Genomic DNA, 72089 nt, shown 5'->3' with positions numbered 1-72089 from the left:
ATTCTTAGATTCTTATGCAAAGGATAACTCGATTCTTAGAACACAGATGGGGGAACACAAGAAACAGGAAGACACAAAGACAACATGACTAAGCAGACTGAACAGACCCTATGCTAATACTACACTAATGCAAGATCTGAAATACTTATAACAGATCCCTAACGATAAAAACGGTAAAAACACTATAGAATACAAAGACAACGTCAGGACCAAGAACAGAGTAACAAACAACATGTGTCATGAACGTAGAAACTAATGAGAGGGAAGAGGCAGAGACAGAGGGGACACAAGACAAAACCAAAAACCAACAGTACATGGCAACAGCGACAAGAATGAACTGACATTGTTACAATCAGCAAATAATTCAATGAGTTTCTCATGAGTCATTACAAAGATGAGCTTTGATGAGCAAATATGATGGATATGAGGATCTCCAGTTTGTCAACAAATGCGTGAGAAAATGATTGAAATGTTTAAAAACAATGTACCTCAAAGAAAGATTGGAAGAGATTTGCATATTTCTCCCTCTACAGTGCAGAATATCATAAAACTATTCAAGGAATCGGGAGGAATTTCAGTGCATAAAGGTCAAGGGCGCAAGCTTAAGCTGAACGCCTGTGATCTTCGATCCCTCAGACGGCACTGCATCAAGAACCGCCACTCAACAATAGCTGATATAACCACATGGACAAAGGATTACTATGTCAAACTTTTGTCAAGCACTACAATACAGAGTTACATGCACAAATGCCACTTAAAACTTTACTGTGCAAAATAGAAGCCTTATGTTAATCATGTCAATTTCTCTGGGCTCGGAGGCGTCTAGAATGGACCATCACACACATGTATTGTGGTCAGATGAATCAGCATTCTAGGTCTCTTTTGAAAAAAATGGACGCCGTGTGCTCCGAACCAAAGACGAAAAGGACCATCCAGACTGTTATCAGCAACAAGTCTAAAAGCCAGGGTCTGTCAATGGTATGGGGCGGTGTCAGTGCCTTTGGCAAAGGTCATTTACACAACATATGCTGCCTTCAAGGCGTCGTCTTTTCCAGGGACGTCCATGCATTTTTCAACAAGACGATGCAAAACCACATGCTGCACACATTACAAAGGCATGGCTGCGGAAGAAGAGGGTACGCATACTGGACTGGCCTGCCTGCAGTCCTGACCTGTCCCCAATAGAGAATGTGTGGAGAATTTTAAAATGAAAAATGCAACAACGATGACCCCGTACTGTTGCACATCTTAAGATGTGTTTGCAGGAAGAACGGGACAAAATAAAACCTGAAACAATAAACCGCTTGGTATTTTCAGTGCCAAAACAGCTTTTAAGTGTGGTAAAAAGGAATGGCAAGTAAATACTTTACTTTAATGTAAAAAACTGTGTTTATTATTTGCTTTTACCATGCTGTCCCAACTTTTTTTTTATTTGGGATTGTACAATAATACTGTTTCAATAATTTCATTAAGCATTAATTTAATATTGTCAACAATATCCAGAAATGCCGCTGATTGCTCTGGGTTTAAGGTCACTTGAAATAGACTAATCAACAGTGTAAATCAGTATTATGGTCTTGGCAAGTTAACATTTTTGAGAATGTCGCATCACAGCAAAGAGGTCCTGGGTTTGAATCTCAGGTGAAGTGGTCCGGGTCCTTTCTGTGTGGAGTTTGCATGTTCTCCCATGGTCTGCTGGGGTTTCCTCAGGAAGCTCCAGTTTTCTCATACAGTCCAAACACATGCAATTGAGGTGAATGGGAGATTGAATGGGAGGTGAATGGGAGATTGTCCATTGACATTAAACGTGAACTAATAAATCTTGTGTATTGAGTAACTATCGTTCCTGTCATTAATGTAACCACGTGTTAAACATGACGTTAAAATCCTAAATAAATAATATTTTTGATTGTTTATGAGAAGATTGGTTTTCATCCCCCCCTAAAAAAGAACCATCCAACTAGTTACCAGCCTAATGTTGAAAAGCCTGTGCCTGTCATAGAATGAGAGTGTTTTATTTGATTGCAGACAGGATGGACCTGAGATATTTCATGTTTTGTCTGCTCAACTTCATTTCATTTACTAATAAACATTCATTCCTGCATTTCAGGCCTGCAACACATTCCAAAAAAAGTTGGGACAGTAAAGCATTTACCACTTTGTAATGTTGCTATTCCCTTTCACCACACTTAAAAGACGTTTTGGCACTGAGGATACCAAGTGATTTAGTGTTTCAGGTTTTATTTTGTCTCATTCTTCCTGCAAACATGTCTTAAGATGTGCAACAGTATGGGGTCGTGTTTCAAAATCCTCCACACATTCTCTATTCTATTGGGGACAGGTCAGGAATGCAGGCAGGCCAGTCCAGTATGCGTACCCTCTTCTTCCGCAGCCATGCCTTTGTAATGTGTGCAGCATGTGGTTTTGCATCGTCTTGTTGAAAAATGCATGAACGTCCCTGTAATAGATGACGTCTTGAAGGCAGCATATGTTGCTCTAAGATCTCAATATACTTTTTTGCTTTAATGCTGCCATCACAGAAGTGTAAATGACTTTGCCAAGGGCACTGGCACAGCCCCATACCATGACAAACCCTGGCTTTTGGACTTGTTGCTGATAACAGTCTGGATGGTCCATTAAAAAAAAAGACCTGGAACGCTGATTCATCTGACCGCAATACATGGTTCCACTGTGCGATGGTCCATCCTAGATTCCGCTGAGCCCAGAGAAGTCGACGCAGCTTCTGGACATAGTTAACATAAGGCTTCTTGTTTTCACAGTAAAGTGGCATTTGTGCATGTAACTCTGTATTGTAGTGCTTGACAAAGGTTTGCCAAAGTAATCCCTCACCCATGTCAGCTATTGTTGAGTGGCGGTTCTTGATGCAGTGCCGTCTGAGGGATCGAATATCACGGGTGTTCAGCTTAAGCTTGCGCCCTTGACCTTTACACACTGAAATCCCTCCCAATTCTTTAAATCATTTAATTATATTATGCACTCTAGAGGGAGAAATATGCAAATCCCTTCCAATCTTTCTTTGAGGTGTTATGAGGTGGGGAGAAAGGACCCAAAGATGCGGAGATAACGAAAAATTTGTTTATTTAATAAATAATAAAATACAACATAACCAGGTAATAAGGAAAACAGAAAACACTTCGAGGAATCCCGAAGGCAGCTGCTGACGTCATGCAACTGAAAAAGAAACAGAAAAACACAAAGACAAAAAACGGAGACCGCGAGACGCGAAACCTGGTCGCTTGCCCCCTGGCTGGATGCTTGCGCGCCATGCCACGACCAGGCTGGGAGTGTAATCGCTCCCGGCGCTTAAGGGGAGAAGCGTGGATTCGTGTGATGGAATAACTCGAGGGTGAAAACGGAGAGGGAAGGAAACACGGGCTTTTACAAGCCCGGGCGACATGGTCCCCAGCACGGATTGCTGGGTAGGGACCGCGTCCTTCGGGGAGCGCGAGGAGAGAAAAAGTAGCGGTACTGTCACTAGCAGGAATTGCTGGGAAGTGACCGCATCATTTAAAGAGCGCAACTGAACCGGAACGTGGCACTGTCACCAGCAAGCATTGCTGGGAAGAGGCCGCGACCGTCAGGGAGCGCAGAAAGAAAAAACAGTGGCGCTGTCACCAGCAGACATTGCTGGGAAGGGGCCGCATCATTTAGGGAGCGCTAGGAGAAAAAGGCAACGGCGCTGTCACCAGCAGGCATTGCTGGGAGGGGGCCAAGCCATTCAGAGAGCACCAAAAATAAAAGGCAGCGCGCGGATTCGAACCGGGGTCTCACCGGCTGTAGCGCGGCTCCATACCAGTGAGCCCATAGTGCCACGATGAGCCCGGAGATCCGGAAGCGCTTTGAATGGCTGCGGTGCGTGGATTGCAGCGCTAGCGTTAACCGGTAGCTAACCGGCGAACGGGGAAAGCAACGGGAACCAAACAAACCGCAGCGCGAGGACTGCACAAAATCGCACCAAGATTATCTTAGCCAAAAATCTAAACCTACTTTACCTCGGCCTTACGACCTACTCACCCAACCGCTATACAGCGCCTGGGGAACCGACTAAGTCCTAGCCAAAGAAAAGAGGCTGGTGCGGTGCAGCCAAAAGCAAAAACGAACATAAAAGGACACAGCAGTGCCAAACAAACCAAAAGAAAGGAAAAGCTAAACAAGCAGGAAGAACAGAAGGTGCGACGCCTGCAGCTCGGCGCCATCCCCTTAAATAAGGGGGGGCGCAGCTGTAGCGCGTTCGCCCTAACGAGCTGGCCAGGTATTTAAAGCCAGACTCGTTTCAGCTCAGTAAGGCGGTGGAAGCTCGGTGCGGGATCATGATGGCCAAATCAGGAGGACTGAGGTGTGATCCGGGACACACAGGAAGTGAGGTGGAGGGAGGAAGTGAGATAGAGGTAGACGAGGCTGACGCGGAAAGTGAGGGAAATACAAACCATGAAGAATGGAAGAAAGTGGATCGGAAAAGTAAGAAAAGAAAACAAAGAGAGTCTGACGGAGAAAGAGGAACAGAGGAAAACCAAACACCAGAGAGGAAAGTTATTCTGAGATTTCAAACCCCAGGCGCAGTAAATCCGTTGAAGATTAGCAACGCCATCTACAAACTAGTAGGAAAAGTAAAGTTTATTAAAACTTTGAGAGATGGGAACTTACTGATAATATGTAGAGATAGAGATCAACAACATGGATTAATGAAATGCAAGTCATTACTTGGAAAGGAAATTAAATCACAAATATGGGAAGATAGAGAGAGAGTCATGTGTGTAATATCAGGAGTATCAACAGAAATTACTGAAGAACAGATTAAGGAAAATATTAGAGAAATAAGAGTAATAAGAGTGAAACGGTTTCCAATAACAAGAGATGGAATTAGAGGACCAAGCATGTCGGTATTGATGACCCTAGAGGAAAAGACTATACCTGAAAGAATTAGAATTGGGTATGTGAGTTATACAGTTAAACCGTATATCTCCCCTCCAACAAGATGTTTTAAATGTCAGCGATTTGGGCATATTGCAGCTGCCTGTAGGGGTAAACTTCGTTGTGCTAAATGCGGAGGAGAACACGAGTATGGGAAGTGTGAGGAAGGAACTAAAATTAAATGTTGTAACTGTGGAGGAGAGCATAGTGCTGCCTACAAAGGGTGTGATGCACATAAAAAAGCAGTTCAAGTTCAGAATGTGAAAGTTAAAGAAAAGATCACATACGCTGAGGCAATTAGAAGGGTTAAGACAAGTGAACACAACAATAGAACGCCAATAGTGACACAACCCCCAACTAAAAATATCCAAAAGTGTTGTAGCATAACCAAAGATACCCTCGTAGTAGATAAAAGAAAGTTCATAGCATTTATGGTAGAAATAATTAATTGCTCTGCCCAAACAAGCAGCCGTACAGAAAGGATCAAAATAATTGCAAAAGCAGCGGAAAAGTATTTAGAAATAGAAGAAATAACAGTAGAGAACATCAACACAACATTAATAACAGGGATAACTGAATTGCAGTCAATAAATGGAGGAAATATAAATTAATGATGTTAAAAATTTTACAATGGAATGCTAGGAGTATAATAGCGAACGGACAAGAATTAAAACAGTACATACAGAAGCAGTCAGTCAAACCCAATATTATCTGCATTCAGGAGACATGGCTTAAACCAACACTTGATTTTAATATGCAGGGATACATAGTAGTGCGTAAGGATAGAACATCTGCAATAGGCGGAGGAGTAATAACTTTTATACAATGCGGTGTTAACTACAGAATCATCAACAGTAATGAAAAAGATGAAGTGATAATAGTTGAAATCTGGGTTCACAAAACAAAAATAAGAGTAATTAACCTATATAATCCTTGCCAAACGTTAACAAAAGAAATGCTGGAAAATATATGTGGCGTGGATAAAGGCAAGATTATAATATGTGGAGATTTTAATGCACACAACTCACTGTGGGGCAGCACTAAAACAGACAGAAATGGACACATTGTAGAGGAATTTATGGATGATAACCAGTTGGTGTGTTTAAATGATGGAAGAAGCACTAGGTACGACGTAACTCACGGTACAGAATCAGCGATAGATCTCATGATTGTATCACAGCAAATAGCAGGTTTCTGCACATGGAAAGTCAATAGAGAAAATGCAATAGGTAGTGATCATTATCCTATATGGACAGAGGTAAGGAAACAGAGCATAAGGCTAGAAGAAAACTGGAGACCAAGATGGAAAATGAGAGAGGCCAACTGGGGGATGTATAGTTTTAAAGCAAGCAATAAATTAAACGAATGTATGGAAAATATGGGTGAAGATATTGAGGAATTAAACAACAGGATTATAAACATAATACATGAAACAGCAAAAGAAACAACAGGGAAAACAAGCGGAATAAGGAAAAAGAAAATGGTACCGTGGTGGTCTGACGAGTGTAGTAAGGCTGTTAAAAACAGGAAAAAAGCCCTCAAAATCATTAAAAATAACCACACATTTGACAACTTAATAGGATACAAAAAAGCACAAGCTAAAGCAAAAAGAGTTATAAAAGAGGCTAAAAGGAAGTACTGGAGAGAATTTTGTGGCAACATCGGAACAGAAATACAAGTTAATGACATATGGGGAATGATCAGGAAAATGGGAGGCATAAGAAGGGACATCACAATACCTATATTAAAAAATAACAACTTAGAAGAAATAACAAGTAGAGAAAAAGCTGAAATGCTAGCAAAAGCATTTGTAAGAGTACACAGCTCAAAAAACCTATCCATGAAAGAAATAAACAAAAGAAACAGGACCATAGAAGAAAATAAAGAGGTACTGGGAAAGAAGCAAGTAGGAGAGAACATATTAGACAAAAAATTTACACTTTTTGAATTAAAAAGAGCATTGATAGGCATCAAAAATACCTCACCAGGGAGAGATGAAATCTGCTACAAAATGATTGAAGAGTTATCGGATGTAGCTAAAAATGTAATATTGATGCTATATAATAAAATCTGGGAGCAAGGAAAGTTGCCCACTGACTGGAAACATGCAGTGATAGTGCCTGTAGGGAAACCAGGGAAAGACAAATCAGAGGTCAAAAGCTATAGGCCTATAGCCTTAACATCTAATCTATGTAAACTGATGGAAAGAATGATAACTAAAAGACTATTATACAGACTAGAAAGTAGAGGATTGATATCACCCTACCAGAGTGGTTTTCGTAATGGAAGAACAACAATGGACCCAGTGATTTGCCTAGAGAATGAAGTACGGAAAGCGCAAGTTAATAAAGAAGCTGTGCTCGCAACATTTTTGGATATAGAGAAAGCGTATGATATGCTTTGGAAAGAAGGTCTTTTAATGAAACTGAACAGAATGGAAATTGGGGGTAAAATGTTTAACTGGATAAAGGACTTTCTAGAAAACAGAACAATTGAGATCAGGGTAGGTGTGGAGTCATCAAGAACATTCACAATAGAAAATGGCACCCCACAAGGAAGTGTATGCAGCTCAATATTATTTAATATTATGATTAACGACATTTTTGATGGAGTGGATCAAAGGGTAAATAGAGCGTTATATGCAGATGATGGGGCATTATGGGTAAGGGGTCGGAACATTGATAACCTACAGTATAAGATGCAATCAGCAATAAGACAGGTTGAAAAATGGTCATTTGAATGGGGATTTCATCTCTCAGTCGAAAAAACACAAAACATCTGTTTCACGAAAAAAAAGGGTTAGACCTACAATAGACCTAAAGTTATATGGACAGACACTAAAGCAGGTCAGTGAAATTAGGTATCTAGGAGTGTGGTTCGACTCTAAGCTCACTTTTAAAACTCACGTACAAAAAGTAATTGATAAATGTAAGAAGGCCATCAATCTACTGAAATGTCTATCAGGGTACAACTGGGGGGCAACAGGTCTCTCATTGAAAATAATTTACATAGCAGTGATTCGATCAAAGCTTGACTATGGAAGTACAGTATATAACTCAGCAGCAAAATCCACAATAGCTGAACTAGATAGGGTGCAGGCCAAAGCTCTCAGACTGTGTTGTGGAGCATTTCGAACTTCCCCTATCCCATCTTTACAAATAGAAGCAGGAGAGATGCCGTTAAGTCTCAGGAGGCTAAAACTCTCTCTTGCATACTGGGTTAACTTGAAAGGGCATGAAAGTTCACATCCCACAAAACAAGTTTTAAAAGAATGCTGGGAGTACGGGCACAAGGTGCAAAATAGTTTCGGATGGTATGGTGACAAAGAAGCAGAGAATATGGGAATTAGAAATATACAGTGCAATAAAACCGTTACCATGAGCACAATCCCGCCGTGGCTTTTCGTATATCCAGCAATCAACCTAGGAATAAAAATTATAATCAAGACTAGAGGTCATCAAAACATTCAACAGTACCTTCATGAAACATATGATGAAGTAGTACAAATATTCACAGATGCGTCTAAAGAGCCAACAGGTAAAACGGGCGTGGCAGTTTACATACCCAAATACAACAGAACAATAAAAAAGAGAACCACAGATCACCTCTCAATATTCACTGCAGAGATGATAGCCATTATATTAGCACTACACTGGGTAGAAGAAACTAAGCCACATAAAACAGTAATTTGCTCAGACTCAATGTCCGCTCTAACAAGCATACAAACCAGTAAATCCACAGGTAGACAAGATTTGGTTGATGAAGCACATCAGATGATTTACATAATAAACCAACAAAATGTACAGTTACAGTTCACCTGGATCCCAGCACACATAGGTATTGAGGGAAATGAAAGGGTAGATAAGCTGGCAAAAGAAGCAACACAATCAGAACAGGTAGAAGTACAGATCCCACTAAGCAAATTAGAATTTAAAACAATAATTAAAGAAGGCATTCAAAAAGTATGGCAGGAAAAATGGAGTAAAGAAGGAAAAGGGAGACATTTGTATAATATCCAGCAACAGGTAACAACTAGGAAAAGCATCTCATTCTCACAGCAGGAGGAAACATGGATTACTAGACTAAGAATAGGGCACACAGGTTTAAACAGCGGCCTACACATTTTAGGAAAACATGACACTGGGATATGCCCATACTGTAATGAGGTAGAAACTGTAAAACATGTATTACTTATATGCAGATATTACTCCAAAGAAAGAGAAGAACTAAAGAAGGCAATAAAGAAACCGTTAACACTGAATAATTTATTAAATCTAGAAACAGAATCCACAAGCAAAGCGGTCATGAAATTCCTAAAAGAAACACAAATCACAAGGAGACTATAAATTTTATTGTTTCTTTATTAACATGAAGTCCTAAAGTGATCACACATCAGTCCAGTAGATGGCGGTAATGCACAGAGAATGCAAACTGCCAATAAAAATCACAGAAGAAGAAGAAGAAGAAGAAGCTCAGTAAGGCCTGTGGCGTCAGGGAAAAGTGGTAAATTCCACTGACACCACAGAGCCTAACATGAGGTACATTTTAAACATTTCAATCATTTTCTCACGCATTTGTTGACAAACTGGAGATCCTCTGATCATCTTTGCTCATCAAAGACTCAGCCTTTCCTGGATGCTACTTCTTGCTGCTTGACATCACCTGTTTAGAATCACATGATTATTAAGTGTTTTCACCTCATTACTAACCTTAAATTGCCCCCGTCCCAACTTTTTTTGGAACGTGTTGCAGGCCTGAAATGCAGGAATGGAGGTATATTAATAAATGAAATGAAGTTGAGCAGATAAAACATGAAATATCTCAGGTTCATCCTGTCTGCAATCAAATAAAAGTCGAAGTAAATGTAAGGAAAACTGTGTTTTTATTTGATTAGCATTTTCCATACTGTCCCAACTTTTTCTGATTTGGTGTTGCAGGTCAGGCACTGATGTTTGGGCATTCAGACTCTTTAGCTAAATTTATTCTAGAGGTGTTTATTGTGGTTGAGGTTAGGGCTTTATGCAGGCCACTAACATTTCTACCCAAATACTTTCAAGTCTTTAAAAATTTAGATGTGGGTTCAGGTTAACTGTAATACTGGAACTGGAATGTGTCATCCTCAAACAGTCATGTTTTTTTTATGCTAAAGTAATTTATTTTGAATAATACATTTTATACACAGTCGGCTTGAACACCTAAATTCAATCATTAGCATACTTTGCCATTCAATTCATTTCCCACCACCCAAATTGGGGTTTTGAAGAAAGTCCCTGTTTAAAATAGAAACCTGGACCTTTCTCACTGTGATGACAAATTTGACCCAAAGGCCAGTCAGTGTACAGCATGTTAACTCATTTCTGAAGGGTTTGTTTAGGCCTTAGTGCTGTCTAAACAGATCTGGTGTAAGTGGTGCAACCAATTGTTAAGCAAAGGGTGCAATAACCATTTTGTAGGGGTGACATGAGTATTAAATAAATGTTAAGTAAATAAATAATAAATGTTAAGTAAATAAATAATACCTAAATAAAAAAATCTAACAAACTGTCATATAGTCAACAACAACCCATATCTAAATTCTATGGTTAAACCCCAAGCTGTGTATTGGCAAAAAAACCTTTCTTATGGAAAGAGTGTGTACAGAAAGGAATCTTAACATTAGCAGACGTCTATGACCAGTTAGTACAACAGTCTTATTTATCTAAATCACAGTTATGGAGACATTTTCAGCTACGACATATGTTCAAAGAAATTTTTAAGTTGGGTATTATAGGGCCACAACCTGCGGATTGGTTGTCTCAGATTTTAAATGTATACGGTAAGGGTCATGAAGCATCCAAATATTATTTAATTTTATTAAATCGATCAAGGGGAGGATATATGGAGGCCCACAGGGTGATATGGGCATGGGATCTAAACACAGATAGTAGTGAAGATGATTGGGTCAAAATATGTCAGAACCTTAGAGTTAGATTGATGCAATTTAAAATCTTACATAGATTTTACTAGACACCACAAAGACTTAAAAAGCTTGGAGAATGTTGGAAATATCAAGGGGAGGAAGGTACACTGAATCATGCCCTGTGAAAATGCCCTAAAGTTCAAGACTTCAAGACTCATGAAGAAAATTCATGAATATTTGGTCAAGATTATGAGAATACAATTTCCCCTTTGCTCAAGACTTTATGTGCTTGGGGATCCTACAGTCTTGATACAGTGGCCAAAATCTCTGCATCCGGCGCTTTGCATTGCGCTTGGTGATGTGAGGCTTGGATGCAGCTGCTCATTGCTGTCGTTCCCAATCGCTTCCACTTTGTTATAATACCACTGAAAGTTAACTGTGAAATATTTAGTAGCAAGGAAATCTCACGACTGGACTTGTTGCACAGGTGGCATCCTATGTATCACGGTACCACGCTGGAATTCACCGAGCTCCTGAGAGCGACCCATTCTTTCACTAATGTTTGTACAAGCAGTCTGCAGTCTGCCTAGGTGCTTGTTTTTATACACCTGTGGCCATGGAAGTGATTGGAACACCTGAATTCAATGATTTGGATGGGTGAGTGAATACTTCTGGCAATATAGTGTAAGTTATGTATGTATGCAGAAGTATTTGTTTTGTTTTACATTGTGAAATGAAGAGAAGAAAATTAATAAAGTATACAAAAAAAAACAAAAAACTATTGGACCTGCAGCACAAACCCAGATGTGTTTGGTTTGAGGTTTTAGGTCCTTGAAACAAATGGGTTTTTTTTCTGACAAAAAAAAAAACTCTCCATGAAGAAAGAAGGGTTCAGAAATTCAAAAGTACTGATGCATGAAAATAGAATTATTTTGCAAGAAGAAAAATAAAGTCCAAAAGTATATAAAGTACATAAAATAATTCAGTCGTGACACCAAACGCCAGCCTTTAATCTACGTACACAACCTTTCCATATACAGACCACAGACAAACCACAGTTTGTCACATGTTTACACTAAATGACTGGCTGACTGTGAATTAAACCCTTGCGGTTACTGTATGTGATTTCTTTGGCGTCAACTACTACAAACCAAAATTTAAGTCACGTTGTTCCACTTGACATATGACTCATTTCGATAGCAGTAAACACAGCCTAAAGTGTAACCTTTACCTGAAAATTATGAAATATATGTCACTGTTTTTAAAAACAGCTTTTTTTATAGTCACATACAGTCAAGCCGGAAAGTCTGCCTACCCCTTTCATCTTCTCACCTAATACGTGGTTGCCGGGAATGCGGAAAGTCTGCACACCCCTTTCACCTTCTTTACGTTTTATTACATCACAGACTCATTCTATAATACATGTAGATTGAGTTCATTTTTGACTCATAATTCTACACGAAATATCCCACATGACAAAGTAAAAGCAGGATTTTAGACAGTTGTGCTAATTTATTAAAAATCAAAATGTAAAATATAATAATAATAATAATAATACATTTTATTTATATAGCGCTTTTCAAGATACTCAAAGACGCTTTACATAAGACAAATAATCAAAACAAATACGTACATACACCATACAAATCATAGTACAAAATCAAAATAGTACATCAACATCAAGAATAATTAAGATAAAAACAAAGAGAGCAGCATAAGACAGTTCATTAAAAATTAGCTAAATTATGAGAGAGAACAACAAATATAGAACAATTTCTTAAAATTAGACAGAAACAGGACAGATTTACATGCAATCAGGAAACTGAAAACTTTACAAGTTTTAGGATCTAGGACTTCACATTTCTGTCGTGATCTAAGTATAAAAACTATTAAAAAGAATAGCTAGATAATATTAAAAATCAAAATGTAAAATATCATATGTACACAAGTGTGCACACCCTTTGATATAACACCCAAAAGTGAGCTGAGGTGCATTTTGTTTTCACTGATACTGCTCGAGATGTTTCTACATCTGTTTAATTGGAGTCCACCTGTGGTAAACCTGTGGGGATTTCCAACACCTGCCTAAATAAAGTCTCACAGTTGACAGTGCATATCAGAGCAAACTCCAAGCCATGGGGTCAAAGTAATTATCTGCAGACCTAAGAAACAGGATTGTGTCAAGGTATAGATCTGGAGAAGATCTGGAGAAGAGTATAGACACAAACACACACACACTACACTGATCAGCCATAACATTAAAACCACCTCCTTGTTTCTACACTCAGTGTCCATTTTATCAGCTCCACTTACCATATAGAAGCACTTTGTAGTTCTACAATTACTGACTGTACTCCATCTATTTCTCTACATACCTTCAAGACCTCCACAGGACCACCACAGAGCAGGTATTATTTAGGTGGTGGATCATTCTCAGCACTGCAGTGACACTGACATGGTGGTGGTGTGTTAGTGTGTGTTGTGCTGGTATGAGTGGATCAGACACAGCAGCGCTGCTGAAGTTTTTAAATACCGTGTCCACTCACTGTCCACCCTATTAGACACTCCTACCTAGATGGTCCACCTTGTAGACGTAAAGTCAGAGACGATCGCTCGTCTACTGCTGCTGTTTGGGTTGGTCATCTTTTAGACCTTCATCAGTGGTCTTAGGACGCTGCCCACGGGGCGCTGTTGGCTGGATGTTTTTGGTTGGTGGACTATTCTCAGTCCAGCAGTGACAGTGAGGTGTTTAAAAACTCCATCAGCGCTACTGTGTCTTATCCACTCATTCCAGCAAAACACACACTAACACACCACCATGTCAGTGTCACTGCAGTGCTGAGAATGATCCACCACCCAAATAATACCTACTCTGTAGTTGTCCTGGGAGAGTCCTGACCATTAAAGAACAGCATGAAAGAGGGCTAACAAAGCATGCAGAGAAACAGATGGACTACAGTCAGTAACTGTAGAGCTACAAAGTGCTTCTATATGGTAAGTGGTGCTGATAAAATGGACAGTGAGTGTAGAAACAAGGATGTGGTTTTAATGTTATGGGTGGTCAGTGCATATTCATGTAGGAAACACACACACACACACACACACACACAAACACATACATTGAATTGGGTTTAATTCAAGGTTGACTAATTTATGCCTAGGTGACATGTTTTGGATGTCTTGGTAAAGAACTAAAGTATGTCTTAACCCGGCTCTAAACCCTTAGCTGAATGAGGAAGAAAGATTAAACGAACTGGGCTAGGGAGGGGGGTTATTCTATTCAGGTTTATGCAGAGTCATTGGTAAAATTGGGATGATATGGCAAGGCTGTTTATGTCTATACTCATTTTTCTTAATACATACAGAATTTCAGCTATACAGCCTTGCCCAGCCCAGCCTTGTAGACAGCCTAGATTATTTTGAGGACTTCTTCCACGACCTCTTGTTCTTCTTTACACTGAAGATACTGTAGTTTGGGGTCAAGTCATAGTTGGGGTAGTTTTGGATGTATGTTTGGGGTCATTGTTCTGCTGCAGAATAAATTTAAAGTCAATCAGATGCCTCCCTGATTGTATTGCATAATGGATAAGTATTTGCCTGTGTTTCTCAGCATTGAGGACACCATTAATCCTGACCAAATCCCCAACTCCATTTGCTTAAATGCAGCCCCAAACTTGCGAGGAACTTCCACCATGCTTCATTGTTGCCTACAGAGGCTCATTATTGTACCGTTCTCCAGCCCTATGGTGAACAAACTCCCTTCTACTACAGGCAAATATTTCAGTAAATTGGACAATATACAATACACCGACCAGGCATAACATTATGACCACTGATAGGTGAAGTGAATAACACTGATTATCTCTTCAGCACGGCACCTGTTAGTGGGGGGGATATATTAGGCAGCAAGTGAACACTTTATCCTCAGAGTTGATGTGTTAGAAGCAGGAAAAATGACCAAGCGTAAGGATTTGAGCGACTTTGACAAGGGCCAAATTGTGATGGCTAGACCAGCCTTTCTCAACCGGGGTCAGGGGTGCCGTCAAAAATATTCTGAAAGTGATGAGTCGTTCGCGAACGATCCGATTCTATTGAATGGCTTTTTAAAATGAACAAAAGGAACCGAGTCGCGCCTCTGGAATCCGCTATATATGTATATCTTTTTATTTCTGCTCAATTCTTATCGACTGTAATCCACCCATTCCGCTTCCATCAGTGAAGGGAATTAATCAGTCATAATAAGAGCTGTTTATTGTCGAAATTCAAATCCGAAAACGGAAAGCAGAGAGCGAGCGAGACACACACACACACACACACACACACACACAAACTCAAAAGAAGCTTTATTGGCATGACAAATAAGGACATTCGTATTGCCAAAGCAAGTTACAGAGAAATAATAAAAATAACGGTAAGAAAGAACAAATATATACAAAACAGTTACATGTGCAAAAATATAAAATAGAATAAAATAATAATAAAAACAGTGCAAAATATTAACAATAAAAATTATAATATTTACATTAATGAGGTAGTAATAACGATCAGTTAATGTGCGCACACACACACACAGAGAGAGAGAGAGACTGATCGTTATTACTACCTCTTTACTGTAAATATTATAATTTTGTTATTATTTTGCACTGTTTTTATTAATATAATATTTTTTTGCACCTGTAACTGTTTTAGTAAGTAAGTAATTTATTTATAAAGCACATTTACATCCAAAGTGCTGTTTTGTATATATTTGTTTTTTCTTACTGTTATTTTTATTATTTCTCTCTAACTTGCTTTGGCAATACGAATGTCTTTATTTGTCATGCAAATAAAGCTTCTTTTGAGTTTGAGTTGAGAGAGCCGTAACCGAGCTACAGAGAAAACATGCAGAAAAGAAGCAGTGCTTTTAGTATAATGACAAATAATTGAGAAATAAACTATAAACTTGTTTAATTATGGTAAATCTGATTCGTTCATTGCGCGAACTGAGCTTTTCGAGCGTAACTTGCATCAAGAACAAGTACAGGGGGCGACTTAGGGCTCTGGACCAGGAGCTCCGTGTCTGATTCTCATCCATCCCTGCCAGAATAGGGCGACTGTGTGCATCATCCCAGGCTCAGGTTTCCCATTAAAAGTAAGTCACGTTTACCCCTCCCTCCCTAAATGATACCTTATGGTGTGTGTCCGTGTGTGTTAGCAGTCCGGGGGATGCAGAGTGTAAGTTTTTTAATACATTTTAGACTGGGGTGACTTGAGATTTGGCATACTTTTAAAGGGTGCCGTGACTGAAAAAAGGTTGAGAAACACTGGGCTAGACGACTGGGTCAGAGCATCTCCAAAACTGCCGCTCTTGTGGGGTGTTCCCAGTGTGCAGTGGTCAGTATCTATCAAAAGCGGTCCAAGGAAGGAACAGTGGTAAACCTGCAACAGGGTCATGGCCAAGGCTCATTGATGCACTCATCCAACAGACGAGTTATTGTAGCTCAAATTGCTGAAGAAGTTAATGCTGGTTCTGATAAAAAGGTGTCAGAATACACAGCATCGCAGTTTGTTGCATATGGGGCTGCATAGCCGTGGACCAGTCAGTTAGGAAGGCGGTCATAATGTTATGCCTAATCAGTGTAAATAAAAAAGATTTACATTTATGACATTTTGCAGACAATTTTATTCAAAGCAGCTTACAGTTATGCCTGAATACCATACAAGCAATTGAGTGTCAAGAGCCCAGCAGTGGTAACTTGTCCATAGTAGGGACTGAACTGGGAACCTTTCACTAGTCACAAGTCCAGCACCTTAACCACAGAGATACCACTGCCCTACTGTAATGAGGTTACGATTACTAATCCTGTTACTAATATTAGGATATCAGTGCCCAAGGTTCCTTCACAGCAATGTAAAAGACTCATCACAAGTTATTACATTCGAATGCACTAATAATGCCAAGGGTGGCACAAGCATGTATTAGATTTAGAAGGCAATTACTTTTTTACATGGGTCATAAAGGATTTGAACAAATGTTTATCTTCAATAAATGGAACGATCATTTAAAAGCTGCATTTTGTGTTCGAATTAGTAAGAATATAGTAGGTAGAAACGTTTAAATGGGAAAAATTAGCAAAAGCAGAAGAAATCAGGTGGGGCAAATACTTTTTTTACAGCACCGTAAATCTATACTTGCTCCTTAATGGAACTCTGTGGCAGGACTTTAAACTGGCAGTGGTAGCTTAGTGGTTAAAGTACTAGACTAGTGATCAGATGGTCACCCAACCAACGCCAAGTTACCGCTTTTTTTGCCCTTGAGCAAGACACTTAACCCTTGATTGTTTGAATTGTATTCAATGATAATTTAAGTCACGTTGGGTAACAGCGTCTGTTAATGCTGCAAGTTCTTGTACACGTTTCTTGTTTCCAGGGCTGTAAATCATTACAGGACGAGTTCACCACTGATAATTGGAATGAACTGGAAATTGCAGCCTTGTCAAGTTTTACAGCCCAGTTCAAAGGGTGTAGCTGTAGGAAACTCTTGATAAGACACTCGGCTAGCACCGACGAGCGCCAGAGCCGCTGGATCATGTCTGCTCTGTGGGTCTTGATTTTGGCCGTGGCCTCTGCGGCCTGGGCACAGACGGTCGAAGACAAAGCCAGAGAATTCTTGCAAAAATTTGATGAGGAGGCATCCCGCCTTATGTACCAGTACAGCCTGGCATCATGGGACTACAACACAGACATTACGCAGGAGAACTCTGACAAATTAGTAAGTACAAGAGCATGAAAGAGGAAACACTTGTCTGTAAAGGGTTTTTGAGACCTTTGTGCGAAACATGAACTTCTTTGTGGACTCTACATTTCATTATACATAGGGTGTGTTCGAAAAGCTAGGGAGCTCTCTACATAGGCAGCATTTTATGTAATCCTGTGCGCGCTCCCGAGAAGGAGGCTGTTCGAAATCCTAGATGCCTTAATATCCTCACTACTGAGGCATCTTAATATTTCAATGTTATTTTGGCTCAAGAACGAGTGAGCATCCGACGCTGCCTTAGTGATCAAGGCAATCCCAGCATTCATTGCGGGTCGGGTGCTCTTCTCTCACAGAAAAATAAACATGGTTGACGGGGCGGAGAAACAAATGGAGTTATTTTCAAACGTAAATAAAATATTACTGATTTTTAACTTGTATAAATTTGTACAGAGTGTTTTTATTTGCAAGTTCGGGCTTGTCAGGAAATGTAAACGTTATCGGTACATGAAGGAAGATGTTATATTGACGTTAGCGTGCTGTGCTACCTCAGTTTATTGGTTTTAATGGCGATGCTAAATGCTAAACGCGAAATGCGAATACTATCTAAGTAGTGCGTTCGAATAACCTGCCTTATAAGTTATTGACTTATTAGTCAAGTCAAGTCAAGTCAACTTTATTTATATAGCGCTTTTTACAATAGACATTGTCTCAAAGCAACTTTACAAAATCCAGGACCAACAGATACAAAAACCCCTGTTGAGCAAGCCGAGGGCGACTGTGGCAAGGAAAAACTCCCTGAAAATTACAGGAAGAAACCTTGAGAGGAACCAGACTCAGCAGGGCCCATCCTTCATGGGTGGCCTGGAGGATACTTTAAATAAATACACGATTTACACAAATCATACAAACACAGAATTAAATGATCTAAAAGTCATAACTGGTAATAAATAGATAAATAAACAATTAAATAATAATAGAGTTGTTATCCACTCTAGTCTTCAATAAAGTCTGTAGTGATTTCTTGTCGTTGCAATTACTCCAGACCAGTCACATCTGACAGGAGCAGCATCGTTGTCCCGGCAGTCTCGACTTCAATCCTTAACCTCGGCGGGTAAACAGGTTTCCATCAGAATGCCCTCGGGGTAAAACAACAGAGAATGTAGTTAATAATGTACAATGCTAGTTGACAAACAGTTTTACAGAGAGTTTTAGACTCCGGCAGCCCTAATTATTACAGCATAACTAAAAGGGAGAGCAAGCAGGTAAGCAGGATTATTAGAATCCTCTCTACTAAGGCAGCTGCCTATGTAGACAGTAAGACAGCAAGGCAGCTCCCTAGGTTTTCGAACACACCCATAGTATATATATAGTGTTTTATTATATAGTTGTAATTATCATACTGTTGTATAATAGTAATTGCATCGCATAGCTAATTTAAAAAATAATAATGTTCTTATTTTTATTTTATTTTACTCTATTTGTATTTACTCTATTTACTGTACTTGCACTGTACTGGAGCTGCTGTAACACTCGAATTTCCCAGCATTTACATAGACATACCTGTACTCTCTGTACTCTCCACAGCCATGACTTTTGTAATGTGCAGCATGTGGCTTTGCATTGTCTTGTTAAAAAATTCATGGACGTCTCTGGAAAGGATGCCATCTTTTCTGCATTCATGATGCCATCACATGTTGTTGTAACCTGCATTTGCCAAGGGCACTGACACAACCCCATACCATTACAGACCCTGGCACATGGACTTATTGATAACAGTCTGGAAAATCCTTTTCATCCTTGGTCCAGAGATCATGTTTTTCCAAAAATGATATTGATTCGTCTGACCACAATACACATTTCCACTGTGTGATGGTCCATCCCCAAAGCCCAGAGAACTTGACACCACTTTTGGACATGGTTAATATAAGGCTTCTTTTTTGCACAGTAAAGGTTTTAAGTGTCATTTGTAAATGTAACTCCGTATTGTAGTGCTTGACAAAGGTTTGCCAAAGTAATCTCTTGTCCATGTGGTTTTATCAGCTATTAATGAATCACTGTTCTTGCTACAGTGCCGTCTGAAAGATCAGAGATCACGCGTGTGCAGCTTTGGCTTGTGCCCCTCCCTTTATTATGCACTGTAAAAAAGAAGAAGAATGCCTTCATTTGTCATAGATACAGACACAGGTGTACAGTACAATGAAGATGCTCTTCCTATCTTTGCTCCTTAAGGACTCAGCCTTTCATGAATACTGCTTTTGTTCCAAATCATGAATACAATCCCCTGTTGACATCACCTGTTTGAAGTTACATTTTTCTTATCTTATTACTAGCCCATTTCACATTTTCCATACTGTCCCAACTTTTTCTGATTTAGGGTTGTAATAAATTGCTGCTGGTGCAGTGGTCTGGCCGATTGTCTACATAAATAAAGTTGGCTATGTCTGGATTGTCAAGGCTCCTCAGCATCATAAGGTCCTTTCGCGAAAACATGAAGGGCACAATGGTCTATGATGGTTCCACGTCAAAAGCATTTGACATCCGAAGTTGAGTGAAGCAGGGGTGTGTCTTCGCCCCCACCCTATTTGGAATCTTCTTTTCCATCCTGCTAAAGCACGCCTTTGCGTCCTCCACTGAAGGCATCTACCTTCGCACCAGAGCAGATGGAAAGCTGTTCAAGCTCTCCAGACTGAAGGCGTTGTCTAAGGTGCAATTGAAATGCCTGCGTGACTTCCTTCTTTGCAGATGATGCAGCAATCACCACTCACTCAGAGGGCGACCTTCAGTTGCTCATGAACCACTTCAGTGAGGCTTGCTGTGACTTTGGGCTTACAATCAGCTCAAAGAAATGGGACAAGGTGTGGACCTTCCTCCTAAAATCTGCGAATCAGAACATGAACTGGAAGTGGTCCGTGACTTTGTGTACCTGGGGTCGACAATCTCAGACTCTCTTTCTCCTGACAGTGAGCTGAACAAGTGCATTGGCAAGGCCTCTACAACCATGTCCAGATTGGCAAAGAGAGTGTGGAACAACAGAAAGCTGACAGAACACACTAAGGTCCAAGTCTACAGAGCATGTGTAGTGAGCACACTCCTGTATGGCAGTGAAACTTGGACTCTACAAGCCAGACAAGAACAGCAGCCCAACGCCTTCCACATGTGCTGCCTTCGCTGCATCTTCAACATCACCTGGCAGGACAGGGTGCCCAATACCACAGTCCTAGAGATGTTCACCAGCATGTTCACCCTACTGAAGCAACGACGGCTGCGCTGGCTTGGACACGTTTTCCGGATGGACGAGCGGCGCATTCCTAGAGACCTCTTGTATGGAGAGCTAGCCGAAAGAAAGGCCTCAGCTACGCTATAAGGATGTCTGTAAAAGAGACCTGAAAGCCTTGGACATCAACCTCAACACGTGGGAAGCCCTGGCCACCGAGCGATCATCGTGGAAGCATACAGTGCAGAAGGGTAGAAGAAAATAGCTCAACAGACAGAGGTACGCCAGAAGAGGAAAGCCCCAAGTGCAGCTGAGAGACCAGCATCAAGCTTCATCTGCGCAAGATGTGGAAGTCCCGAGACTGACGGATGCCTATACTTTGTCTGGATTGGTGGCCGAAACCTATTAACTATAAAAATATTACTACTACTACTACTATCACTAATAATAATAGTAATAATAATAATAAACTACCACCACTACTATAAATATTAAAAGTAACAACTCAACTATTTAAAACAACAAAAAATAATAATAAAAAGAAGGTTTTTGTTCCCCCCCCTAGTTCTACTGCACTGTTGCACTTTATAAAAGTATTCACTAGATTTACAGTTTGTGTTCTGTAAAGAAAGGATTTTAGTGTAAAATGTAGTAAACTTCAACTTTTTATGCAGGCGGTACAGGGAGCAATCTGGAGCGATTTCTACAAAAGTATGTCAGAGCAATCCACTGCTTTCCCCGTTGATCAGATCTCTGATCCAGAAATTCAGCTCCAGCTCGAATCACTTCAGGACAAAGGGTCTACTGCATTGTCACCTGATAAAGCCAGTTATGTAAGTATAGCATATAATGATATACAAATACAGTATCAGTTTTTGGGTAATGTGAACATATGTACATTTTCCAACATATTGTTATAATACAAACCATTCAGTTAACATATACAGTGTATCACAAAAGTGAGTACACCCCTCACATTTCTGCAGATATTTAAGTATATCTTTTCATGGGACAACACTGACAAAATGACACTTTGACACAATGAAAAGTAGTCTGTGTGCAGCTTATATAACAGTGTAAATTTATTCTTCCCTCAAAATAACTCAATATACAGCCATTAATGTCTAAACCACCGGCAACAAAAGTGAGTACACCCCTAAGAGACTACACCCCTAAATGTCCAAATTGAGCACTGCTTGTCATTTTCCCTCCAAAATGTCATGTGATTTGTTAGTGTTACTAGGTCTCAGGTGTGCATAGGGAGCAGTTGTGTTCAATTTAGTAGTACAGCTCTCACACTCTCTCATACTGGTCACTGAAAGTTCCAACATGGCACCTCATGGCAAAGAACTCTCTGAGGATCTTAAAAGACGAATTGTTGCGCTACATGAAGATGGCCAAGGCTACAAGAAGATTGCCAACACCCTGAAACTGAGCTGCAGCACAGTGGCCAAGATCATCCAGCGTTTTAAAAGAGCAGGGTCCACTCAGAACAGACCTCGCGTTGGTCGTCCGAAGAAGCTGAGTGCACGTGCTCAGCGTCACATCCAACTGCTGTCTTTGAAAGATAAGCGCAGGAGTGCTGTCAGCATTGCTGCAGAGATTGAAAAGGTGGGGGGTCAGCCTGTCAGTGCTCAGACCATACGCCGCACACTACATCAAATTGGTCTGCATGGCTGTCACCCCAGAAGGAAGACTCTTCTGAAGTCTCTACACAAGAAAGCCCACAAACAGTTTGCTGAAGACATGTCAACAAAGGACATGGATTACTGGAACCATGTCCTATGGTCTGATGAGACCAAGATTAATTTGTTTGGTTCAGATGGTCACAAGCATGTGTGGCGGCAATCAGGTGAGGAGTACAAAGATAAGTGTGTCATGCCTACAGTCAAGCATGATGGTGGGAATGCCATGGTCTGGGGCTGCATGAGTGCAGCAGGTGTTGGGGAGTTACATTTCATTGAGGGACACATGAACTCCAATATGTACTGTGAAATACTGAAGCAGAGCATGATCCCCTCCCTCCGGAAACTGGGTCGCAGGGCAGTGTTCCAGCATGATAATGACCCCAAACACACCTCTAAGACGACCACTGCTTTATTGAAGAGGCTGAGGGTAAAGGTGATGGACTGGCCAAGCATGTCTCCAGACCTAAACCCAATAGAACATCTTTGGGGCATCCTCAAGCGGAAGGTGGAGGAGCGCAAAGTCTCGAATATCCGCCAGCTCCGTGATGTCGTCATGGAGGAGTGGAAAAGCATTCCAGTGGCAACCTGTGAAGCTCTGGTAAACTCCATGCCCAGGAGAGTTAAGGCAGTTCTGGGAAATAATGGTGGCCACACAAAATATTGACACTTCAGGAACTTTCACTAAGGGGTGTACTCACTTTTGTTGCCGGTGGTTTAGACATTAATGGCTGTATATTGAGTTATTTTGAGGGAAGAAAAAATTTACACTGTTATATAAGCTGCACACAGACTACTTTTCATTGTGTCAAAGTGTCATTTTGTCAGTGTTGTCCCATGAAAAGATATACTTAAATATCTGCAGAAATGTGAGGGGTGTACTCACTTTTGTGATACACTGTACATACACCGATCAGCCATTCACTGTCTATTTTATCAGCTCCACACCATATAGAAACATTTTGTAGTTGTAGTTCAGTTTCTCTGCATGCTTTGTTAGCTCCCTTTCATGCTGTTCTTCAATGGTCAGGACCCCCACAGGGCCACCACAAAGCAGCTATTATTTAGGTGGTGGATCGTTCTCAGCACTGCAGTGACACTGACATGGTGGTGTGTGTTGTGCTGGTATGAGTGGATCAGACACAGCAGCGCTGCTGGAGTTTTTAAATACCGTGTCCACGCACTGTCCACTCTATTAGACACTTCTATCTACTTGGTCCACCTTGTAGATATAAAGTCAGAGATGATCGCTCATCTATTGCTGCTGTTTGAGTTGGTTATCTTCTAGACCTTCATCAGTGGTCACAGGACGCTGCCCATGGGACGCTGTTGGCTGGATATATTTTTGGTTGGTGTCCAGTAGTGACAGTGAGGTGTTTAAAAACTTGAGTCTTATCCACTTATACCAGCACAACACACACTAACACACCACCACCATGTCAGTGTCACTGCAGTGCTGAGAATGATCTACTACCTAAATAATACCTAAAAAAAGGGCAGTGATAGCTCAGTGGTTAAGGTACTGGACTAGTAAACAGAAGGTTGCCGGTTCAAGCCCTGCCACCACCAAGTTGCCACTGTTGGGTCCCTTAACCCTCAATTGCTCATCGTGTTCAGCTCATTGTGTAAGTCGCTTTGGATAAAAGCGTCTGCTAAATGCTAAAAATGTAAATGTAAAATGTAAAAAAATACCTGCTCTGTAGTGGTCCTGGGAGAGTCCTGACCATTAAAGAACAGAATGAAAGGGGGCTAACAAAACTCCCTTTCATGCTGTCAGTAATTGTAGAACTACAAAGTGCTTCTTTATGGTAAGTCGAGCTGATAAAATAGACAGTGAGTGTTGAAACAAGGAGGTGGTTTTAATGTTATGGTTGATCAGTGTACATAATGTCTATAATGTTCTGTGTCACAAATATAGTCAGTCAGCACAAAGCAAATAGTTTTGTTATAAAATATCATTTTATAATTTGTGTTTTTTTAAATAGTGACAAAGTAAACTTACCCCTTATATTTTCTTTATTTAGCTAAGCAAAATCATGAATGAGATGAGTACTATTTATGGCACAGGAACTGTGTGTAAAATCGATGATCCCTTTGACTGTCAGACCTTGGAACCAGGTATCTATCTATCTATCTATCTATCTATCTATCTATCTATCTATCTATCTATCTATCTATCTATCTATCTATCTATCTATCTATCTATCTATCTATCTATCTATCTATCTATCTATCTACCTACCTACCTACCTACCCACCCACCCACCCACCCACCCACCCACCTACCTACCTACCTACCTACCTACCTACCTACCTACCTACCTACGCATTGTTCTTTAATAAAAATACAGTGGTACCTTGTAACTCAACGTCAATTGGTTCTGGGAGTGGCGAGGTTTTTTTTCCCATAAGAATGTATGGGAAACTGGTTACTGCATGGAATCCCGTGGAACTGCATATATTTTAGGCTTATGTAAAATGATCTGGTTGTTTTCGACACTTATACACTGAAAATAATACCAATATAATATAAATAAACACTGAAATACAATTGAAAACAGTTAAAAATCAATAAAAATACAATAAAACCTGCACTTTGCCATTTTTTCCAAAGCGACTTATACTATGCAGTCTGAGCAATTGAGGGTTAAGGGCCTAGCTCAAGGACCCAACAGTGGTAACCTGGCAGTGGTGGGGTTTGAACCAGGGACCTTCTGCTTACTAGTCCAGTACCTTACCTGCAAAGCTAAAACTGCCCTATTTCTTAATTGTTTCCTTTTGCTTCTTAATCATGAAGATTCTTAATCTTGGAATTAAGTATTTCGTTCAATAAAGGAGCATTAACATGAGAAGCAGCACAATAGCTTTTGCACTGCTTTATAATGATAAGCGTTTTAGACTGAACAAAGCTGATTCTTACAATTTCTCAGCACCGCAAGCTGTAACACAAGTTTAAAAGTGAAACAGGAGAAAATCCAGCTAAACACAGATACGTGTAGATAAGAGTGAATATGACAGTTATTGCACACAAATGCAGATTTGATGATGTTTTACTGCACTACTCAAGCCAAGAGCTGAATAAAATGGCTGGTTATTGTGAATTTGAAATTAAATAATAATTATTTTTTTTTTTTAAACTGAACATGTGTTTAAGGGTACAAATTTCTTGACGAAGGGCATAGGGTTGCAAAGATTTAGAGTTTAGGGGACGTTAAGTTACAAGGTACTACTGTATCATTAAAAAATATTCATATGTTTTTTTGTATGCAATATTATGAAGTACTGTACAATCTCACACTTCCGGATAGATAATCAGATATTATATATCATATATTAAACAAAATGTCTGTTAGTACTCATTGAACTCAACCAGTATTAACCAACTGTGATATGAATACAAATGAAAAACACAAATAGTTTAGTTTCATAAAGTTGCACAGTGAAAAGGTTAGAGAAAAATAAACAAGAAAGCTGCTCCCATATATAGACCGTGTATCCTGATCCAACAGACGAGCTACTCTAGCTCAAATTGCTAAACAAGTCAATGCTGGTTCTGATAGAAAGGTGTCAGAATACACATTGCATCACAGTTTGTTGCGTATGGGGCCGCATGGCTGCAGTCTAGTCAGGGTGCCCATGGTGACCCCTGCCCACCTCCGAAAGTGCCAACAATGGGCACGTGAGCATCGAAACTGGACCACAGAGCAATGGAAGAAGGTGGCCTGGTCTGATGAATCACATTTTCTTTTACATCACGTGGATGGCCGGGTGCGTGTGCGTCGCTTACCTGGGGAACACATGGCACCACTATGAGAAGAAGGCAAGCCGGCAGAGGCAGTGTGATGCTTTGGGCAATGTTCTGTTGGAAAACCTTGTGTCCTGCCATATGTGTGGATGTTACTTTGACACGTAACACCTACCTAAGCATTCTTCCAAACCATGTACACCCTTTCATGGAATGGTATTCCCTGATGGCTGTGGCCTCTTTCAGCAGGATAATGCACCCTGCCACAAAGCAAATATGGTTCAGGAATGGAGCACAACGACGAGTTTGAGGTGTTGACTTGGCCTCCATATTCCCCAGATCTCCATCCAATCGAGATCTGTGGGATGTGCTGGACAAACAAGTCTAATCCATGGAGGCCCCACTTCACAATTTACAGGAGTTAAAGGATCTGCTGCTGACATCTTGGTGCCAGAGGGGTGTAGTGAAGTCCATGCTTCGATGGGTCATGCAAAGGGGGACCACTGTCAACAAAATATCTATTTTAAGAAAGTGACTAATATTATATTATTTTAAAATTTTTAATTTTAAAAATTGATATGCAAATGAGTTATAGTGTATAATAATGTATGGGCTCTTTTGTATTTCAGGTCTGGAAAGTATCATGGCTGACAGCAGGGACTACTATGAGCGGCTCCATGTGTGGGAGGGCTGGAGGGTCCAGGTGGGCAAGAAGATGAGGCGGCTCTATGAGGACTATGTGGTTTTGAAGAATGAAGCAGCCAAGCTGAACAGTATAAACTTTTTTTATGTCCAATATACACTAGTTTTTTTTTTTCACTTATTTGCTCTCTGCCCCATGATTTACAAGTAACAACATCTACAAATTATAAGCATGTGGACATTTGACCATCAGCTTCTTGGACATCCCATATTAAACCATGCAGCTATTGCAGCCTTTACTTCTCTGGGAAGACTTTGAAGTGTTTCTCTTGAACCCATTTCCATTTAGTCAAAAGACTAAATTGGGTGGCTGGCACTGAATTTGGACGAAAAGGCCCAGCTCACCATTGACGTTTTAGTTTTTCCCAAGACCATTCAGTGGGGTTGAAGTCAAAGCTCTGTGCTCTTTAAACTCTGTGAGGTCATATAGTACACACCATTGCATTAAGGAAACAAATGTATTAATAATTTTTATTGGTGTCCAGTTTTAAAAACATTGACTATGAATTTCTGTGCATTTAACAAAGATTATCAGGACTATGGAGACTACTGGAGAGCCAATTATGAAACAATAGATGAGTCTAAATATAGCTACACCCGAGATGAATTGATGACGGACGTAAGACGCATTTACAAAGAGGTATGCATGATCATTTTATACATACGTAATATAGTATTATACACGCCCATATACACACATATACTGTACATAATATGCAATATACACCGATGAGCCATAACATTAAAACCACCTCCTTGTTTCTACACACATTGTCCATTTTATTAGCTCCACTTACCATATAGGAGCACTTTGTAGTACTACAATTACTGACTGTAGTCCATCTGTCCATCCATCATTATTTAGGTGGTGGATCATTCTCAACACTGCAGTGACACTGACATGGTGGTGGTGTGTTAGTGTGTGTTGTGCTGGTATGAGTGGATCAGACACAGCAGCACTGCTGGAGTTTTTAAATACCGTGTCCACTCACTGTCCACTCTATTAGACACTCCTACCTAGTTGGTCCACCTTGTAGATGTAAAGTCAGAGACGATCGCTCATCTATTGCTGCTTTTTGAATTGGTCTTCTTCTAGACCTTCATCAGTGGTCACAGGACGCTGTCCATGGGGGGCTGTTGGCTGGATATTTTTGGTTGGTGGACTATTTTCAGTCCAGCAGTGACAGTGAGGTGTTTAAAAACTCCATCAGTGCTACTGTGTCTTATCCACTCATACCAGCACAACACACTATAACACACCACCACCATGTCAGTGTCACTGCAGTGCTGAGAATGATCCACCACCCAAATAATACCTGCTCTGTAGTGGTCCTGGAAGAGTCCTGTAATCAATCAAAAGTAATAACTTGACATGTTTCTTTTACTTAGATTCTGCCTCTATACAAAGAGCTTCATGCATATGTGAGAGCCAAACTGCAAAAGACGTATCCTGGCCACATCAGCTCTATTGGAGGACTTCCAGCACACTTGCTGGGTAAGCTATCCTTCACAGGATGATGTATGATTCATGACAGAGGTGCCAGGTGTAAACCTGCACCTAATGTTAAAGATTAAACCCAATCACAAGGCTTAATTAAAGCAGAGCAATACTGTAGCCAAAATAAATGACAAATTAATGAAATAATGACAGAAAAATAATAATTGAACTTAAAATGAATAATAATTACACTAAAAGAACAACATGAACAAAAATATAATAAGCTGTACGACCTGAGAACAGATAAGACCACAAGGTAGTAAGTGTACCAGAAGTTACAACCCAAATGTTTATCGATGAACTAGATTTAGTACACCAAAACTTTAAACCATGGAAGACACTTGTGATGGCTCAGACAGAAATGCTGCTGGGCCGCCCAGAAATTTATTTATTTATTTATTTTATTTATTAGGATTTTAACGTCATGTTTTACACTTTGGTTACATTCATGACAGGAATGGTAGTTACTCATCACACAAGAATTATCAGTTCACAAGGTTATATCAAACACAGTCTTGGACAATTTCCAATTCACCTCACTTGCATGTCTTTGGATTGTGGGAGTAAACTGGGAGTACTCACTTAGCCACCGTGCCACCCAGGCTGCCCGGTAAACAGAACAAAACATTACAAGAAAAGGTACTGGTGGAAGAAGCCAAGCATCTTGTCAATTTCTGCCATAAGTCAGGCATACCAACCAAGCAAACAAATGACTACCGAATAGGACTATCAATAAACAGACAGTCAGGGAGCCTTAGTGTACCCAAGAATATTAAAGCAGAGATGTTCACAAGTCACAAAATACGAGTCCGAGTCAAGTCACGAGTCTTTAGGCTAGAGTCCGAGTCAAGTCACGAGTCTTTAGGCTAGAGTCTGAGTCAAATCATGAGTCTTTAGGCTAGAGTCAGAGTCAAGTCACGAGTCTTTAGGCTAGAGTCTGAGTCAAATCATGAGTCTTTAGGCTAGAGTCAGAGTCAAGTCACGAGTCTTTAGGCTAGAGTCAGAGTCAAGTCACGAGTCAATATAATATACACAAAACATACAGTATATTGGAAATGTAGTGTAGAAATAAACAAATAATATGTAAGTTCAGATAAAAAACAACAACAGATTAGCAACTGTATTTTGCCATTTTACTTAGTGCCTTTACTTTTCTAGGTCCCAGTTAAAAGCTTAAACTGATGTTTTGTTTTCATTGCAAATTACGGCACAGCGGCCAAAATCCAAAACACAGCAAAAAATCCACAACTACTGCTTACCTTAGCTTATGTTCTTCCAGATGCTATTACATTTATAACCATGTGTTGTTCCATTAGGAATATAATCCGTTATTTTGTAAATGTGCTTATAATTAAAAATCTCCAAACATTTCCCGGTTGTGAAGTAAAACACTAACTCGTTAGAAAGCCAATCAAGCGTTTCATTGACACATCATCTGTGTGGCGCAAACTGAATAAATGCAAATAACAGCATTTCTTACTAGAAATTAAAATCAGAAGGTCTCATTGGTTCAGAAAGCGGTCTTTCAACCATTAGCGCCAATTCTGTAGGAGCGTTTCATTCACCCCTACTACGTAGGGTATTCCACCATTTTAAGTGAGATTCCAATCCAAAGGTAACAAAAATGTTCAAATGAAGTGAACTTCTAATAGTGTAGGGAGTAGGGAGCGACGCTTCATCACTACGCTGGAAGCTGGCTGTAACATTTACCCATTGCGTGCGTTGCGGGTCAAGCGGAAAAGATGGGTTAATTGTCACACATAACTAATGTTAACACATGCTGACGCTTGAGACTTTTGTTGTTTACAAGTCATTTTTTGCGAGTCATGAGTCGAGCCGAGTCATTTGAAACGAATCCGAGTCGAGTATGAAGTCGCTGTGTGTGCGACTCGAATCCCCATCTTCTGCTCAAACTAATGTGTATTATGCTTCCTTTTGTTTTGCTGTTTGTAGGTGATATGTGGGGAAGGTTCTGGACCAATCTTTATCCACTGTCTGTTCCGTACCCACTCAAACCTGATATCGATGTGACGTCAGCAATGGTAGAACAGGTTAGATTGTTTATCTAAAAATCCACCAATATCCAACCCAGTAATCAGCAGCTGATACTTATTACAGTACAAAGGTCACTTCTTAATCAGATGCTTTTGTGTTATCTGAGTTACTGCATGCAATTTCTTATCACTTATCATTTCTAACTGTTAAATGGTAATAAAGATTATTTTGTGATAAATGACAGGGGTGGAACGAACGAATGCTGTTTGAAGAAGCAGAAAAGTTCTTTATGTCTGTGAATATGTCTGCCATGTTTGATAACTTCTGGACGAACTCAATGCTTGTAAAACCTACTGATGGCAGAAAAGTGGTGTGTCATGCCACAGCATGGGACATGGGTAACGGAGAGGACTACAGGTAAAAAAAAGCCTTTATTTGAATTTACAGTTTTTGCCAAAAGTATGTGGACACCTGACCTCCAAAAATTAATATGGAGTCCCCTGTGCAGCTGTAATAAGTCTATAATAAGCCTTTGACACTGTAAACCACAGCATTTTCTTGTCTACTCTCTGCAACCTTGGAGTAACTCGTTCGGCATGGCAATGAATGGCCTCCTACCTGGAGGAGCGCTCCTACCAAGTGTCATGGAGGGGATTTATATTCCCTCCATGCACTCTCTTAAACAGGTGTTCCTCAGGGCTCTGTACTTGGCCCACTTCTATTTTCTATGATACTCAGCTCATTCTGTCATTTCCTCCTTCACACACACAAGTCTCCCAGCAAAACAGAACTTATTACAGTTACTTATTCCTGGAGACCATCTGATAATGTAAGGAGCCTTGGTGTTGTCCTGCATAACCAGCTGACCTTCTCTCATGTAGCCAACATGACAAGATCGTGCCGGTTCCTCCTCTACAACATCAGAAAAATTTGGCCAATTCTCTCCATGAAAGCCACTCAGATTCTTGTGCAGTCACTTGTAACCTCACGGCTGGACTACTGCAACTCCCTCCTGGCAGGTGCTCCTATGTCCACTATTAAACCCTTGCAGCTCATTCAAAATGCAGCTCCTCGCCTGGTTTTTAACAAACCTAAACACTGTCACATCACCCCACTGCTGCGTTCTCTTCACTGGCTTCTTGTAGCTGCCCGCATTCAGTTTAAAACACTGATGCTCGCCTACGAAGCAGATTTGTGTTCTTGGACTGTTGTTTACTCAAACTAGAGTAAGGTAATGTCTACTATGAAAGCACTTCTGTAAGTCGCTCTGGATAAGAGCGTCTGCTAATTGCCGAAAATGTAAATGTACTTTACTGTTATACTAGTCTTATCTGTGTTGTTAAATTACAAAGTTAATTTAGCTTTTGTATAACCTCATATTTATGAGTAGTGCAGGTTAATGCACAAGACCATTAATGCAGAGGGCCTGATTCTAAGACTTCCTTTGCCCTTTGTCCTGCTTTTGTCTGTAATGGGGGTCAATAATACGCCTCTAATAATACGCCACTGGCCGATGGCTAAAAAGTACTTGATGACCTCACGTGTCCTTACAGGTCATGTGCTTCACTGAAGCCCTCCCTTGCCAGCGCAAGAGTTAGTCATAAGGCGGAGGAATTTCAGTAGAAAGCATGTACCCTGGATACTCTAATCTTAGTGATTACTCAAGCACTGATTAATAAACATTTATTTATCTACCTTCCTCTTACGTAGAATCAAGATGTGCACCAAGGTCACCATGGATGACTTCCTGACTGTTCATCACGAGATGGGGCATAACCAGTACCAGATGGCTTATCGTCACCTACCCTACCTGCTAAGAGATGGAGCAAATGAGGGTTTCCATGAGGGTGTTGGTGAGATAATGAGCCTATCAGCTGCCACCCCATCTCACCTGAAATCACTGGGCCTTTTACCTGCTGACTTTAAAGAGGATGCAGGTATGAAAACACGGTCCATTTAATGGATATTTCAGAATATTAAAGAAATATGTGTAGAATAAACATTGTGCTGAGCGGGAAATGACCTTTGATTTGGGCTAGGATGTGACAAGAGGGGCGGACAAACACGTTTATGAATAACAAGGTTACACAAGACAGGTTTAAACAAGACACAAACACACAACCTATGCTACATGCTAAGCTAACACATATAACCAGACTAAACTGCATTAGACCCTGAGCTGAGAATGCTAAAGCTAAACAGGAACAAGACTAAACAAGACTGGACTAAACATGGACAGGAGCAAACAAACAAGGGCAAACAGAGCCAAGTCAAAATCAAAGCAAACGTATGACCAAGGCAAAGCTAATCAAAATAATCCCCACTGGCAGACCCACAGCTGCCCTGTTATATACCTGCGGGTGATTAGCAGGGGACCAATGACAATGATGGGTGTTGGCTTCAGTCTGTGCTCCTGGAGAGAAGGGTGTGGCATCATGCTTTGTAAGCTAGTAAGTAATGAATATTTAATAAAGTCTATGGGACAGTGGAAAAATAAAACATCAAAATGATTTCCCAGTTCTGCATTGTTGGTAAATACAAACTGGGTCGGATGATGTACAACCCCAAATCAGAAAAAGTTGGGACAGCATGGAAAATTCAAATAATAAAACATTTACTGTAACTTTTATTTCATTGCAGACAGGATGAAACTGAGGTTTCATGTTTTGTCTGCTCAACTTCATTTCATTTATTAATACACATCCATCACTGCATTTTAGCCCTGCAATACATTCCAAAAAAAGTTGGAACAGTAAAGCATTTACCACTTTGTAATGTTGCTATTGCTTTTCACCACACTTAAAAGACGTTTTGGTACAGAGGATACCAAGCGATTTAGTGTTTCAGGTTTTATTTTGTTCCATTCTTCCTGCAAACGCGTCTGGGGACAGGTCAAGACTGCAGGCAGGCCAATCCAGACTGCTCTTCTTCCACAGCAGCATGTGGTTTTGCATTGTCTTGTTAAAAAATGCATGGACGTCCCTGGAAAAGATTACATCTTCAAGGCAGCATGTGTTGCTCTAAGATCTCAATGTACTTTTCTGCATTAATGCTGCCATCACAGAAGTGTAAATGACCTTTGCCAAGGGCACTGACACAGCCCCATACCATGGACTTGTTCCTGATAACAGTCTGGATGGTCCTTTTCGTCTTTGGTCGAGCACATGGCATTAATTTTTTCCCAAAAAAGACCTGGAATGCTGATTCATCTGACCACAATACACATTTCCACTGTGTGTGATGGTCCATCCTAGATGCCTCTGAGCCCAGAGAAGTCAATCCCGCTTCTGGACATGGTAAACATAAGGCTTATTTTTTGCACAGTGATGTTTTAAGTGGCATTTGTGCATGTAACTCTGTATTGTAGAGCTTGTCAAAGGTTTGCCAAAGTAACCCCTCACCCATGTGGGTATATCAGCTATTGTTAAATGGTGCTTCTTGATGCAGGGCCGTCTGAGGGATGGAAGATCACGGGCGTTTAGCTAAACCTGCGCTCTTGGCCTTTACGCACTGAAATTGATCCAAATTCCTTGAATGGTTTAATGATATCATGCACTGTAGAGGGAGAAATATGCAAATCATTTCCAATCTTTCTTTGAGGTTCATTGTTTTTAAACATTTCAATCATTTTCTCACACATTCTCTGATCAGTTTTGTTCATCAAAGCCTTTCCTGGATGCTGCTTTTGTACCAAACCATGATTACAATCACTTGTTTAGAATCACATAGAATTCACCTCATTATTAGCCCTAAATTGCCCCCCGTCCCAACTTTTTTTGGAATGTGTTGCAGGCCTGAAATGCAGGAATGGAGGTATATTAACAAATGAAATGAAGTTAAGCAGACAAAACATTAAATATCTTGGGTTCAAACTGTCTGCAATTAAATAAAAGTCAAAGTAAATGTGAGTAAACACTGCATTTTTTATTTTATTTGCATTGTCCATGCTGTCCCAACTTTTTTTCCTGATTTGGGGTCGTATATAGTCTTAAACTTATCTTCTTTATAAAGCTAAGCTGTTAGATCACATTTTGCATTTTGATTACCTAGTGATACACCAGTGATATAACAAACATATGCAGTAGAAGTAAGCTATCATAAAGTAGCCCAACAAGGCAAAGGTACAAGAAGACAAGTCTAAATCTGAATATTATAAACAAGGCAGGGTCATACATAGCATTTCCGATCGCTTCCCGGTGTGAGTAAAAATAAAAAGTGAACTGTTCTGAATTCAGTTAAGGTTGCCCTACGCTGGCTTGGTGGTGCAGTTAACTGAGTTCTCCTAAAAACCAGCTGGCACATGTTAAAGAAACCCGGACTAAATGAGGCCAATCTTCCAAACCCTATCCTTTCCATTGGTGTAACGTGACTCATAAGTTTATAATGAATAAGTTTGGCAGTGAGTCATGTTGGAGTCATGTCGTTTTACCATGCCATTGTTTATGAACAGATGCTCCTCTCTTTATTCACAATATCCTATGCCTTATGAATTGGTTTTCCCCTTTCAAAATTGCCAGCTTTTTTGTAGGCAAACCTGCTTTCCTGACACCTGACACCTTTCTATCAGAACCAGCATTAATTTCTTCAGCAATTTGAGCTACAGTAGCTCGTCTGTTGGATCAGACCACACGGGCAATGCATCAATGAGCCTGGCTGCCCATGACCCTGTTGCCGGTTTACCACTGTTCCTTCTTTGGACTACTTTTGATAGATACTGACCACTGCAGACCAAGAACACCTCACATGAGCTGCAGTTTTGGAGATGCTCTGACCCAGTCGTCTAGCCATCACAATTTGGCTGCTTTTTCCTGCTTCTAACACATCAACTTTGAGGATAAAATATTCACTTGCTGCCTAATATATCCCACCCACTAACAGGTGCCGTGATGAAGAGATAATCAGTGTTATTCACTTCACCTGTCAGTGGTAATAATGTTATGCCTGGTCGGTGTATACCCAAGATTACAGAGCTTCAGCAATGTATTAGTTTATGTCAAACCTTAATATCTGCTTAATATCTGCTTATATCCGGGACAGTGGTAGTCTAGTGGGTAGAGCTTTGTGCTATCAATTGGAAGATTGTCAGTTGAAATCCAGGCTCTGCTATGCAGCCACTGTTGGGTCCTTGAGCAAGGCCCACCATACAAATGCTGACCCTGTGCGCTAACCCCAGCTTCCAAACGAGCTGTAGTGTAAATGTGTATATGTATAAATGACACATAAAGGCATTCTTTTTTAAATGTCCTTTACCTCTTTTTACCCTGCTCTTTTCTTTGGTAGCCATAAACAAACATCTGGCACAACTGTATAGTAGCTGGATCTTTGGCCACTTTACTTGGCTGAATTGGTGTACTTGGATTTTAGAGTTAGTTTTAAATAATAGAGTTTACATAGTTAAAATTTTCACAATAGGTACATGTAATTAGGCAAGCTTTAAGGTGACAACTATAACCAAATGCTTTTTTTGCATGTCGTTACACAATCAGCATCTTTTACTATGTACATAATATATGCAGACAATTAAAACCCTCTGACTCTCATAACATACAGTAAATGTCCCTTACAACTGTATCTAACACTTTTCTAATTCTTTTCCAGAGACTGAAATAAATTTCCTGTTGAAGCAGGCTCTCACAATTGTAGCAACATTGCCCTTCACTTACATGCTAGAGGAGTGGAGGTGGCAGGTGTTCCAGGGCACCATCCCCAAGGAGCAGTGGATGCTCCGCTGGTGGGAGATGAAGTAAGGACTTTTAATTAGTTTTACCATTATTGCTATTATAATTTATTAAGATAATTGATGTATATTTGGTACAGTAAACTCTTGTTTATAATAGCTCACTAATAATTCAGCATATTTATTTATTTATTTACAGGAGAGAGCTGGTTGGCGTAGTAGAGCCTTTACCAAGAGATGAAACGTATTGTGACCCACCAGCACTTTTTCATGTATCCGGTGATTATTCATTCATAAGGTAATCACAAGTCAGTTCATATTTATGCTTTTGGTACAGACCACTAAAATGAGATAAATTGTGAGTGCTAAGATTTGCACCCTATAGTGGCTTAGGCTACATTCACTGGGATGATCTCAGCATCTGTCAAAAATGCAACAATGCCATTGATTTTATTGTGAGTGATGCAATGACATACTAATTTGACCTACACATGGCCATTGACTTAAAATTATGATACGTCATTGATTAAAAGATTCCAGGTTTTTTTTGCCAGAATGCATCACAATGTCATCATCAAAGCTCTTTTATGATTCCTTGTGCACAGATACTTTACTCGAACTATATACCAGTTCCAGTTTCAGGCTGCCCTCTGTAAAGAAGCTGGCCACACAGGCCCCCTTTACAAATGTGACATCACAAACTCCACCGAAGCTGGAAACAAACTCAGGTAACCAGAATGCACAGCTTAATAAGGACAAACTAATGTTTGTAGCTTCTGCTAGTGTAACGCTTTAGGGCTAGGACTGGACAAGAGGGAGCAGACATACACGCAGAGATGTATTTAACAAAAATAATTTAATAATAGACACAGGACACGACCAGATACAAACACACATGACATATGCTAAGCTATACTAAACACTATGCTAACTGCTAAGCTAAACATACAGGAACTAAGCTACATGCTAATCAAAATACTAATGCTAATCTAAACCTACATAAACATGAACCTAAACAAATCTATACCCTAATCTAAACTAACAGACTAACAAAGCATTAACAAGACTTGTAACTATGAGCAAACGGAACAAACAGGACAAACTGAGCTAAGGCTAACAGGCTAAAGAGGCTAAAGCTAGTGATGTCAACCTCGAAACTTCTATTCGAAAACTGAATCGATTCATTTGAAGCTCAGTGTTTCGAAACGTTGCTTCGAAGTCCGTATCAAAATTAAAAAGTCAAGTGACTGTCCCGGAAAAGGTTTCATTACGTCACGACGTTTCGAAACTGATCAATGGTATTTGTCAATGTGTAATAAATATTGCATAGCCTGGTTGCACAAGCACTTTCCCCCTTTGAATGTATAATAAATAATGGTCAATGTCAAGGACACTCATTATATGACAGAATGATGTTTTATACCACTATCAAAACACACTTCTTTCAGTGATCTATAAGACCGATGTTACTGTTAGACCACTGACTGGACACTAGATGTCACTGTGGTGCGATGATTCCAACGTTTCACAAACTCGAATTTTTTTTTTGGAATCATTTGTTTCATTTGCTTCAATCTCTCAAAAGCCCCACTTATGCCATCACTACGTTAAATCAAACAAACCGAAACAGACAGAACAGAGTCACCAAATCCAATCCAAATCAAAATAGTCTCCAAGACTATTTGGAAACTGCCTCCTTAAATGCCCAGAGCTCATCCTCCCAAACGAGGTGCCACTGCCAGCAATAAGCAGCATGGGACCAATCATCATGAGGGGCGTTGGCTTGAAATCGCATGAACACAAAACAACCGCTGCATCAGAAATAGCATACTTAAACAGTACGTTCTAGATTCGAGGAAGTATGCACTGCTTAGCAGGTAAAGCAGTAAGCTTTTTCAGTACACAAGTATGCAGCTTCAGACGTACTATGTCCACCATCTTACCAACGTCACGTGATACATGACGTTACATCGCCACAGTTATAACAATTTTAAAAACAGACAAAATTAATTATGTAGTTCTCCACAAAGCTAATAACGTTACTCAGGGTTGTACACAATAATAACATTTTTAATTTTTGTCTTACTTACACATGTAAACAGCCGACTCTGCTTTCCACCATCTGTCAGCTCCAGTTGAATTATTGGATACATTAGCGGACCGCAAGTTGCATCATTTGCGTACTCAAAAATGGCTGCCCATGAAGTATGTCATCTGGGTACTTTTCGCATACTCTTTAATGTATACTACGTATTCAGACGTATTAACTGCTCTCGCATACTGTTTAGTATGGAAGTATGCGATTTCGGACGCAGCTAACGTGCTCCTGGAGTAGGGGGTGTGGCACATAAACAAAGTTCAGGAGCACAGAGGCTTGAATTGTGACAGCTAATTGGCATCAATAAGTTCATATTGTTTGCTACATGCAGCCATAATGAAGAGCATGTTTGCAAACTATAACACAAATCATTATATAAATGCCTCTGTGGCACAGTAGTCTAACACACAACCCAGCACAACAGTGACCCAAGTTGGAGTCCCTGTGGCATCACCAGCCTGAGAGCAGCCTGGGTGCTATACAGAGATAATTTAGTTACTTTACAGTGGGGCCAAAAAGTATTTAGTCAGCCACTGATTGTGCAAGTTCTCCTACTTAGAAAGATGAGAGAGGTCTGTAATTTTCATCATAGGTACACTTCAACTATGAGAGACAAAATTAGAAAAAAAAATCCAGGAAATCACATTGTAGGATTTTTAAAGAATTTATTTGTAAATTATGGTGGAAAATAAGTATTTGGTCAATAACAAAAGTTCAACTCAATACTTTGTAACATAACCTTTGTTGGCAATGACAGAGGTCAAATGTTTCCTGTAAGTCTTCACCAGGTTTGCACACACTGTAGCTGGTATTTTGGCCCATTCCTCCATGCAGATCTCCTCTAGAGCAGTGATGTTTTGGGGCTGTCGCTGGGCAACACGGACTTTCAACTCCCTCCACAAATTTTCTATGGGGTTGAGGTCTGGAGACTGGCTAGGCCACTCCAGGACCTTGAAATGATTTTTTACGGAGCCACTCCTTCGTTGCCCGAGCGGTGTGTTTGGGGATCATTGTCATGCTGGAAGACCCAGCCACGTTCCATCTTCAATGCTCTCACTGATGGAAGGAGGTTTTGGCTTAAAATCTCACGATACATGGCCCCGTTCATTCTTCCCTTAACACGGATCAGTCGTCCTGTCCCCTTTGCAGAAAAACAGCCCCAAAGCATGATGTTTCCACCCCCATGCTTCACAGTAGGTATGGTGTTCTTGGGATGCAACTCAGCATTCTTCTTCCTCCAAACACGACGAGTTGATTTTTTACCAAAAAGTTCAATTTTGGTTTCATCTGACCTCATGATATTCTCCCAATCCTCTTCTGGATCATCCATATGCTCTCTGGCAAACTTCAGACGGGCCTGGACATGTACTGGCTTAAGCAGGGGGACACGCCTGGCACTGCAGGATTTGAGTCCCTCTCGACGTAGTGTGTTACTGATGGTAGCCTTTGTTACTTTGGTCCCAGCTCTCTGCAGGTCATTCATCAGGTCCCTCCGTGTAGTTCTGGGATTTTTGCTCACCGTTCTCGTGATCATTTTGACCCCACAGGATGAGATCTTGCTTGAGGCCCCAGATCGAGGGAGATTATCAATGGTCTTGTATGTCTTCCATTTTCTTACAATTGCTCCCACAGTTGATTTATTCACACCAACCTGCTTGCCTATTGTAGATTCACTCTTCCCAGCCTGGTGCAGGTCTACAATTTTCTTCTTGGTGTCCTTCGACAGCTCTTTGGTCTTGGCCATGGTTGAGTTTGGAGTCTGACTGTTTGAGGCTGTGGACAGGTGTCTTTTATACAGATAACGAGGTCAAACAGGTGCCATTAATACAGGTAACGAGTGGAGGACAGAAGAGCTTCTTAAAGAAGAAGTTACAGGTCTGTGAGAGCCAGAAATCTTGCTTGTTTGTGGGTGACCAAATACTTATTTTCCACCATAATTTACAAATAAATTCTTTAAAAATCCTGAAAATCATGTGATTTCCTGGATTTTTTTTTCTCATTTTGTCTCTCATAGTTGAAGTGTACCTATGATGAAAATTACAGACCTCTCTCATTTTTCTAAGTAGGAGAACTTGCACAATCAGTGGCTGACTAAATACTTTTTGACCCCACTGTAGTGTAGTTTGAGAAATGGAAGGCCAGATTCACCACTTCACCCTGCAAGAGCAACTCACTGACTTACTTTACTGTCTTCTTGTGGTGCCGGCATGAGTCCCTCTGTTATAGGGCTCGCTTCACAAATCCACCACTGGCTGAAGTGAAGAATGGGCTGGTGGCATCATGTGTGTCAGAGAAGGCAAGTGTAGTGTAGTGCAAGTGACAGATTGCTTAGGGAAATAACATGAATAAGAGCGTTAGTAAGTAAGTAAGTACAAGTCAGCTTAAGTGTTTAGTAAAGAGGTGATGAAGGATTTTAAAAGTTGTTTAAAGACAGCAAGAGACTCAGATGTTCGGACAGACAGAGGAAGCTCGTTCCACCACTTGGGTGCCAGTACAGAGAAGAGACTTGATGCTTGTCTTGCTCGAGTCCTGGGTGGAGAATCAAGTCGAGCGAGACTAGTGGCTCGGAGGTTGCGTGGTACAGAGCGGGGTTTGATTAGACCACAAAGGTAGCCTGGGGCTGGTCCATTTTTGGCTTTGTAGGCAAGCATCAGTGTTTCAAACTGAATGCAGGCAGCTACAGGAAGCCAGTAAAGACAACGCAGCAGTGGGGTGATGTGGCAGCATTTAGGTTGGTTAAAATAACAGGTGGAATAAGTAACAGCTCTGTCTTGCTGGGATTGAGTTTTAGATGATGAGCCGACATCCATTGTGAGATATCTCGCAGACATGCTGAGATGCGAGATGAGACTTGTGTGTCTGAAGGAGGAAATGACAGAATGAGCTGAGTATCATTTGCATAGGAGTTGTAAGAGAAGCCATGTGAGGCTTTGACTTTACCCAGAGAGTGAGTGTAGATAGAGAATAGAAGTGGGCCAAGTTCAGAGCCCTGAGGAACACCGGTTGAGAGAGTGCATGGTGGGGATATAGATCCCCTTCATGACACTTGGTAAGAGCGCCCTTCCAGGTAGGAGGCCATCCATTGCCATGCTAAACCAGTTACTCCAAGGTTGGAGAGAGTGGACAAGAGAATGCTGTGATTCACTGTGTCGAAGGCTGCAGAAAGGTCAAGAAGAATGAGGACTGATGACAGATTGGCTGCTTTGGCTGCATGAAGCTTCTCAGTAACTGCCACAAGAGCTGTTTCTGTAGAGTGTGCTGCCTTGAAGCCAGACTGATACGGATCGTGAAGGTCATTCAGAGTGAGAAAGAGAGATAGTTGGTTATAGACAGTGCATTCAACAATTTTGGATAGAAAAGAGAGAAGTGAGATTGGTCTGTAGTTGTTAATATTTGTGTGGTATCTAGTGTGGGTTTCTTAAGAAGGGGAATGACCTGAGCCTTCTTAAAGGGGTGATGATGGGTGTGATGAAGGGGATTAGGTCCTGTAAGATATCTTTGAGGATAGTAGATGGTATAGGGTCAAGGGTGCATGTAGTGGGAGTGCTGGATGATAGAAGCTGTGCAACCTCATCCATGATGAGTGGGGTGAAGCTGGTTAGTGGGTTGGTGGGTTTCCAGAAGAATTGTTGATAGTACAGTTGCCAAGGTGGGACCAGCTTCACATTAATGCCCATAGCGTAGAATAACATGACCAACAGGCTTGTTTTGAAGTGTCTAAATACTTGTGTATATTGTGTATTCTGTCTTCAATGGCATACACACTGATAGTGACAAACTATACATTCATATTGTGTCTGCTGACAGGCAAATGCTTGAGTTGGGTCGATCAAGATCTTGGACACGTTCTTTGGAGGAGATCTCAGGAGACACCAGGATGGACTCTCAGCCTCTGCTAAACTACTTTAGCACTCTGTATGATTGGCTTAAGGTTGAAAATCAGAAAAACAACTGGCAACCAGGATGGGACGTAACTGTTGATCCATGTGAGTGATGAAAATCAAACCAAATCTTAACTACACCCTACTACAAGCTATTTGACAGACTTGAGTCAACATAATTCATGAGTGTATATCTGACAAAATAATATTATTTAAATAACAGTGTGATATTTATTTAAAAATATTACTTTGCTTATCCACAGACTCTAAGGATGCCATTAAAGTGAGATTGAGTCTTCACGCCGCCATGGGAGAAAATGCTGTATGTTTTTATTTCAATATACACATTAAAAAAATAAACATTAGACAGTTCATAAGATGGTAATAAAACATACAGCAGTGATTGCCAGTCCATCACAGGGCAAACACACTCACACACACATACACAAACACTTATATCTAAGGCAATTTTAGTACCTCCAATTATCCTGATTGTCTTTGGACTGTGGGAGGAAACCAGAACACCCTGAGGAATCCCATGCAGACACAGGGAGAACATACAAACTCCACACAGAAAAGGACCGGTCTTTATGTTATTGTTCCCCTTATACTGTATATGTATACACTGATCAGCCATAACATTAAAACCACCTCCTTGTTTCTACACTCACTGTCCATTTTATCAGCTCCTCTTGCCATATAGAAGCACTTTGTAGTTCTACAATTACTGACTGTAGTCCATGTGTTTCTCTACATACTTTTTTAACCTCCTTTCACTCTGTTCATCAATGGTCAGGACCCCCACAGGACCACCACAGAGCAGGTATTATTTAGGTGGTGGATCGTTCTCAGCACTGCAGTGACACTGACATGGTGGTGGTGTGTTAGTGTGTATTGTGCTGGTTTGAGTGGATCAGACACAGCAGCGCTGCTGGAGTTTTTAAATACCGTGTCCACTCACTGTCCACTCTAGTAGACACTCCTACCTAGTTGGTCCACCTTGTAGATGTAAAGTCAGAGACGATCGCTCATCTATTGCTGCTGTTTGAGTTGGTCATCTTCTAGATTTTCATCAGTAGTCACAGGACGCTGCCCACAGGGTGCTGTTGGCTGGATATTTTTGGTTGGTGGACTATTCTCAGTCTAGCAGTGGCAGTGATGTGATGTTAAAAACTCCCTCAGCATTGCTGTGTCTGATCCACTCCTACCAGCACAACACACACTAACACACCACCTGTGGGGGTCCTGACCATTGAAGAACAGCATGAAAGGGGGCTAACAAAGCATGCAGAGAAACACATTGACTACAGTCAGTAGTGCTTCTATATGGTAAGTGGAGCTGATAAAATGGACAGTGAGTGTAGAAACATGAAACATATGTATATATTGGTGCTTGATAAAGTCATTCTTATTTTTTTGTTCTCAGTACACCTGGAATGACAACGAGATGTACCTCTTTAAGAGCTCCATGGCTTTTGCTATGCGACAGTACTATTTGGAGAAAAAGGGTGAAGTGGTGGATTTCAAGTCAGTATTGAACAAATGTGTCTTTTTATTACCTTCAGTTGTAAGACGGGCGTGAATTGACCTGTTGTACAATTTCAACTAATTTCCTCAGGGCAGAAAACATCTACACATACAAAGAAACGCAAAGAATCTCATTTTACTTTGTGGTGACTGATCCCATCGATACAGCCAAGATCATTCCCAAAGAAGTAGTGGAGGCCGCCATCAAGTAAGGATTTATTCATTGCTTATATTTGTAAATTATTTAATGAAAATGATTGATCACCAACTCTATACATTATATAGCCAAAAGTATGTGGACATGCTTCCTTTTTATGAGCTCAGGTTTCAACCACTTTTACTAATATTCATGTATAAAAAACAAGGTCCATAAAAAACATATTAATGCATATGGTTTTAAAAAATGCTTACGTTCAGGTGTCCACATTATTTTTGGGCATAATGTATGTGCATTAATTTGTTCTGGAAAACATTCACTGATCAGCCATAACATTAAAACCCCCTCCTTGTTTCTACACTCACTGTCCATTTCTTCAGCTCCACTTACCAAATAGAAGCACTTTGTAGTTCTACAATTACTGACTGTAGACCACCTGTTACTCTGCATGCTTTTTTAGCCTGCTTTCACCCTGTTCTTCAATGGTCAGGACTCTCCCAGGACCACCACAGAGCAGGTATTATTTGAGTGGTGGATCATTCTCAGCACTGCAGTGACACTGACATGGTGGTGGTGTGTTAGTGTGTGTTGTGCTGGTGGATAAGACACAGCAGCGCTGATGGAGTTTTTAAACACCTCACTGTCCCTGCTGGACTGAGAATTGTCCACCAACCAAAAATATATCCAGCCAATAGCGCCCTGTGGGCAGCATCCTGTGACCATTGATAAAGGTCTAGAAGATGACCAACTCAAACAGCAGCAATAGATGAGCGATCGTCTCTGACTTTACATCTACACGGTGGACCAACTAGGTAGGAGTGCCTAATAGAGTGGACATTGAGTGGACACGGTATTTAAAAACTCACAACACACACTAACACACCACCACCACCATGTCAGTGTCACTGCAGTGCTGAGAATGATCCACCACCCAAGCAATACCTGCTCTGTGGTGGTCCTGGGAGAGTCCTGACCATTGAAGAACAGGGTGAAAGCAGGCTAAAAACAGCATGATTCATGAGTGAGGTAGTCTGTCAAATCAAATCTGTCTGTGCACTTTATTTTTAGTAAGGTATTAAAGGGCGTTTTTTTCTTTGACAATGTACACTTGTAGTATACATTTAAAAAAGCATTTTTAGTAAATAATATAAAAAATAAATTGTTTAGAGGCTGAATATTGTAGGGCTTTACACTCTCACATCTACACATACTGAATAAGGGTACTCCCCTAAAGGGGATATTTGGTTTTACTGTTAGGTACGATCAGTTTCCTGTTACAGGATGTTGCATTTTTTCTCCCATACAGGCTCTCTAGAGGTCGCATCAATAGAGTTTTCATGCTGACTGATGACACATTGGAGTATGAGGGCCTGCTGGCCACATTCGCTCCTTTAACGGAGCCTCCTTTTGAAGTCTGGCTGGTTGTTTTCGGAGTGGTGATGGCATTGGTGGTTTGTGTCGGGATTTACCTTGTGGGCACGGGTGTTGTAAACAGAAAGAGGTGAGTGTGTTAAGTGAAAAAACCCTACAAAATACGATGCATGTTTTCGTCACATGTGAAAGTCAAACATTATTGCCAAACTGTCATAAGAAAAGTATGCACCTTACCACGAGCGTTTTGGAAATTCCAAAACAATGAGCAACCATATGAAGTTGCACCTGTTTTGGCTTAGAATAGCATCTGATTCAGTAAAAAGAGCTTTTGTGAGGTCAGACACCACAATTAAATAAGATGCCTTATTCACATCAACCTCATAGGACCTCGCCTAGAGGCACAGTCATGTTGCCACAAACCAGAATGCATATATTTAATCTGTTAGCAATAGCGATAGGGTGTTAAAATACTTTTGCCCATTATGTGTTTAGCCCTAGTTTTCTATGTTTATTAAGGGATGGTTTATTACAACCCCAAATCAGAAAAAGTTGGGAAAGCACGAAAAAAGCAAATAATTTGACTTTTATTTGATGTCAGACAAGATAACCTTTAGATTTTTCATGTTTTATCTGCTACAAACTTCATTTTGTTTATTAATAAACATCCATTTCTGCATTTCAGGCCTGCAACACATTCCAAAAAAAAGTTGGGACGGTAAAGCATTTACCACTTTGTAATATTGCTATTCCTTTTCACCACACTTAAAGGACGTTTTGGCACCGAGGATACCAAGTGATTTAGTGTTTCAGGTTTTATTTTGTCCCATTCTTCCTGCAAACATGTCTTAAGATGTACAACAGTACAGGGTCATCGTTGTCGCATTTTTCCTTTCAAAATCCTCCACACATTCTCTATTGGGGACAGGTCAGGACTGCAGGCAGGCCAGTCCAGTACCTGTACCCTCTTCTTCCGCAGCCATGCCTTTGTAATGTGTGCAGCATGTGGTTTTGCATTGTCTTGTTGAAAAATGCATGGACGTCCCTGGAAAAGATGACGTCTTGAAGGCAGCACATGTTGATCTAAGATCTTAATGTACTTTTCTGCATTAATGCTGCCATCACAGAAGTGTAAATGACCTTTGCCAAGGGCACTGACACAGCCCCATACCATGACAGACCCTGGCTATTGGACTTGTTGCTGACAACAGTCTGGATGGTCCTTTTCGTCTATGGTCCGGAGCACACGGCGTCCATTTTTTTCCAAAAAAGACCTGGAATGCTGATTCATCTGACCACAATACACGTTCCCACTGTGTGATGGTCCATCCTAAATGCCTCCAAGCCCAGAGAAGTCGATGCTGCTTCTGGACATGGTTAACATAAGGCTTCTTTTTTTGCACAGTAAAGTTTTAAGTGGCATTTGTGCATGTAACTCTGTATTGTAGAGCTCGACAAAGGTTTGCCAAAGTAATCCCTCACCCATGTGGTTATATCAGCTATTGTTGAGTGGCAGTTCTTGATGCAGTGCCATCTGAGGATCATGGGTGTTTAGCTTAAGCTTGCCCCCTTGGTCTTTACACACTAAAATTCCTCTTCATTCCCTGAATCATTTAATGATATTATGCGCCGTAGAGGAAGAAATATGCAAATCCATTCCAATCTTTCTTTGAGGTACATTGTTTGTAAACATTTCAATAATTTTCTCACACATTTGTTGACAAACTGGAGATCCTCTGATCATCTTTGCTCATCAAAGACTCTGATGCTGCTTTTGTACCAAACCATGATTACAATCACCTGTTGACATCACCTGTTTAAAATTGCATCATTATTTAGTTTTTTCACCTCATTACTAGCCCTAAATTGCCCCCGTCCCAACTTTTTTTTGGAATGTGTTGCAGGCCTGAAATGCAGGAATGAAGGTATATTAATAAATGAAATAAGGTTGAGCAGACAAAACATGAAATATCTCAGGTTCATCCTGTCTGCAATCAAATCAAAGTCAAAGTAAATGTAAGGAACACTGTGTTTTTAATTTATTGGCATTTTCCATACTGTCCCAACTTTTTACAATTTGGGGTTGTAAAAATTGTATTTGATGTTTAATCTGTTTACATTGGATGTTAACCTGTAACTTTTTTAATGTATAGGAAAGCCAAGAAGGTCGAGGAACCTGAGAACCCATATACAGAGATTGATAAAGGAACAATGAACATGGCTTTTGTGAATGACAGTAATCAAACACAGTTTTAATGACATATGAACCATATAATGAAGAAATGGTTCTTCAGACTTAAAATTAGTGAGAGCTGCTTTTACTGTAAATAACAGTTTTTGTAAATGCATTTTAAATTAATCTATACAAACCTACAATTCCATGTATCAATGTCAATAAAACAATAAAACAAACTGCTTCACACTGTGTGGCTAAATGTTAACATTTGTAACATTAGGCATGTTGGTTTTTCAATAATGTTTAATGGCCTGCTGATAGGTGCCTGTTTGATCCTTACCTCTGTTTACTCTCTGTGAGTTTTGCATGTTTCGGGTTTTCTCCAGCTACTCTGTTTTCTTTTAATCTCATAAAACATGCACAAGGTAAACTGCCTATACTTAATTAGTGTGCAAGCTGCGATGAATTGGCACTCTGTAAAGGAGGTACACTATATTGCCAAAAGTATTCGCTCGTCTGCCTTCACACGCATATGAACTTGAGTGACATCCCATTCTTAATCCATAGAGTTTAATATGATGTCGGCCCACCATTTGCAGCTATAACAGCTTCAACTCTTCTGGGAAGGCTTTCCACAGGGTTTAGGAGTGTGTTCCATGGGAATTTTTGACCATTATTCCAGAAGCCATTTGTGAGGTCAGACACTGATGTTGGACGAGAAGGCCTGGCTCGCAGTCTCCACTCTAATTCATCCCAAAGGTGTTCTATCGGGTTGAGGCCAGTCAAGTTCTTCCACACCGAACTCGCTCATCCATGTCTTTATGGACCTTGCTTTGTGCACTGGTCACACAGTCATGTTGGAACAGGAAGGGGCCATCCCCAACCTGTTCCCACAAAGTTGGGAGCATGAACTTGTCCCAAATCTCTTGGTATGCTGAAGCATTAATAATTCCTTTTACTGGAACTAAGGGGCCGAGCCCAACTCCTGAAAAACAACCCCACACCATAATCCCCTCTCCACCAAACTTTACACTTGGCACAATGCAGTCAGACAAGTACCGTTCTCCTGGCAACCGCCAAACCCAGACTCGTCCATCGGATTGCCAGACGGAGAAGCGTGATTAGTCTCCACTGCTCTAGAGTCCAGTGGCGGCGTGCTTTACACCACTGCATCTGACGCTTTGCATTGCGCTTGGTGATGTAAGGCTCCGATGCAGCTGCTCGGCCATGGAAACCCTTTCCATGAAGCTCTTTACGCACTGTTCTTGAGCTAATCTGAAGGCCACATGAAGTTTGGAGGTCTGTAGCGATTGACTCTGCAGAAAGTTGGCAACCTCTGCACACTATGCGCCTCAGCATCCACTGACCCCGCTCTGTGATTTTACGTGGCCTACTACTTCGTGGCTGAGTTGCTGTCGTTCCCAATCGCTTCAACTTTGTTATAATACCACTGACAGTCGACTGTGGAATATTTAGAAGCGAGGAAATTTTACGTCTGGACACGGTACCACGCTGAAATTCACTGAGCTCCTGAGAGCGACCCATTCTTTCACAAATGTTTGTAGAAGCAGTCTGCATGCCTAGGTGCTTGGTTTTATACACCTGTGGCCATGGAAGTGATTGGAACTCCTGAATTCAATTATTTGGATGGGTGAGTGAATACTTTTGGCAATATAGTGTATTCTTGGCTATTAGCACTAAATGCATTGTGGCTCTGACCAACGAGTACACAAAATTGCAATTATCTTTACAGGTAAAATATATTTTAAATATAGCTATCTTGCCTTTAATGTCTTTTACATGTTTATATTTAAGTCTGTTTAGGAAATTTTATACATATTGAGACTAGTCTTTAAATTATTATATTGGCAGAACATTTTACTTTTTTAATAATAAATATTAAATACCTAAAATGTCTACAAATTAAAAAGTCTGCTAGTGGAAAAATGAGTTCTAAAGAAATAGACCTTAATTCCGGATTGATTAAAACAGTAATTGGAACTGCAAATATAAACAAATTTGCAAATCGACTGTTCCAATTAATGCCTGTACCACATTCTAAAAAAACATCTTAACAAAGAACCAAAATTAGTCACTCAGGTGGTGCAGCAGTAAAACACACGCTAGCACACCGGAGCTGGGATCTCGAATACATCGTATTCACATTAACAACGATTGGCCTGTTGTTCATATAGTGGTGGGGTAGTAGTAAGCTGGATAGGGTCTCTTCATAGCTGATCCGCGGCTATGACCTCTGCTGGCTGATTGATGGCGCCTGCACAGGGGCGGGGAAGGAGTATGTTGATCAGGGTGTGTCTCTCCATACACAGCGCTGATCCGCATTAGCACCTGCCTAGTGCGGGTGAACAGATGCACACGGCTGCTGCCCACGTGTCGGAGGGGGTGTGGGTTAGCTTTGTTCTCTCAATCAGAGTGGGGATCCGCATTAGTGGAGAGGATGATGCAATAGGGCAATTGGATGCATAAACAAAAAACTTACATGTGCGTAAAAATAATAATAATAATAATAATTACATTTAAAAATAAAAGCACAAATGCTGGCTGTAGTCCAGCTCTGGTTGCCATTAGAAAGAATACATTGTAAAAAGCAAACTATTAAAAACAATGCCCAGCACAGTTGCACTTTAGAAGCAAATCTAATTACAAAGGTGCCAGATAGAGCCCCGCATCTGTGAGGCTGTGAAGGATGAACCAAATATGCAGGATGCTTAACCAAAGCAAAACAAGGTTGCGGCTTAAAAGTCACAAAGCAAAGAAAATCACAAAAGTGATTGGTGGCCAGAAAAGAAACTACAACCCCAAATCAAAAAAAGTTGGGACAGTATGGAAAAATGCATTAAAATGATGTCAACAGGTGATTGTAATCATGGTTTGGTACAAAAGCAGCATCCAGGGGTCTTTGATGAGCAAAGATGACCAGAGGATCTCTAGTTTGTCCACAAATGCATGAGAAAATGATTGCAATGTTTAAAAACAATGTACCTCAAAGAAAGATTGGAAGATATTTGCATATTTCTCCCTCTACAGTGCATAATATCATTAAACCATTCAAGAAATCAGAAGTAATTTCAGTGCATAAAGGCCAAGGGCGCAAGCTTAAGCAGAATGCCCGTGATCTTCGATCCCTCAACAATAGCTGATATAACCACATGGGTGAGGGATTACTTTGGCAAACCTTTGTCAGGCACTACAATACAGAGTTACATGCACAAATGCCACTTAAATCTTTACTGTGCAAAAAAGACGTTTTATGTTAACCATGTCCAGAAGCGGTGTCAACTTCTCTGGGCTCAGAGGCATCTAGGATGGACCATCACACAGTGGAAACGTGTATTGTGGTCAGATGAATCAACATTCCAGGTCTTTTTTGGAAAAAATGGATGTTGTGTGCTCCGGACCAAGACAAAAAGGACTATCCAGACTGTTATCAGGAACAAGTTCAAAAGCCAGGTTTTGTCATGGTATGAGGCTGTGTCAGTGCCCTTGGCAAAGGTCATTTACACTTCTGTGATGACACTAAATCGTTTGGTATCCTCGGTGCCAAAACGTCTTTTAAGTGTGGTGAAAAGGAATGGCAACTTTACAAAGTGGTAAATACTTTACTGTCCAGTGTTGGGGTAGTTACTCAGAAAAAAAGTAATCCATCACTGATTACTTATTACTTAACTAAAATTGTAATGGGATTACTTTACTCATTCCAAGTTACATTCTAAAACCCATACAAATATACCGGAATCAAATCTACAAACAAGTCTGAAAAGAAAAAAAATGATAGTAGTTTTTTTTATTTATTTCAGTTTATTTAGGAACAAAATGTAGCAGTAGTTGCAACAAAACATTTATAAAATGAATTTAACTATACTTGATGTTACTGTTTTCTCTGAACAAGTCCATATGTATTTAAGCAATAGAAAAATATAGTCCAATAAAATCTTCAGTGGTCCAACAAAACAAAACCTACATTTCAAGCATGTGGACAGGCAAGTATATGAACTGAATTAACAAAACAAAAGACTCTTCCTAAATATAAATATAAATCTTACATAAATCTTACAAAATGGCTTGGACATAACCTACACTTCATGGTAATGTTTTTGTCTTTGCGTTCAACAAATTCAAAATAATGAGAATATCTCCATTTGTAGAAACACCCAGTTTCGTATTCTGCCACTGTTCGTGCCACGGTCGTCACATTCACAGTCACATGACCAGCTGTGCAGTCAGCTGTGGCAAGGCGTGCATGCAAAAATTACACAGAAAACAGCTTTGTTTTATGCTTTGGGTTTTAAAAAATAATATTATTTAAATGTAATGTGATTACAAAATATTTAACTGTAATGCGTTACATTACTTAGTTACAGAAAAAAGTAATCAATTACTGTAATGTGTTACTTTGTACCGTGTTACCCCCAACACTGTTCCTGTCTCAACTTTTTTGGAATGTGTTGCAGGCCTGAAATGCAGGAATGGATGTTTGTTAATAAATTAAATAAAGTTTACCAGACAAAGCATGAAATATCTCAGGTTCATCCTGTCTGCAATGAAATAAAAGTCAAAGTAAATGTAAGAAACTCTGTTTTTTTTAAAATTATTATTATTTGCATTTTTCTTGCTGTCCCAACTTTTTCTGATTTGTGGTTGTACTTATTGCAGCTTAATTTCCTTTGTTTTACCTATAACTATATATTTTATAGCCTCCCTCCTATCATCCTGATTCGGCCTAGCATCTGCATTTGGGACCACCATTTGTCTGGGGGGGGGGGGGTGAATCCCCTTCAGTAGTTCTCACCACCTTGTTACAGAAAAATCAGCAACCAACTTACCTCCATCCAGAGCAAATAAACCACTTAATGAGATGCACAGACTGCCGGATAAAGGAACTATCTGTCCATTAATGGCATGATACTATAATCTGTGCCCCCTGCCAAGCTAAACATCAGTGGGGCCCATTACAGGAATCACATCAAACCCTTTGCTTTTAAAACAGGATCAAATTGTGTTAAAGCCCTAAAAGATTCTACAGTGGGTGTTACATTCCTCTTGTAGAGCAATTGTCTAGGGTACACAAGGGGGTAACATTAAGTGTGTAGTGCTTAACAGAAATAAATGAACCAGACGACACCAATACCTCTTTTAACTTTTTTTATTAAACAAGAGCACATAGGTGGACTTTGGACATTAATGATTCAAATCTTCGTGCTGAATCAGGAATCACGAGTCCGAGGTCTCAGTTAACCAGGATCCTATGAGTCCTCTGACTGGCTACTGCTAAATTACACAAGGCGAGTGAGCAGACTCACTGGAAACACAGTGGACTCAGATGATTTGGCTGAACTGACTTCACTCCAGTCCGTGAATCAACGTCATGAGTTAAATAGCGTGTTTTTTCTAATACTGGGCAAATCATAACTAACAGGAGGAGCAGCCTCAGCACATCTGAAGTGCGTGAGTTGGTGTTTTTAAATGCCGACATGTAGGTGGAAGAACTTGCATCATTTATGCATAAATGTGTAGTTTTTGCATGTTTTTACATGTTTTTTTGTATATTTATGTATATAGTTATATGCTAAATGCATGTGCCATTTTTGTTTGTTTTTCCTAAACAGTCGGTATGTGCAAGGATTTTGTTTTATCCTCAACAGTAATATTACAGTGTGGATGTTATTAAAAGTGGAAGTACTGATAATGACAATGGCTTCATTTATTTTTTGAAAAGAAGGTAAAATATGTTGTTCCATGGTTCAGTGGTCATAATGACATTCATATCATTTCCAACAGAAAACTGTTATTTGCTGAATGCACAGATAATTTTACAAAAAATAAACACAACTTAAATAAAAAAGTTTATACTTCAATATCAAGTTACATATTGATATGTGAGCCCTTTTCGAGATGACTCCTAACTCTCTTATCCATTAAACTTAAGTCCATTTATATTTTCTGCTTGTATTTCTGTTGAGGATGCCAGTATTGCGTCCCAGAGCTGCTGTTTTGAGGTATACTGATGACCACTCTAATACATCTTCCTTTTAAGGATACTCCACAGATTCACAATAGAACTGAGGACAGGATATGATGGTGGCCAAATCATGATTTTGTCTCCTGTTAGGCCTACAGCAACTAAGGAGTCAACAGTGTTTTTGCAGCATGGGGTGGTGCATTGTCCTGCATGAGTATGATTTAATTTCAGAAGGTATTATTCTTACTTTTACTATGGCAGAAAATGCTCAGTTAGAAACTCCACATATCATTTAGAGGTCATTTTAACACCCTCAGGAACCCTTATAGGCCCTACCATTTCACTTTCAAATATTCCGGCCCAAATAATCACTCTCCTTGCTCGTGATGAAGTCTTGTAGGAACAGGGTGGCCATTTACCAGCCATTCAGAACTCCATCCATCAGGACCATTCAGTGTAGCACGGCATGTCATCAGTAAATAAAACTGTTAGAAAATTAGTCTTCATGTATTTCTGAGCCTTCTCGTGGTGAGCTTTGTTTAGGGGTGGCCAAACTACAGGTTAATGTACAACTGCCAGCCTGTGGATGGTCTTTCATCGAGAGGTTTGTGACACTTCCGGAGACACCAGCAGCTTCAAATACCTGTTTGCTGCTCGTCAGTGGCTTTTTTACAGCTGCCCTTTTAATGAGATTAATTTGTCTGACAAAAACTTTCCCTAATAAGTCTTAATCAGATCACAAGCATTTTGATGATCTGTTTTCAGTTTTCATGAAATATCAGTTGTTTTCCTGACTTTTGCAAGACATTGAACTTTATCATGCTTTTTATCTTCCTCACCATATTGCATGAGAACTGTGACTTGCTTAATAATGTGGAACAATCTATTTAAGTAACTTTCCCTTTAAGCAAGATCAACTGGTAGTCTAATTAACAAACATGCCTTAGATTAATACCAGACATATAAAAAGATATGACTAATAAAACAAGCAAACACTTATTTTAAAAACTCAAACCTAACTGTTCATTTTATCGAATTCATATTAATATTTCACTTGCATAATAATTTGGAACACAATGTATACTTTATTTGCACATTTTGCCTTTTTTCAGCTTGGTTGTTTTTGTTTATATAGCTATTTATAATATTTAATTCTTAGTATATATTCTACTTTGCACACTGCATTTTTTTTGCCATTTATATATTTGTATTTTATTCTTATATATTCAACTTATACCTTTTGCACATTTTTCATTCTTTGTTTCTATTTGGTTGTTGTTCTACATTTAAAATATTTTAATTTTGGTTAACTTATAACTGAATTGCACATTTTTCAGTTTTGTTCTATTTGTTATTTGTTTTTTGGTGTGTGGAATTTAAATTTAAAATAAACATCTGTAACCTAATAATGTGTCTGTGGATCCTTACAGTTGTAATTTATTTTATTTATTGGACGGGTGGGGGGGGGACTCAAGTGACTCAAATGAACCGGATCACATTACTGAGTGACTCAGATTAACCTGAGTCCATAAAATGAAGCGAATTTAACACCACAACCTAAATTACAAACTAGCTAGCAGATCAAACTTCAAAACTTCAAAATAACAGTTTTAGCTTGCAACAAACACCAAACTTTCCCAGCTAGCAGCATTCCATAACCTCAGTCAAACAAAATGGCCTCTGTGGTACCCTTCCATGCGGCTTTAAAACAGGAAGTCCCACCTCCTCCGGGTAGAGAGCAGATAGGATTGGTAAACTGGGACAGCAGGCTTCAGATGCTATTGGTAGTCAGGTTCACAGGACAAAACTAATTAAACACAGAAAGAGAAAGAACAAAAAAAACCATGTGTGCCTCTTTGGTACATAACAGTGAGTTAAAATAAAAAATGATGTAACCCTTCCAGTTTCATTGGACTGTTCCAACTGTTTTGAACTTGAGGTTTGTATGTCATAATACAACCCCAAATCGGAAAAAGTTGGGATGGCATGGAAAAAGCAAATAAAAAAAACACAAAGTTTCTTACATTTACTTTTATTTGATTGCAGACTGGATGAACCTGAGATATTTCATGTTTTATCTGGTCAACTTTATTTCATTTATTAATAAATCTTCATTCCCGCATTTCAGATCTGCAACACATTGGAAAAAAAGCTGGGACAGTAAAGCATTTACCACTTTGTAATGTTGCCAAGTGATTTAGTGTTTCAGCTTTTATTTTGCCCCATTCTTCCTGCAAACACGTCTTAAGATGTGCAACACTACGGGGACACTAAGAGGTGTCGTGATGAAGAGATAAACAGTGTTATTCACTTCACCTGTCAGTGGTCGGTGTAAGTTGTAGCCTAGTATGCTATAGCATAGCGCTAACAAGCATGGCAGCTCAGTAGTCCATAATTTGCAATGCTTTTCTAGTGGCAGTAGTAACTCATTACACCAATAAATGTCAATCTATACTTATAAATTCATATGTGTCCAAAGATAGGTGGACACCCCTTCTAAATATTTAGTTCACTTTTGTGGCATTGTTTGAAAAATACCCTATCTTTCTATGTTTTAGCATGGCTGTGCCCCTTTGCACCAATGTGTGCTCCATAAAAACATGGTTTCACATGTTTGACATATAGGACCACCTGTGGCCTGACCTTAACCCCAATAAACACCAAAATGCACTTATGACTAATTGGGCACAAAATTCCAAAGGCACATTTTCTTTAAATGTTCTTTAAAGACTGTTATAGACATGCAGGTAAAATACAAGAGGGGGTAATTCACATTTTAAAACCCTGCCAATGGTTAAAGAATATGTTAAGATGTGGTTAAGGAATTTTATGAATATACACACTTCAATATTAAAGAGAAAATATTTAATTTCAAAGTATATCTGGCTTGTGGCTTTCATTTGTCATTATTTACTAATGTATACTAATATGCCCTGATATGACAAACCCTGTCAGTCTGGATGGTCCTTTTTTTCTTTGACCTAAAAAACGCCATGTCTATTATTTCTAAAAAGTGCACAATGCAAATTCAGAAAAGCTTGAGTCCGAAGACATTGGAGGTATTTGTCAGCATTTTATACCATATGACACATTCTTAACTTGCATTTATGAGTTTATTAACACTGGTTTGTTAGGGTACTTCCAAGACTGTGTGGTGATGTTCATAATAAAATCAAGGCAGTTTTATAAGCACTGCAGTCTTCAGAATAAAAGGTCATGGGTAATTAGTATTTGTTTGAGCTGTCATTGCTTAAAAGGTCTAAGACTTTTGGATGCTTCTACAACCCCAAATCAGAAAAAGTTAGGACAGTAAGGAAAATGCAAATAAAACAAAAATGCAGTATTCCTTACATTTACTTTGACTTTAATTTGATTGCAGACAAAATGAACCCAATATATTTCATGTTTTGCCTGCTCAACTTCATTTCATTTGTTAATATACCTCCATTCCTGCATTTCAGGCCTGCAACAAAAAAAGTTGGGACGGGGCAATTTAGGGCTAGTAATGAGGTGAAAATACTACATAATGATGCGATTTTAAACAGGTTATGTCAACAGGTGATTGTAATCATGGTTTGGTACAAAAGCAGCCTCCAGGAAAGGCACATTGTTTTAAAACAATGTACCTCAAAGAAAGATTGGAAGGGATTTGCATATTTCTACCTCTACATTGCATAATATCATTAAACAATTCAAGGAATCGGAATAATTCTAATGTGTAAAGGCCAAGGGTGCAAGCTTTAGCTGAACGCCCGTAATGTTCGATCCCTCAGACGGCACTGCATCAAGAACCGCCACTCAACAATAGCTGATATAACCACATGGGCAAGGGATTACTTTGTCATACCTTTGTCAAGCACTACAATACAGAGTTACATGCACAAATGCCACTTAAAACTTCACTGGGCAAAAAAAAGCCTTATACTCAATTTGCAGTATTGGTATCGGACATAAAAAAGTGTTATCAAGCCAGCCCTAAATATAAATGTGGATCTTAAAGCTAAATTTGTCATAATAGACTGAGTGGGATAAACAATGAAGCTAACTGGTTAGCCAGCTTCATGTCACGTTACTACGCCATCATCATTTTGCAATGGTTGGCTGCACAGATGGGTCAGCTTTCTCCAGTGTTACACTGTCTTGTCCTTTCACAAGTCCTGTCATGACGCTGCCTTCAGTGTTGTCATGTGGTGCCTCGTCGGTTCCATGTGCTTCTTCTTGGCCTAAATCCAGCTTACTCACAACATGATCTTGCTAGCGTTTGGTCCTGTAGTTCCTGCATTTAATTCACCCTTCTCAGGTGGTGAAATGAAGACTGATTGTGTCCCTTATTCTGGCCAGATCCCAGTTTATTACACTTCTGCAGACCCTATGCAGCTTGTTCCAACCTGAGCAGTTCCAACTGCCTTATCATTCAGACCAGGTGCCTTTTGCTTAGCCAGTTCCTCCATGGCATAGTTGATCTCTTGAAGCAGCAACCTGGCAGTGGTGACCTTTTGATTACTAGTTCAGTACCTTAACCACTAGGCTACGGATGTAGTGTAGTTGGTGTTATGTCCTGTAGAGAATGATAAGGTCAGAAATACTGTAAAACTTGTGTGTGTGCTGATGTATTCTGATATAGACTACACTGCCTGGCCAAAAAAAAGGTCACCTCCTGGATTTAACTAAACAAATAGGTAAGAGCCTCCCATTGGATAATTGGCTAAGCCCTATTCTTTTCACACTCTTTACATAGGACTGCACCCCTATTTACAACCCGGGTTAATGATTCGAATCTTTGTACTGAATCAGGAATCACAAGTCCAAGGTCTAAGTTAACCCAGATCTTATAAGTCCTCTGATTGGCTGCTGCTAAGTACACAAAACGAGTGAGCAGACTCACTGGAAACACTACAAACTGTGATTTGGCTGAACCGACTTCACTCCAGTCTGTGAATTTACGTAATAAGTGAAATATTCTAATACACAAGCGGTTAAACACACTGGTGTTTATTATGTGGCTGATTTTATGCACATGCTATTATTATTATTAATATTATTATTATTATTATTATTATTATTATTATTATCAGTAGTAGTGGTATAGATTAGTAATGCAGCATATTTTCTTAAGCGAAACAACAACAAAATATACTTATATTATTATTTAAAATGCAAATGCTTACAGGCTACTTTAGGACTGTACAACTTAAGGAGTTTTATAGCTCTTCCCCATGGTAATTTATTGACTGTTTGTTTTGGTGCCACTGTGGCTGCCTGACTGGGTCAAGTTATTATGGCAATTTAGTGTTGACCATCCCACTTGAACCCTTGATCCATTAATATACCCATCTGATTGGTAGGTGAGTCCACCCCCCTCTCCCCCCTTCTTGTCCCTATTCCCCATGATTAAGATTCCACTTACAAAAAAGTGTCAACTTGTCACTGACAGGAGAAGTGTGAGGTGCCAAGAGAATTAAGAGAGAAGGATTTATTTAAAGAAGATATACAGTGAGGAAAATAAGTATTTGATCCCCTGCTGATTTTCTAAGTTAACCCCCTTACAAAGACTTTTAAAACCCTGCCAATGGTTAAAGAATATGTTAAGATGTGGTTAAGGAATTTTATGAATATACACACTTCAATATTCAATAGAAAATATTTAATTTCAAAGTATATCTGGCTTGTGGCTTTCATTTGTCATTATTTACTAATGTATACTAATATGCCCTGATATGACAAACCCTGTCAGTCTGGATGGTCCTTTTTTTCTTTGACCTAAAAAACGCCATGTCTATTATTTCTAAAAAGTGCACAATGCAAATTCAGAAAAGCTTGAGTCCGAAGACATTGGAGGTATTTGTCAGCATTTTATACCATATGACACATTCTTAACTTGCATTTATGAGTTTATTAACACTGGTTTGTTAGGGTACTTCCAAGACTGTGAGGTGATGTTCATAATAAAATCAAGGCAGTTTTATAAGCACTGCAGTCTTCAGAATAAAAGGTCATGGGTAATTAGTATTTGTTTGAGCTGTCATTGCTTAAAAGGTCTAAGACTTTTGGATGCTTCTACAACCCCAAATCAGAAAAAGTTAGGACAGTAAGGAAAATGCAAATAAAACAAAAATGCAGTATTCCTTACATTTACTTTGACTTTAATTTGATTGCAGACAAAATGAACCCAATATATTTCATGTTTTGCCTGCTCAACTTCATTTCATTTGTTAATATACCTCCATTCCTGCATTTCAGGCCTGCAACAAAAAAAGTTGGGACGGGGCAATTTAGGGCTAGTAATGAGGTGAAAAAACTACATAATGATGCGATTTTAAACAGGTTATGTCAACAGGTGATTGTAATCATGGTTTGGTACAAAAGCAGCCTCCAGGAAAGGCACATTGTTTTAAAACAATGTACCTCAAAGAAAGATTGGAAGGGATTTGCATATTTCTACCTCTACATTGCATAATATCATTAAACAATTCAAGGAATCGGAATAATTCTAATGTGTAAAGGCCAAGGGTGCAAGCTTTAGCTGAACGCCCGTGATCTTCGATCCCTCAGACGGCACTGCATCAAGAACCGCCACTCAACAATAGCTGATATAACCACATGGGCAAGGGATTACTTTGTCATACCTTTGTCAAGCACTACAATACAGAGTTACATGCACAAATGCCACTTAAAACTTCACTGGGCAAAAAAAAGCCTTATACTCAATTTGCAGTATCGGTATCGGACATAAAAAAGTGTTATCAAGCCAGCCCTAAATATAAATGTGGATCTTAAAGCTAAATTTGTCATAATAGACTGAGTGGGATAAACAATGAAGCTAACTGGTTAGCCAGCTTCATGTCACGTTACTACGCCATCATCATTTTGCAATGGTTGGCTGCACAGATGGGTCAGCTTTCTCCAGTGTTACACTGTCTTGAGACTACCCCCTGATAATGCAGTGCATGTTGTTATGTTGTCAAACCAGCTTATTCTTGGTTTTCCTCATCATAAGTCCTTTCACAAGTCCTGTCATGACGCTGCCTTCAGTGTTGTCATGTGGTGCCTCGTCGGTTCCATGTGCTTCTTCTTGGCCTAAATCCAGCTTACTCACAACATGATCTTGCTAGCGTTTGGTCCTGTAGTTCCTGCATTTAATTCACCCTTCTCAGGTGGTGAAATGAAGACTGATTGTGTCCCTTATTCTGGCCAGATCCCAGTTTATTACACTTCTGCATTATCATTCAGACCAGGTGCCTTTTGCTTAGCCAGTTCCTCCATGGCATAGTTGATCTCTTGAAGCAGCAACCTGGCAGTGGTGACCTGTTGATTACTAGTTCAGTACCTTAACCACTAGGCTACGGATGTAGTGTAGTTGGTGTTATGTCCTGTAGAGAATGATAAGGTCAGAAATACTGTAAAACTTGTGTGTGTGCCGATGTATTCTGATATAAACTACACTGCCTGGCCAAAAAAAAGGTCACCTCCTGGATTTAACTAAACAAATAGGTAAGAGCCTCCCATTGGATAATTGGCTAAGCCCTATTCTTTTCACACTCTTTACATAGGACTGCACCCCTATATACAACCCGGGTTAATGATTCGAATCTTTGTACTGAATCAGGAATCACAAGTCCAAGGTCTAAGTTAACCCAGATCTTATAAGTCCTCTGATTGGCTGCTGCTAAGTACACAAAACAAGTGAGCAGACTCACTGGAAACACTACAAACTGTGATTTGGCTGAACCGACTTCACTCCAGTCTGTGAATTTACGTAATAAGTGAAATATTCTAATACACAAGCGGTTAAACACACTGGTGTTTATTATGTGGCTGATTTTATGCACATGCTATTATTATTATTAATATTATTATTATTAATATTATTATTATTATCAGTAGTAGTGGTATAGATTAGTAATGCAGCATATTTTCTTAAGCGAAACAACAACAAAATATACTTATATTATTATTTAAAATGCAAATGCTTACAGGCTACTTTAGGACTGTACAACTTAAGGAGTTTTATAGCTCTTCCCCATGGTAATTTATTGACTGTTTGTTTTGGTGCCACTGTGGCTGCCTGACTGGGTCAAGTTATTATGGCAATTTAGTGTTGACCATCCCACTTGAACCCTTGATCCATTAATATACCCATCTGATTGGTAGGTGAGTCCACCCCCCTCTCCCCCCTTCTTGTCCCTATTCCCCATGATTAAGATTCCACTTACAAAAAAGTGTCAACTTGTCACTGACAGGAGAAGTGTGAGGTGCCAAGAGAATTAAGAGAGAAGGATTTATTTAAAGAAGATATACAGTGAGGAAAATAAGTATTTGATCCCCTGCTGATTTTCTAAGTTAACCCCCTTACAAAGACTTGAACAGTCTATAATTTTTATGGAAAGTTTATTTTAACAGAGAGAGACAGAATATCAACAAAAAAATCCAGAAAAAAAACATTAAATAAAAGTTATAAATTCATTTGTATTTAATTAAGGGAAATAAGTATTTGATCCCCTACCAACCAGCAAGAATTCTGACCCCCACAGACCGGTTATGTGCACAAAAGGCACACAAATTAGTCCTGTCCCTGTATAAAAGACTCCTGTCACAGAATCAGTTTCTTCCGTTCAAATCTCTCGACCACCATGGGCAAGACCAAAGAGCTATCAAAGGACGTCAGGGACAAGATTGTAGACATGCAAAAGGCTGGAATGGGCTACAAGACCATCAGCAAGGAGCTTGGTGAGAAAGAGACCACTGTTGGTGCGATAATTCGAAAATGGAAGAAATACAAGATCACAGTCAATCACCCTCACTCTGGAGCTCCATGCAAGATCTCACCTCGTGGGGTAAGAAGGATTCTGAGAAAGGTGAGGTGTCAGCCCAGAATTACACGGGAGGAGCTTGTCAATGATCTCAAGGGAGCTGGGAGCAGAGAAATGCTGGATATGACCCCAAGAACACCATCCCCACTGGGCATTTCTCTACCTCCAAACACAGCGAGTGGAGTTGATGCCAAAGAGCTCAATTTTGGTCTCATCTGACCATATCACATTCTCCCAAGCTTTCTCGGAATCATTCAGGTGTTCATTGGCAAACTTCAGACGGGCCTGTACATGAGCCTTCTTGCGCAAAGGGACTTTGCGGGCACTGCAGGATCTCAAACCATTACGGCGAAGTGTGTTACTAATGGTTTTCTTGGTGACTGTGCGCCCAGCTCCCTTGAGATCATTGACAAGCTCCTCCCGTGTAATTCTGGGCTGACCTCACCTTTCTCAGAATCATTCTTACCCCACGAGGTGAGATCTTGCATGGAGCTCCAGAGTGAGGGTGATTGACTGTGATCTTGTATTTCTTCCATTTTGAATGATCGCACCAACAGTGGTCTCTTTCTCACCAAGCTTCTTGCTGATGGTCTTGTAGCCCATTCTAGCCTTGTGCAGGTCTACAATCTTGTCCCTGACGTCCTTTGATAGCTCTTTGGTCTTGCCCATGGTGGTCGAGAGATTTGAACGGAAGAAACTGATTCTGTGACAGGAGTCTTTTATACAGGGACAGGACTAATTTGTGTGCCTCATGGGCACATAACCGGTCTGTGGGGGTCAGAATTCTTGCTGGTTGGTAGGGGATCAAATACTTATTTCCCTTAATTAAATACAAATGAATTTATAACTTTTATTTAATGTTTTTTTTTCTGGATTTTTTGTTGATATTCTGTCTCTCTCTGTTAAAATAAACTTTCCATAAAAATTATAGACTGTTCAAGTCTTTGTAAGGGGGTAAACTTAGAAAATCAGCAGGGGATCAAATACTTATTTTCCCCACTGTAGATGCATGGAAGACAAGTGTTATTTGGATGCATTTTCGTGCAGTAAATCAATCGCAATTAAGATGTCAGTACAAGTGACTCAGGTGAACCAGATCACATTACTGAGTGACTCAGATTAACCCGAGTCCATAAAATGGACCCGATTTATCACCACTAATTGGTGTAGATTCAACAACCTGGCTCTTAACACCTATAAGACAAAGGAGATTGTCATTGACTTTTGAAGAACAAAAGAAATAGACCACCTCATCCTTCACATACAAACAGAAGAAGTAAAGATGGTGAAAAGCCTGAAGTTCCTCGCAGTCTACGTTTCTGACCAGCTGACATGGACCGCTGACAAAGACTCTTCCTTCTCCGGAAGCTGAAAAAGGCCAAACTACTGCAGAGACTACTGGTGAACTTTTACAGGAGCACAATAGAAAGCATTTTGACCAGCAATGTCACAGTGTGGTATACGAGCTGCACTGCTACAGAGCGTAAAGATCTGCATCGGGTGGTGAAAACAGCTCAGCGCATTATTGGCACAGAACTTTCACACCTGGACATGTTGTATGCTAGCCGACTGAGGAGGATGGCTAGCAGCATCATCAAAGACACAACGCACCCTGGACACACACTATTCCAGCTACTACCCTCAGGCAAAAGATTCAGGGCAATAAAAGCATGCATATATAGACTAAGAAACAGCTTTTTTCCCAGAGCTGTGGCCTCCATCACACACCACAGAACTGAAAAAGAACGAGCACAAGCACAAACACAGGACTATGGGTCACACACGGACTACACAGCATTTGCACACACAGTCAGTATTTAATATTTAAAGCTACAAATGTAAATGTACTTAAGAGTGTAAAATTTTTTTTATTTTAATCTTATTTTTTAGAGTGTAAATAATTTTTGTGATTTTACTACTACTGTCTTTTTCTCTACTGCTGCCACTCTATTGGAGAGATGCCATTCAAAACTTAATTGTACCTGTGTATCAGTGGCGATTTCTCTAAGACTAAAATGTCAAAAATTAAATGGTGAAATATGTACAGTTGTGTTAACATTTCATTGACTACAAATGCGTTAGAACACGTTCATCTCGAAGACGAGTTCGTTCAGAATCAGCTACTTATCACAAATCGACTGACTCGATTTTGTTAACTTCTCATACATCCCCGTAGCTTCGATGCATTTGCCAGTAGAAGCTGAGCATCTCTTCACTTCAATGGGGCTGCATGGGAGGGTTTTTTTCATTGCTTTGAAACTTGCCGGTCATTGGATAAATGCCACGAATTTGTTCCGCCCCCGGACGCTGAGCGTCTCTGGGGGTGAATGGAGCTGTGGGCGGGTCTGGACGCGAAGCTTCTGCAAGATGATTGGAGGATCAGTCGAAAAGATGAATCCCGTTTTGATTGCCAGCTATTTTGAGATCTGCACCGTGACTTAATCACTGGGAGCTTCAGTCCCATCGCAGATTTTGCGAGTGAAGTCAAAAAACAAACTGCAACCCATTTCTTGGTATTTGCTTGGTGAAATAACTTGACCATTTCCATTGTTCATTGTGTAAATAAAACACACTCATAGGGTGTGTTCGAAAACCTAGGGAGATGCCTTGCTGTCTTACTGTCTACATAGGCAGCTGACTTAGTAGAGAGGATTCTAATAAGTTAGTGACTTAAAAGGCAGGTTATTCGAACGCACTACTTAGATAGCGATTCCATCGGGTTTAGCATTTCGCGTTTAGCATTTAGCATCTCGCCATTAAAACCAATAAACTGAGGTAGCATAGCACGCTAACGTCAATAACATCTCCCTTCATGTACCGATAACGGTTAAATTTCCTGACAAGCCCGAACTTGCAAATAAAAACACTCGGTACAAGTTTATACAAGTTAAAAATCAGTAATATTTTATTTACGTTTGAAAATAACCCCATTCGTTTCTCTGCCCCGTCAGCCATGAATGCTGGGATTGTCTTGATCACTTAAGGCAGCGTTCGATGCTCACTCGTTCTTGAGCCAAAATAACATTGAAATAATAAGATGCCTCAGAAGTGTGGATTTTAAGGCATCTAGGATTTCGACCAGCCTCCTTCTCGGGAGCGCGCACAGGATGACGTAAAATGCTGCCTATGTAGACAGCACACTAGCTTTTCGAACACACCCATAGTATTTGTTTCAGTTTAACATAATTTCAACATTTCCTTGTTCGAGTTCAGGCCATTTTCTTGAAAAGGAATGGAGGGCAGAATTTATGTATAAATAAATTGACAAATTTTATGATGTAAGCCGACAATGAGCTTCCCCTCTTTGAAAGACCAGCAGCCGCCACTGCTGTGTATAGTGACAATAAAGATTCTATTCTATTCTAAATAAGAGCATTAGTAAATACGTCAGCTTAAGTGCTTAGTAAAGAGGTGGGTTTTTAATCATCTTTTGAAGACAGCGAGACCGCGGACAGACAAGGGAAGCTCGTTCCACCACTTGGGTGCCAGTACAGAGAAGAGCCTTGATGCTCGTCCTCCTACAGAGCAGGGTTTTATTAGACCTCAAAGGTAACTTTGAGCTGGTCCATTTTTGGCTTTGTAGGCGAGCATCAGTGTTTTAAACTGAATGCAAACAACTACTGGAAGCCAGTGAAGAGAACACAGCAGTGCGGTGGTCTTTTGTCACAGTGGTCTTTTGTCAATATCAGAAATAAAACCCAAACTGTAAGCTTATGCTGAGAGGAATTTTTTCCAGATTGTCAGTTGCAATCCAGTTTAGGGTCATTCCTACAATTCGGTGCCTTTTGTGTCCCCAGTACTGATCATTGTATTTATTAAGTAAATTTTTTTAGACAATACAATTTCTAAACATCTTACTGAAATAACTAACACATTTAGATACTAAACACAATGTTTTCTACCCCCCCAAAAGAAAATGACTGTATACATACTGTTTTTATCTCCTAGATAGCAGAGGTTTCCCCATGTCCCTAGTGCTGTACATTCTGATTTAGTGATGGATATATGATGTTTAATTCTGAAAATATCTGAGTCTTTCAATACTGTTCAAAAGGTTTGCTTAAGTCCCTCTAAACCTTGGATTTTTTTTCTTTATGAGTTTCATTTTACTGCTGATTATAAGGGTTTTTCACATGTCCTTCAAGTTGCTGTCCACCCTGTTATTTCTTACTACTGTCTCTTAAAATGAAGAGCTGTTTCACATACTGACATCATTTCCTGGCATTCACACGATCTTTTTGGAGGGAAAACAACTGTGGAAGATGAGTAGCTAACTTCTCATTTTAATGTTGTTTTTTCCACATTTTATCCTAAAGGTCTTATATGGTCAACCATAACATGTCCATCCTGTTATGGGATATATGAGAAAAAGCAATATGATTTGATCATTTATCACACTAAAAAGCAAAGAATTCTTTGTCTAAATTCACTTTTATGCTCGCATGGTTTTGCTCAATTGCTATCTAATGGCAAATTTTATGTCAGAATGTCCACCCTGTTATGGTCCACCCTGTTACGACCTAATATGTAACAGGCTGGACGTCAGAGTGTATATGAGGTTCATGTGTAATTTAGCTTGACCAATATTAGTTTGGAAAAGTATAACACGTCCTTTTTATAATAAAACATGAAAAACAAATAAAAATAGTGTTTCATTTTCAAAAGGTTTTAAGGTCCAAAAGGCACCAAATCCCAGGAATGACCCTTTACATTTATTGAACAAACATTGAAACAAACATTGAAAAAAGATAATTGAACAACAATCAAAAAATTGTAGTTGTATTTTTTATTACTGCAATGGCAGTTACAAGCTGCTTAAGTATATCTGAGTACACAGTGTCTTACTATAAGAATACAATAGGTGGAGTACAAAACTTTAACTATTAAAATATATTAAGCATGAATTAGTATAAATTAGTATTAGTATAAAGTTACAGTTTTTAATAAAGTTAGTTACTATTGAAAATATTAACGAAAAAAAACATTAATGTGGTTCATAATAAATCAAAGGATGCACAGCTAAAATATGCACACAAGCATTAAGATATATAAGATACATAAGATTCAGTCATTTAGCTTATAACTTACAGGAAAAAGAAAAGTGGGACACATTAAAAAAGATAATTAGATGACAACCATTAAACTGTAGTTGTATGTTTTATTACTGCAATGGCAGTTACAAATAGCTTAAGTATTTCTGAATACCCAGTGTATTACTAAATTAATACCATAGATTGTATACCAAACTTAAGCATGAATTAGGATGAATTGTTATTAGTATAGAGTTACAAGGTTTTAAGTGTGATTTTACCTATTCACTTTGCAAAGGTACAGCTCAGCTAGGATGGCACATCATTACACTTCCTCAGTACACTAGAGCATGGAAGATATCCCAGGACAATATACCTTTGTGAATAGTGTAGCTTTTGTTATTCTTTTGTATGAGCTAAAAAAATAGTTTGGGGGTCCAACACTAATATAAGGTAAAGAAAAAAAATTAATAGCTTACTTTCTTTCTTTCATTGTGTTACCTGTTTTTACTTACTTCGCTATAGAAATAATGTAATAATACTGATCCTCCATGTTCTCTGAGCTGGATTTATCTACAATTACACACTTAGGTTTGGTAAGGATAAACCAGCCATTGTAGGCAGCTGACTCAAAACGACAGCAAGCTTCCTTTGTAGATGACATGTAGAAGACAAAAGGCCATGTGTTGGGGTCGTCCTTGCAAATCAACTGCAGATTTTCCTCGTACTTCTGAAAGGCAATATTCAACAAAATGGATGAACTATTATTAATCTAAAATCTAAGATTCAGTGACATAAATAACTATTCAACTACTTTTTTAAGCTTTTAATAAACTTTCAGTAAATGTGTTCACTCCCACAAACTGACGAGAGAAAATGTATTCAGCCAGAATTCAAAAATGTATATCTATAAAAGTTAAAAAATGTATATCTATAAAGGTATAAAATGTATATCTATGAAATTTTGAAAATGTATATCTATAAAGGTATAAAAATGTACATCTATAAAGGTATAAAATGTATATCTATAAAAGTTAAAAAATGTATATCTATAAAAGTATAAAAATGTATATCTATAAAGGTATAAAAACATATATCTATAAAAGTATAAAATGTATATCTATAAAGGTATAAAATGTATATCTATAAAAGTTAAAAAATTTATATCTATAAAGGTATAAAAATGTACATCTATAAAGGTATAAAAATGTATATCTATAAAGGTATAAAAATGTATATCTATCTAAAAAAAAAAAAAAAAAAAATATATATATATATATATATATATATATATATATATATATATATATATATATATATATATATATATATATATATACAGTGTATCACAAAAGTGAGTACACCCCTCACATTTCTGCAAATATTTTATTATATCTTTTCATGGGACAACACTGTAGACATGAAACTTGGATATAACTTAGAGTAGTCAGTGTACAGCTTGTATAGCAGTGTAGATTTACTGTCTTCTGAAAATAACTCAACACACAGCCATTAATGTCTAAATGGCTGGCAACATAAGTGAGTACACCCCACAGTGAACATGTCCAAATTGTGCCTAAAGTGTCAATATTTTGTGTGACCACCATTATTATCCAGCACTGCCTTAACCCTCCTGGGCATGGAATTCACCAGAGCTGCACAGGTTGCTACTGGAATCCTCTTCCACTCCTCCATGATGACATCACGGAGCTGGTGGATGTTAGACACCTTGAACTCCTCCACCTTCCACTTGAGGATGCGCCACAGGTGCTCAATTGGGTTTAGTCCATCACCTTTACCTTCAGCTTCCTCAGCAAGGCAGTTGTCATCTTGGAGGTTGTGTTTGGGGTCGTTATCCTGTTGGAAAACTGCCCTGAGGCCCAGTTTTCGAAGGGAGGGGATCATGCTCTGTTTCAGAATGTCACAGTACATGTTGGAATTCATGTTTCCCTTAATGAACTGCAGCTCCCCAGTGCCAGCAACACTCATGCAGCCCAAGACCATGATGCTACCACCACCATACTTGACTGTAGGCAAGATACAGTTGTCTTGGTACTTCTCACCAGGGCGCCGCCACACATGCTGGACACCATCTGAGCCAAACAAGTTTATCTTGGTCTCGTCAGACCACAGGGCATTCCAGTAATCCATGTTCTTGGACTGTTGTCTTCAGCAAACTGTTTGCGGGCTTTCTTGTGCGTCAGCTTCCTTCTGGGATGACGACCATGCAGACCGAGTTGATGCAGTGTGCGCTGTATGGTCTGAGCACTGACAGGCTGACCTCCCACGTCTTCAACCTCTGCAGCAATGCTGGCAGCACTCATGTGTCTATTTTTTAAAGCCAACCTCTGGATATGACGCCGAACACGTGGACTCAACTTCTTTGGTCGACCCTGGCGAAGCCTGTTCCGAGTGGAACCTGTCCTGGAAAACCGCTGTATGACCTTGGCCACCATGCTGTAGCTCAGTTTCAGGGTGTTAGCAATCTTCTTATAGCCCAGGCCATCTTTGTGGAGAGCAACAATTCTATTTCTCACATCCTCAGAGAGTTCTTTGCCATGAGGTGCCATGTCGAATATCCAGTGGCCAGTATGAGAGAATTGTACCCAAAACACCAAATTTAACAGCCCTGCTCCCCATTTACACCTGGGACCTTGACACATGACACCAGGGAGGGACAACGACACATTTGGGCACAATTTGGACATGTTCACTGTGGGGTGTACTCACTTATGTTGCCAGCTATTTAGACATTAATGGCTGTGTGTTGAGTTATTTTCAGAAGACAGTAAATCTACACTGCTATACAAGCTGTACACTGACTACGCTAAGTTATATCCAAGTTTCATGTCTATAGTGTTGTCCCATGAAAAGATATAATGAAATATTTGGATATAACTTAGAGTAGTCAGTATACAACTTGTATAGCAGTGTAGATTCACTGTCTTCTGAAAATAACTCAACACACAGCCATTAATGTCTAAATAGCTGGCAACATAAGTGAGCACACCCCACAGTGAACATGTCCAAATTGTGCCCAAATGTGTCGTTTTCCCTCCCTGGTGTCATGTGTCAAGGTCCCAGGTGTAAATGGGTAAATTTGGTGTTTTGGGTACAATTCTCTCATACTGGCCACTGGATATTCAACATGGCACCTCATGGCAAAGAACTCTCTGAGGATGTGAGAAATAAAATTGTTGCTCTCCACAAAGATGGCCTGGGCTATAAGAAGATTGCTAACACCCTAAAACTGAGCTACAGCATGGTGGCCAAGGTCATACAGCGGTTTTCCAGGACAGGTTCCACTCGGAACAGGCTTCGCCAGGGTCGACCAAAGAAGTTGAGTCCACGTGTTTGGCGTCATATCCAGAGGTTGGCTTTAAAAAATAGACACATGAGTGCTGCTAGCATTGCTGCAGAGGTTGAAGACGTGGGAGGTCAGCCTGTCAGTGCTCAGACCATACGCCGCACACTGCATCAACTCGGTCTGCATGGTCGTCATTCCAGAAGGAAGCTGACGCACAAGAAAGCCCACAAACAGTTTGCTGAAGACAAGCAGTCCAAGAACATGGATTACTGGAATGCCCTGTGGTCTGACAAGACCAAGATAAACTTGTTTGGCTCAGATGGTGTCCAGCATGTGTGGCGGCGCCCTGGTGAGAAGTACCAAGACAACTGTATCTTGCCTACAGTCAAGCATGGTGGTGGTAGCATCATGGTCTTGGGCTGCATGAGTGCTGCTGGCACTGGGGAGCTGCGGTTCATTGAAGGAAACATGAATTCCAACATGTACTGTGACATTCTGAAACAGAGCATGATCCCCTCCCTTCGAAAACTGGTCCTCATGGCAGTTTTCCAACAGGATAACGACCCCAAACACAACCTCCAAGATGACAACTGCCTTGCTGAGGAAGCTGAAGGTAAAGGTGATGGACTAAACCCAATTGAGCACCTGTGGCGCATCCTCAAGTGGAAGGTGGAGGAGTTCAAGGTGTCTAACATCCACCAGCTCCGTGATGTCATCATGGAGGAGTGGAAGAGGATTCCAGTAGCAACCTGTGCAGCTCTGGTGAATTCCATGCCCAGGAGGGTTAAGGCAGTGCTGGATAATAATGGTGGTCACACAAAATATTGACACTTTGGGCACAATTTGGACATGTTCACTGTGGGGTGTACTCACTTATGTTGCCAACCATTTAGACATTAATGGCTGTGTGCTGAGTTATTTTCAGAAAACAGTAAATCTACACTGCTATACAAGTTGTACACTGACTACTCTAAGTTATATCCAAGTTTTATTTCTATAGTGTTGTCCCATGAAAAGATATAATAAAATATTTGCAGAAATGTGAGGGGTGTACTCACTTTTGTGATACACTGTATATATATATATATATATATATATATATATATATATATATATATATATATATATATATATAAATAAATATGAAGGTATAAAAATGTATATCTATAAAAGTATGAAAATGTATATCTATAAAGGTATAAAATTGTATATCTATAAAAGTAAAAAAAAATGATATCTTTAAAAGTATAAAAGATACCGATACCAATCCGATACCGTCATTTCTCCTCTCAAACAACTAAGCAGTAATAATACACGTCTCAATGTACCATGTTTAAACTAGCTAATGGATTAATCACTGAGGATGTGAGAGATCTCCAAGCCAGGACAAGGTTTTCTTTATCTCAGGTGAGTGATTTATTATTTATAAAGCAATTATAATTGTGTTTAAACAGTGTTTTCAGATGTGGCAGTAGTAGATGATTTTTTTTATGTGTTGCAGACCTGAAATGCAGGAATGGAGGTATATTAACAAATTAAATTAAGTTAAGTATACAAAACGAGATATTTTTGGTTTAAACTGTCTGCAATTAAATTAATGTCAAAGTAACTGTAAGGAGCACTGCATTTTTATTTTATTTGTATATTCCATATTGTCACAACTTTTTCT

The 72089-nt window shown here is 39.7% G+C and overlaps 1 protein-coding gene across 1 annotated transcript; it reads left to right on the top strand.

The window, feature by feature from the left end:
- Positions 1 to 17399: 17399 nt before the first annotated feature.
- Positions 17400 to 47493, top strand: ace2 (angiotensin I converting enzyme 2). The gene is made up of 18 exons (XM_062989822.1): positions 17400 to 17582; positions 21456 to 21614; positions 24491 to 24584; positions 26841 to 26984; positions 27441 to 27553; positions 28303 to 28408; positions 30365 to 30462; positions 30651 to 30823; positions 32117 to 32343; positions 36005 to 36149; positions 36283 to 36381; positions 36689 to 36811; positions 41989 to 42167; positions 42326 to 42384; positions 43489 to 43589; positions 43681 to 43797; positions 45053 to 45247; positions 47271 to 47493. The coding sequence occupies exons 1-18, from the start codon at positions 17400 to 17402 to the stop codon at positions 47371 to 47373; spliced, it is 2418 nt and encodes an 805-aa protein (XP_062845892.1). The 3' UTR covers positions 47374 to 47493.
- The last annotated feature ends 24596 nt before the right edge of the window (positions 47494 to 72089 follow it).

This window comes from Trichomycterus rosablanca, chromosome 27 (assembly GCF_030014385.1).
Source record: "Trichomycterus rosablanca isolate fTriRos1 chromosome 27, fTriRos1.hap1, whole genome shotgun sequence".
Classification (NCBI taxonomy): domain Eukaryota; kingdom Metazoa; phylum Chordata; class Actinopteri; order Siluriformes; family Trichomycteridae; genus Trichomycterus; species Trichomycterus rosablanca.
This window is presented reverse-complemented; position numbering and strand designations above follow the sequence as displayed.

Coding starts and splice junctions, on each gene's coding strand:
- ace2 (XM_062989822.1), top strand. CDS start 17,400: ATGTCTGCTCTGTGGGTCTTGATTTTGGCCGTGGCCTCTGCGGCCTGG. Junction 24,585..26,840: donor CTGTCAGACCTTGGAACCAG/GTATCTATCTAT, acceptor TTTGTATTTCAG/GTCTGGAAAGTATCATGGCT. Junction 28,409..30,364: donor ACTTCCAGCACACTTGCTGG/GTAAGCTATCCT, acceptor TGCTGTTTGTAG/GTGATATGTGGGGAAGGTTC.